The 72,089-nt window shown below is 45.2% G+C and overlaps 1 protein-coding gene across 1 annotated transcript; it reads right to left on the bottom strand.

The window, feature by feature from the left end:
* Positions 1–30,007: 30,007 nt before the first annotated feature.
* On the bottom strand, positions 30,008–61,544 carry LOC147749081 (TRAF family member-associated NF-kappa-B activator-like). The gene is made up of 3 exons (XM_086936527.1): positions 61,433–61,544; positions 32,752–33,287; positions 30,008–30,380 (listed from the first exon to the last, which is right to left on the bottom strand). Exons 1-3 carry the CDS (start codon positions 61,542–61,544, stop codon positions 30,204–30,206), a joined length of 825 nt encoding a protein of 274 aa, XP_086792653.1. The 3' UTR covers positions 30,008–30,203.
* Between the last annotated feature and the right edge of the window lie 10,545 nt (positions 61,545–72,089).

Raw genomic sequence — 72,089 nt, 5'->3', positions numbered from 1 at the left:
GGTACTTTAGGGCTTACCTGGATGTAGGTCCTTAGATTCGTCATGGGATAATATTCAAATCAGACACCACTGCACTTCTACCGTCTGGGCACGCTAGACTTCGTTTGGGCCTTACTTCATCTCCTTTCCAGTCAGCTGCATCGTCTGTGCCTGTGCATCATACAGGAACCTTCCAAGGCCTGTGAATCATCAAATACATCTGAAGTAATCTCCCTTGGAGTGAAGGAGTCACTCCCCTGCATTTGCAGGCACCACAACTAAGTCGACCAGTCTGCAGATTCTGAGCTCCTCTGGACTCCATGGGCTCTGCAACACAGGTGGTGGCTTTCCACAGCTCCAAAGGCCTGCCCTGCCCTCTCACCAAGTTTGAGGCAAGTATCCCTCGTGGGGGTTGCAATAACCAAACCCCTGTGCACCATGTCCAACTTGCAGTTGCAAAGGCTTGTTGGCTTCTCTGCAAGAAGATCTTCGGGCTCCAAGTGTCCCCAACCTCGAGCATCTCCAGTGACCAGAGTCTTCAGCCACACCACATCGTTTGCATTGTGGCCTGCATACTTGGTGAGCTGCTTGAGGTCCTCTCGCGACTCCACTGCCTTCGGCCTGTGGGTCCATTTGTGGATCACACATATTATTTTTGGGCCTGCACTGACTCCCCTGCCTTTGGTGAGTCCCCTGGAACTCGCTGGTCCCAACTTTGCACCTTCGCTGCTTCTTGCTTTGGTTCCATTTGCCAAAGCTTGATGGTGCTCCCAGGGGACATAGACCCCTCAGCACTCGACATCCTTCATGGGACAGTTTGTACCTGAGTCCTGCTCTTCCTTAGCATCACCTGGTCCTTACAGTCGCAGAGTCAAGGTCATCGCCATCTTACCTGAAGCACCCGACATTGGAGGGCATTCGTCTTCCAAATCTCCTGGACACTCCTGAGTGACACAGACTCTGTCCCCTCTGCTTTTAGGTACTCCTCTTCAAGAGTCCACGTTTGGATTCCCACAGACACTTTCTCCTCTTCCAGCAGTGGCACTTTCATGAAGTCCTCCATCGGGTTCCACAGCGGTTTCCGACAACAATCACACATGTATTCACCCGGCTTCCCTGTTGTAGGTATTGTGGGTACTAGGGTATCTACTGGTCTGGTGGCTCTCCAACCTTCTACCTTCCAAGGGGTTCTTCTAGTGTTCACTGGGAGGGGGCCTTAATCTTTAAAAATCCAACATGACTTGCACGTAGACCTGTACGAAGCACGCAGTCGTGTTCACACACGCTCTCCGTGGGGTCCCTATCTACTTACCTTGAGTGGTTCTGTGGGTCCCCAGCAATTCCATGTCCCCTCAACATAATCCTGACTCGAGTCTTGGTTCTTATACCAGTTTCTTAATATATGGTTTGGTCTGTGCCCAGGGCCCTCTGCATATTTCGTGCTATTTACTGAATTTTTTGCTAAAGTATTATGTGCATTGGAGAGAGGAGTTGGCCGAACGGCTAGGGCGGTCGTCCACAAATCTGGGAAACCGTGTTCGAGTCTCTGCAAGGATGCGCAACATGCTGTGATTCTGGGCAAATCACTTCATCTCCCTGTGCCTAACAAAAAATAATGAATGTGTCCTCATGTAATGCAACTGGTGCTTGTGTAAAGCGCTCTGATACCCGATACCTTCAGGTCAAGTTCGCGCTATATAAAACTTCATAAAACAAAACAAATTGCGTTTATCTCAGTGTGGGAGATACTTGAATGTACTAGAGAGTATTCTATATTGAATACATATTTTTATACATATTTGGTGTGGTCCTTTCCCCTTAATCTATACTATAAGGTTGTATTCTGGTAAAACAAGCTGCTTTACACTTCTTCTGGACTAAGCCTGAAGGCTGCTCTCCACAGCTACCACTTAGAGAGCTTTCTAAGGTTGTCCACCATATGGGTTGTCTGGACTGGTGCAGGGTGCCCACTTACATTAGTATGCATCAGATACCATGCCAGCTTCTCACACCGCTCGAGGAGCATCCGCACGCAAGGAGGGGCTTGTGGAGGGGGTGAATTACAGCAATGGGCAGTGGTATGACATATTACCTTTTGCCCCGGAATGTCAGTGGAATGCACACTATGCAGAAGCGACATAAAATATTCTTCTATCTGAAAAGGAGGGGGGTTCACATTGCACTGTTGCAGGAAATCCTTACCCTGGCTTCGGAGGGAGCCATGTTACATTGTAGGTAGCGGGGGCAGGCATACTACACCTCATATTCAGCATTTGCCAGGGGGTGCTGATCTGGATAAGAGCAGGAGTTCCCTTCTAGCATACGGGAGTCAGGGCTGACCGGATGGCCGGTACCTAACAGTCAGGCGCAGGCTGGTTGACCAGGATCTAAAAATAGTTAATTTATATGGACCGAATACAGCCCACCCTGCTTTCCTTGACAAGAGGACTGACATCTTGGCACCCTAAATGATACACTCCATTATCTTGGGGGGGGGGATTTTAACTACGTAGCGGACCCAACACTTGACCGTTCCCATCCCCCACTTTGGGACTCCCCAGTCAAAAGGACAGCAAAAGCCTTCAAGGAATGGCAGTCCAGGTGGGAGCTGGTGGACACTTTGGGATGCACACACCCACCGGATAGGGAATACTCTCACTTCTCACACGTACACGAGTTACATTTACAGTTGGATGCCTTCCTGTGTTCTCCTGACACACATGTCCTAGTACAGGGGGTGGAATACTTGACCCGCATGGTATCAAACCACAATCCAGTCATGATAAGACTAAAATGGGGGATGAGACACCAGCCCATCCCCACCTGGGGATTAAAACCCGAAGTGCTGGAGGACTAGGTCTTCCTCGAGAACACTAGCGGTAACAAAGCACACTACTTTTCTAAAAACTCAGACTCAACAGAATCTAGGCTGACAAAGTGGAACGCCTTTAAGGCTGTAATTTAGGGCAGGTGCATGGCGACATCCATAGGGGTTCGCCGAACACTGGTAGCAGACGTGGAAAGGGTAGACTGGGAGGTACGCGAAATGGAGAAGCAGAGGCCGGAGCGCCCGCGAAGGAGGAGGTAGCTGCCCAGGAGGAAAGACTGAGGTATTTCGATTATAAAAATCACATGGAACGCACTCATGCGGAAAGAGATAACGTAGGTAGTCTCCTGGCCTGGCTGGCCAACTCGGCCTGTAGAGGTAACACCATAGTGGAAATAGCTGACCAAACAGGACACCCCCTATATAAACAGGCAGAGATAAACAGCAGGTTTCTTGAGGACCCATGAGGGAGCAGACACAATGGGCTTCCTAGCTCCCCTCCCCCTCCCCACCTTAGCTGAATAGAATGCAGACCTGCTGGAGGCAGATATAACGAAGCATGAAATAAGATCAGCCATTAAAGGGCTTACTAGGGGCAAAACTCCATGACTCCCCACTGAGTTCTATGCCACATATGTAGAGAAGTTAGCTCCAAGACTGGCGAAGATGTACACTGCGGCCAGAGAGGAGGGGGCCCTCCTTAAGGCTATATGCGAGGCACTAGTAGTCCCACTGCTTGAACTGGGCAAAACACCCCAAGACTGTACGATTTATAGGCTGTTATCTATGCTCAATCTGGGTTTTAAAATATTAACTACGTTGTTGGCAACAAGACTCCTCCCCTTCATGACTACACTTGTCCACCCAGATCAGGCAGGGTTTATCCTGGGAAGAAACACGACGCTTGATATTAGATGACTGTTATCTATAATAGAGACTAGTGGGCAAGATGGAGGGGAAGGAGTGGTCTTTGCTATCGACAAAAAGAAGGCTTTTGATAGCCATGAATGGGGATTTCTGTATGCCGTGCTGAAGCAGATGTGGGTGGGGCATGGCTTTATACGATGGGTGCGGCTGCTGTATGCAGAACCTCTGGCTAGGGTGCGATTGGGCCGCAAAATTTTGGAGCAGTATTGGGTGGAGAGGGGAACATGACAGGGATGTCCCCTCTCCCCCGAGCTGTCAGTTTTAGCCATGGAACCCTTGGCAAGCTTAGCCAGAACAGGCGGTAGATACAGAGGCTTGCACCTGGGAGAACATACACATCACATTGCACTGTAGGCCAATGATCTCCTCTTATTCCTGAGTCATTGGGGGGACTGTGAGCAGCCAGGGACATGATGGCAGAGTTACGGGCCCTCTCAGGGTTCAGAGTAAACTGGCAGAAATCCCGCCTCTTCCCGTTGACGGTAGACAGAGTCCCATCGGATGGATTGGGGAACCTAGTGTGGGAACCTCTCTGCTTCAAATACTTGGGAGTCAAAATGTATCATTCCCAATCAGACATTCAAGAAGGGAACATAGGAGGGATGATGAGATCATTAAAGGACAGTGTGACTTTCTGGGGGAGCCTCCCTATATCTGTGGCTGGCAGGGTCGCCCTACTGAAGATGGTGGCTCTGCAAAGATTACTGTACTTTTTCACCACACTACCTGTATGGATACCAAGAGCACGGTTTGTAGAACTATATTCATACTTGACATCTTTTATATGGGGGACTGGCCGAAGAAGGATGGTTCGGGGGACACTAAAAAGGCTGACTGAAGAAGAGGGGTTACCTGTCCCAGACTTCAAATCTCGCAATGGATAGTGTTGAGGTTGATGTAAGGAAGGGAAATAGGGCCTTTCACCCCTGAGAGAGGCGAGCTCCTACATGCCCTCCTGAGGATTGAGCGAGCCCCACTGGAGTGCACAAAGGAATTCAAAGTGATACTGGGGTGTTGGGGTAGGTGCCTACAGAAGTCACGGACCCAACGACCCTATTCACCACACCTCCCAATGATAGTGATCCGGGCGCTGCCACATAGGGGACAATGGAGGGGCTTGATACAGGTGGGGGCCACCAGATTGGGTGACCTATATAGAGACAGGGAGCTCCTGCCATTCAAAACATTTAGAGCGGACTGGGACATTCCCCCCCCCCTCCCCCCCCCCCCCCCCAAGGCCAGTTCTTGCTCTACAAGTGAGTGGTAAGGTGCTTAACTACCTACCACTGACTGTAACCTAGGGAATCATCCTCTAGGGGAATCTGGCATCCTAACCTAGTTTAGAATAATGCCTCATCAGGGGCAGCGGATTTAAACACCCAAAGTTAGTGTCTCTGTTCCGTGATGGGAACCGTCCAACGACCTACCCGATCCGCTGCCTCCAGGAAGGTCAACCCAGAGTCACAGCAGGACTTTGCTGTGCAATGGCATTCAAGATTCTCCATCAAATGGTATGTCAATATATGGTATGTCAAAAGCCTGAAAACGGTGTGGTACTAGAATTTCATACTCAATAGATAGTCCCACTTAAATATCAGGCCAATTTATCAAGGCTTTTCGACAGTGAAAAGTTACACACATGGAGTAGTCTTGATAAACTATATACTATCCAGCGCAAACCTTGATTTGCACCAGAAAGTAGCCTTAAAGTAATGTAAATTAGTACTATCTACTTCTTTATACTACTTTGCATCAAGAGGGCGTCCCATGGTTCTATAAGGGTGGTACTAGGAACCTACCTATGGGGTTTGACGAAGGTCCAATCTATTAAAAAAGCCAGTAAGGGCTCTGCATCAAACATGTATGCCTCTTCAAAGCAGGCATAATGCTTGAGAAAAGTTTTCTTTTCTCAAAACTTTTCTAACTTTGAGTATTTTATGCTGTAATGTGCAGCACACATAGAAAGTTAAAACAGTTTTAAACTATGTCTAAGCATTGTATTTTGCACTGAAAGGATATCCTTCCAGTACAAAACGTATGCTAGAGATGGCATGCACACACTTACAGTACAGTGCAAGGGTGTGTTCTTGGATCAAGGCAGCCTAAAGTGCTGGGAGAGAGCACAACAGCGCCATATCTTAATACATCTGGTGTTGCCTTGCTCTCTTCCTTTCACGCAGCTCAGGGCAGCAGCTCTGGTTGTTGCGCTGTGTCACATGAGTTCTTAATACATTTGCCCTATAGTTTATTAAGTAACGTTTACAAATATATCCATCCCCCCTGGCATTTAATAATAAAAATGTCAACACAGTGGAACAACATTGTAGTAAATTATATTTAGAACACAGGGGCATATTACCAAGAATAAGTGATAATTATCGCTAAGCTTGGTTAGCGGCTATAATTTTATCGCCGTGCTTCGCCTATTTTTATCGCTTAGAAACCTTGCTATTATCAAGGTTTATCTCCTAAGCGATAAAAATCGGCCGAAATGCATGAATATTGCTGAAAGTCAGCGATATTCATACATTACCGAGCTAATGCTCTTAGCCATGTTATCCACCTTCCATTGGATAACATGGCTAAGAACTGCTCAGGGGCAGGTGTTAGCTTTTGGAGATATTCGCGCTTAGCGCGAATATTTCCAAAATTAGGTAATAGGAGATAGCGATGTTAGCGACTGTTTCCAGTCGCTAACATCTTGGCACGCCCACTTTGCATGTCATTAGCGATAATTATCGCTGACATGCAAAGTGGGCCCCAAGATGATCGCTATCTCCTGCAGCTAGGTAATAGGGCGATAAAAGGGCGATAAAATTATCTCCCTTGTCTCCTGATCCTTAGCACACTTCCCAATCCCAGATAGAACTGGTCAGATCTCTGCCCCTCCGGACTATGTGGATGTAGCATGGAGGGCCGCTCTGGGGACGTCTCTTTCCATAAAGGGAAAACGAGCTCCCGCAGACAAGAAAAGAGTAGAACGCCGCAGACAATTCTGCATCCAACGAGGGTGGCCATTTGCCAAAGAGGTAGCAATCGCTGCAGAGGAACAGATGTTGCAGAATGAACCCATTATGTTGATGACAACAGAAGCGCCTCCGAAGGTTAAAAACTCTTTAAATTGGCAAACCAGATGGAGGGTTGGTGGCACAATATTTTTCATTCAAGGGGAAAATAAATATGGAGCCGCTTTGAGCATTGGAAGGAGTCTGCTTGATAGTCAATCTCTTGAATAATTTATAGGTTTGTGGAACTCTCGGAGGTTTTCGCTAAATGCGTCTGGCGAAGCTATTTCAGCAGCTCCTTGTTTTGAACCCTGCCCTAGTCTGGTGGGCTGCCTGCTCCTCTTGGTTATGGCTTGGTTGAGATCCTGTTTGTAGCCTGCAGCAACACCAGACTCTGGGTGGGAGGGCAGGGTGTGGAAACAGACGGGTGGTAGGAGTAAACATGCACTGTTGTGGTTGACATTTTGTTTTGTCACTGAGCTTGGTATGGGGAGATGTTGTGAAGAAAGAGCAGTTGCCTTCAAATCGACTAGGGGGATTTTCTAATTAGAGAAGTTTGAACTGGGGCACCAGTGGTCAAGCATGGAACTGCATAGCTGCATAAGTGAAACAACCCGTTTGATAGAGGTCTTTCTGTCATGATTGCACTATACAAATTAATTCACTATATTTGAGCCTAGTCATGGGGACATTCAGGTTTTATGCACTGCAGATTTTTTAATCCATAACAGGATTATGTCTCTACAGAGAACACTTGTTTATATGCAGTGCCTCCCAGAAGTAATTAGTTACTTCAAAGCGCCTTCAAAGTAAATATGTGGTAATTTTAGAGCTGGCAACGTGGGTGGGGGGGGGGAGGGAGGGGGGCTGGATACAAAACACAGTAAAACACTGAAGATTTCAGGAGCTGGCTCCAAAGGAATTCTCCAAAGATTAATTAAATGATGACAGAGTCATTAACTCACCAAAGATTTGAGACTGAGACGTCACAGACAGAACATATCTCAAATATCCACACAGCACAGATATGCCACACCTCTGATCATAGAGTCCATCTCAACATCGCCAGTCACTACGAGTGGTCACACATAAAGACAACAGAAGACACTGCACAGATACAGATAGATCTAAGATAAATGCAGTCATTATTCAGCACCTGAACCAAGATAAGCCATACAGAAACATACGAAAACATTGACTTACTCACACATACATGCAGCACAGCCTCAATGAGCCAGATAACTAGTGATTACCTTTTTCTCAAAAGCACCAACTACTAAAAAGACACAAAACGGACCATAAACATTAGACAGAGTGTAGGAAGGTAGGATCCTTCTGCATGGTTACTCCCACTTTTTTCCTGGTGTTAAGCTGTTACTGACTAGTCTGACTGGGTTCCTGCTGATCAAGACCCCAGTATATCTGCTTTCTCCCTTAAATTGTTGTGTTCAGTACTTAGGTACATCCCAGATTGAATAGTGGGGTGCCCTTATAAGTCCCTAGTATATTGTACTAAGGTACCCAGGGCATAGGTACCCCAGAGGCCCCCTCATGGGCTGAAGCATATATTATGCCACCCATGGGAGACCTTTCAAAATGGAACTACAGACTTGCCATTGCAGCCTGTATAAGCTGGTGCTAACACCACTTACTAAAGATATAGGTTTCCTATATCTCGGGTCACTGCACTTAAAACCTGTAAGTCACCCTTATAGCAGGCCTTTGCAATCCTGAAGGCAGGGTGCTTGGTTCTAAGTGAGAGGGTGCCCCTGCATGAGCAGGACACCCTTGCAGCCTATAGAGTCCATTCTCCCGGGTTGTCAGGGAGGTAGCCATATACCATATAGAGGGGCACCGCGTAATTATGCGATGACCATATTGAAAACAGCTGCAACGAATCCTATCATATTTGGTATCAAACATGTTGGAATCATACACCCACACCGTAAACGGTGTGGGAGGTATGACTCCAAGCACCGGAAGAGCCTTCTGTTAGGCTCTCAGTGTTCCCAGTACCAGCCTTCTTGACCGAACAGAACAAAATGGTTAATGCTGCACAGAAACACAATATTGCCCTCCTGCTGCTGATCCAACCTCAAGCAGGGGAAGGCAGAACAATAGGCATCCTGTCACAGGGGGGTGTGACCACCTCCCAGACAGAATTTAGTGTAAAGGAATGGGGTGGGGGCGCTTGCCAGTGCCAGAAAGTATGCATGAGGGGCACATGTGGTGTCCCTGTGCATAATCATGTTCAAAACAGTCCTGGGAGCTGTTGGCTCCCATTCTGGCGTGAAACTGGACAAAGGACATGGTTAGTCCCTAGTATATGGTGCCCATGTACCAGGGCATAGGTACCACAGCGGTCTCCCATGGGTTGAAGCTTGTATTATGCCACCCATGAGAGACCATTTTAAATGTAACTACAGGCCTGCCATTGCAGCCTGTGTAAGTTGGTGCATGCACCACTTACTAAAGATATAGGTTTACTATATCCAAGGGTCACTGCACTTAAAACCTTTAAGTCACCCCTAGAGCAGGCCTTTACAATCCTGAAGGCAGAATGCTTGGTTATAAGTGAGAGGGTGCCTTTACATGAGCAGGACACCGCTGCAGCCTACAGAGTCCATTCTCCTGGGTTGTCAGTGAAGCAGACATATACTATATAGAGGGACACCGAATAATTATGCGATGACCATCTCGAAAACGGCTGCAATGAATCCTATCATGTTTGGTATCATACATGTTAAAATCATAACCCCACACCTTAAACGGTGTAAGAGGTATGATTCCAAGCCCTGGGAGACTCTCAGTGTTCCCGGTATCAGCCTTCTAGACCCGGACAGCACAAAATGGTTACAGCCGACCACAGACACAATTCTGCCCTCCTGCTGCTGAGCCAAGCTTGAGCAGGGGAAGGCAGAACAATAGGCATCCTGTCACAGGGAGGGGCGACCACCTCCCAGACAGGATTTAGTGTATTAAGGCTGGATAGGTGTGCTTGCCAGCGTCAGAAAGTATGCTGAGGGGCGCATTTGGTGTCTCTGTGCATAGTCCAGTTCAAACCAGTCCTGGGAGCCACTGGCCCACGCTCTGGCGTGAAACTGGACAAAGTACATGGAATTAACCTCCCCTGTCCAGACCCTCCGATGGAAGGGTCCCCTGAATCTGCCCAACACTTTCCATAGGGTACTTAATGGCTTACCTGGGTGTAGGTCCCTAAATTCTTCATGGGATAAGATTCAGATCGGACAGCACTGCTCTTCTACCGTCTGGGCATGCTGGACTTCGTTTAGGCCTGACTATGTCTCCTTTCCTGTCAGCTGTATCATACAGGAACCTTCCAAGGCCTGTGAAGCTTTAAAGACACCGGAAGGAATCTCCCCTGGAGTGAAAGAGTCACTCCCTTGCATTCGAAGGCATTGCAACTAAGATGACCAGTCTGTGGATCCTGAGCTCCTCCGGACTCCGAAAGGTTCTGTAACACAAGTGTAGTATTCCACAGCTCCTGAGAGTTTGCCTACCCTGTCACCAAGTTTTAGGCCAGTATACCTCTTGGGGGTTGCAATAGCCAAACCCCTGGGCACTGTGTAAACTTGCAGTTGAAAAGGCTGGTTGACTTCTTTTCAAGAAGATCTTCGGGCTCCAAGTAGCCCCAACCTCGAGCACCTCCAGGGACCAGAATCTTCAGCCACACCGTATCGTGTGTATCGTGGCCTGCATCTTTTGGTGATCTGCTTGAGGTCCTCTCGCGACTCCAGTGCCTCCTGCCTGTGGGTCCACTTGAGGGTCACACTTGTTTCTTTTAGGCTCCCCTGATTGCTCAGGGCCTGCTTTGACTCCCCTGCCTTTAGTGAGGCCCCTGTACCTTGCTGGTCCCGACGTTGCACCTTCTTTGATTACTGGGTTGCTTGCATTTGCCAAGGCTTGTTGGAGCTCCTACCCGACACCGACCCCCTCAGCACTCGACATTCTTAATGGGAAAGCTCATGCATGGCTCCTGGTCCTCCTCAGCATCACCTGGTCCTCACAGCTGCAGAGTCAAGATCATCTTCTTCCATCCTGCAATTCCCGACATCGGAGGGCATTCGTCTTTCAAGTCTCCTGGTCACCCCTGAGTGACATAGACCCGTCCCCTCTGCTTGCAGGTTCCTCTCATCTAGAATCCATCCTTGGATTCTGCCGGACACTTTGTCCTTTTTTAACAGTGGTGCCTTCCTGAAGTCCTCTATTGGGTTCAATGGCTGTTTCCGACACCACTTCATACGTATGCACCCAGTGTAGGTAATGTGGTAACGAGGGTATCCGCGGGTGGGGTGGCTCTCCAACCTTCTGTCTTCCATGAGGTTTCTTCATGGTCCACTTCATGGTCCTTAATCTTTAAGGATCCAACCACGACTTACACGTAGAGTTGTACGGAGCACATGGTCGTGTTACCACACTGCACACGCTCTCCGTGGGGTCCCTCTCTACTCACCTTGGGTGGTTCCTTGGATCCACAGCACTTCTACGTCCACCCGACTTTGTCTTGACCCGAGTCATGGTTATTATACCACTTTCTTAGTATGTGTTTTGGTCCCCCCCGGGCCCACTGTGTATTTGTGCTATTTAATGTGCTTCTTTGCTAAAGTATTGCGTGCATTGTGTATATCTCTGGGTAGGAGATATTTCTATGTGTTAGAGAGTATTATATATAAAAAATACATATTTTTATAAATACTTTGTGTGATTCTTTTTCACTTAATCTGTACTATAAGATTGCATTCTGGTAAAAGAAGCTGCTTTACACTCCTTCTGGACTAAGCCTGAAGGCTGCTCTCCACAGCTATCACTAAGGTTGCCAAGACCGCTTAAATCACCATAAGGGCTATCTGGGCTCGTGCAAGGTGTCCACTTGCATATGTGTATATCATATACCAGGCCAGCTTCTCACACAGAGCATTGCATACAATCATCGCTCCTCAAACATGACATAGAGCCAGCAACACCAGGCACTTATTGACTCTAACTGCCAGCAAGAGACGTTTCATCAACCGAAGGCGTTTGGACAGATCTTTCCACCCTTAAGTTATGCAATCACAGCCAATAAAAAATCTACAACTGCAGCAAATCCTGAACCTTCACATAGCACAACAGACTCAACTCAATCCTGGAACACAATATCAACACAGTACCCAAAACAAGCCACTATGCACGTCACACTGTAGCCTGACAGAAGAACGCACTGACCCATGTGGAAACACACATCCTGGACACAGTGTCATCTTAAGGATTTTGGGCGGGCCGGGCAAAACATACTTTAAGTGCCTCTGTTCAGAACAGCTTTGTATGTTATAGCTGATTATCTGTTTATTCAAGCCCCATGATGCCGAACAATATTGAATAATACATGAAAGGTTGAGATGGAGACATAGATGGATGGGAGATAGAAAGTTTACTTTCCTAGGGGCCCCTTGGAAGGTGGGGGCCCTTTGCAATTTCACACTTTGCCCATGCCTTAAAACGTCTCTGCCCGGACATCCCACGGTAGTCCGAGAAATACCATGAATGCTAAAAAACTGCAGACAACAAAACATAACTTAAAACGATGGAGTAGAACTTAACTGAACATAATATGACATAACACTGGAAAACATGTACAATGTTCCTGGGCTGAGCCTATTACCATGGAGCTAGGTATTTACCTGAGCTTCCACGATCAAGAGCACTTCTTTGAAGATCACCGTAGTCTTATCAGGGATAGTGACGTATAATGGACTGAACTCAGTCAATGAACAGAGAACCGTATCCTAATATTATGAATGGTGCACAACACAACACTTGGCTAGATGTACCAAGTCAGTATATCAGCAATGACATATCACTTGACAAAAATATTGAAACAACTACTTCAAGCTGACCACCGCAATTCATGATATCTCTAGTTAAGTAGAAGTAGAAGTGGAGTTAAAAATAGTAAATACTTACTCTGCCATGTACTGGTAGGCAATATTTTAGTAGGTCAATGTTGTTGACCCCAATATTGTGACATCTAATGTGTTCAGTTGATTGTTTTTTTGTGAAAACTCAACATGATGCATTTTAAGGGTTCTCATTGTAAAAAACACTCACTTCTAAGAGAATAAGAAGTTTATTCTAGCACCTCATCACTTACCTACCACACCACTCTCTATGAAGACTGCATCACTTTGGGGTCTATATCTCATAATTGAGGATCTCACACGTCGCTGATGAATGTTTATGTACCATGACAGGCAGGACGTCGGCTATGCACCATGAAGCAAAAAGACACTTCAATGTCATGCTCCTGCTTATATCACGACACGAGAAAAAACGTCACCCAAGCCCTCATCACCAGCAGACTCGACTACGGGAACGCCCTCTACTCAGGAACAACTACCAAGCTCCTGAGACCACTTCAACGAATCCAGAACGCCTCGGCATGACTGATCCTCGACGTCCCCCGTCGCAGCCACATCACACCCCACCTGAGAGGCCCGCATTGGCTCCCCGTCAACAAGAGGATCACCTTCAAACTCCTCATCCATGCACACAAAGCCCTACACAACACCGGACCCACATACCTCAACATCCGTCTCAGCTTCCACACCCCCACCCGTAACCTCCGCTCAGCCAACTTCACCCTCGCCACAGTTCCTCGTATCTGGAAAACCACCGCCGGCAGCAGATCCTTCTCCTACCTCGCCACCAAGTCCTGGAACACTCTCCCCACCAGCCTACGACAGACCCAGGACCTGCTGGCCTTCAGGAAACTCCTCAAGACCTGGCTCTTCAATCAGTAGCGCCACCCCCACCCCCCAGCGCCTTGAGACCCTCACGGGTATGTAGCACGCTTTATAAATGCAGTGATTGATCGATTGATTGATATCTTGAAAGGTGGATGCAATATGCATCTCTACTCTCAGCCACCCTGCATGATCAGTGGCATGAGTGAAAGAAATTTGCAAGTACTGTCACACTTTATATTGGTTCAAATGGTTGTAAATCTGCCCAGATACATAGAAGCATTTTCAAGGGGAAAACTTAATTTCTTCATTCTGTGGCAATCAAGGGCAGATAAAGAGAAAATACGTTTGTTTTCAGTTGTGTCGTGGTTATATCTTATTATGTACATAACATGTACCATCCAAAGCATGGAACAAGGCCTCAAAAAAGGATCAACTATGATTTATTTATAAAATCTAAATTCCACACCTAAAATCGTGTACTTGCATTCATACACATCAACAGAGTTTCAGCCTACATGGAAGTTAAAAGGGTCATCATCAGGCTTAGGGAAATGTACTGGAGAGATACCTTAAACTTATTACAGGCCAGTAGTTAACCAGAAAAGAGGAACCTTTTATCCAATTGATCTCTTTTCAGGTTAATGGAGTTAAAGGTATCTCTTCTTTAACCACTTCTCCTTGACCATGTGCAATAATTTTAGACTGACCTAACAAGTATTCTCCTAGTATTTTTCCAGTTTCACAGACACCTCCAGTGCTCAGCAAATGTTCTCCTGCATCCTAAAGATGACCCTTTAACTTACATCTGGGCTGAAACGCAATTGAACACAACAAAGACACACTAAATGTAGATAAATGCATAATAAAAAATATGAACTGTTGGATATTAACAATTGAACACTATCTGATTTTGTTTTTGCCGAGTCTGTCACGCTGTTCTCCTGTTTTGGTAACATGTTAAGCTCTATTTTTTCATTATTGGCACAGTGTAATCACTTTCCACACTGAATACTTTAGTTGAGCATAATTATGTACTTTTTTTGCTTCAGTGGAGTTTCACATACGTAGGCTTTTGTTTAATTCCAATTCTCAAATGGTCATTATTTATTTTTTCATATATTGATTGGGGAAGTATTGAATATATCAGATGATTGGACTACTTCAAGGAGATACCTGTTTTAGACATTGTTGATGTACACATATGATTTCCAGGATAAACACTACAGGCCAGATTACGAGTGAATGGGCTATTTATCACACCTCATAAATTATATATATGTATATACTGAAATTCTATGTCTAAATATAGACTGAAAAACAAATATTCTGCAAAGACATGTATTCAGAAAGACAGACAACAACATTTTGACCGTAATAAATATCTCCATAGAAACATGTTAATCTTTATTCAACACTTAAATGAAACCAACCTCAATTGCTACAGATTTTAGGACTGAGTTCATTTACTGTTCGTATTCATATTCCTATTCCTTTAACAGCATTTTAGTATAAACACTTCAGAGTGGGATTGGGTACAAGCTGAAGAATTTCGAGAAAGGTATTAGATGTAAAGTCAGGAATTTGGTAGTCAATGTTTTGTAGTTTATGTTTTTGAAAAATATGTTTATGCATTTTAAGTTTTCACATGAATCTGCCCAGCCTTTTTGGACCTATACTTGGCCTGCCTCCATTCCCCACTGTTTTACTAAAGACAGGGAAGTTTTTGTACAAACTCTCATGGCACATACAACATCCTGGAAAGACCCAAAGTGAGTAAAGAAGAACAAAATAGGTTGACGGGTTAGGTCGGAAAATGTCAAAAACAAAGGTTTAGCATAATCATTGACTCTAATCCTGGACCTATCCTTGTCTGTTTAGGGTTTGGAAATGCCAAAGAGCAGGCGCCAGGCAGTAGGCTTGAGTGCTCTTACAAGATTTTAGTCTCTTTCCTTTCATTCAAGTAATGCTGCCAAACTTGGTACTTATCCCAGTTCTCCATTGACAGAATGTGTGATTTGGAACATCTGACAAGACACCCCATTGTTATATTTTTAGTAAAATGTAAGTGGATATCAAGAAGACATTTCTTAAACAAGCTCATCTTGCAAAAACAATTCTAACATTTTCCTGTCCTGAAACAACTGCAGTATCCTCACCCCAGTCGAGGTGACATGCCAGTGTCTCCAAAATGCATGAATTGAGGGGTTTCACCCGCATGTAACAAATGCAGCCTTTGATTTTTAGAATGGTGGTTTGAGAACCTAGTCGACTAAGTTTTATTTTTTCCAATAGTGTGTATCAGCACTACCTAGCATCCAATTACAAACTTTGTTTTATGCAGTGCACTTGAACAGCCAGTCAACATCTACTGTTTCCAGTCAACTTTCCGCAGGTGGACTTTGTGTGTGGAAAAACACGTAGAGTTACTGGAGATAAACCCACACCCAGCCCACTTGTCATTCTGTAGTGTGGTATCTACTGCACAGCTTATAAGTGGGCGCTTAGTGTTTGCGAGACAAGAAGACTTAAAGATACATAAACACTGAGGGGCAGATTTATGAGGCCCTTGCGCCACGTTTACGCTGCTGTTGCATCACGCAAGGTGGAGTAAACGTGGCGCATCCCTACGAGGCATTTACAACGTGACGCATCTATGGAGATGCGTCACGGTGTAAGGCCCTGCGCCACATGAAACCTGCGTCAGGTTTCATGTAGGCGTTCCGGTGCAGGGGGGGCGTTTCGTCGCAGGAACGCCCCTGGAAAGTGACTCGGTGAAATCTACAAGATTTCACTGAGTCACTTTCTACGTCAATTCCTTACGCCTGCTTGAAGCAGGCGTAAGGGTGATGCACCATGTGAGAGAGCGCAATTTGAATAAAACGTACGTATACGCCATATGTACAAGCCCATGGCGTAAAGTTAGCTATTGTAACTTGAGAAATAAGAAAATGTATCCGTACTTACAAGAGTGTTTTAGTAGAAATAGAAAGCCCCTATAGAGTACGGGCTATAATAGAAATGTGTGGAAATGCTTAGAAATATTAGACGTGATTAATCAGGATCCATGTTATGTAGCTGCTAAAGGAGGAATGTCATGCTGCAAAGCATAGAAGGGAACAGGCCTCATGGCCAGGGTAAAGAAGATTGGAAATGTACACTTATACATGACATGGATTGCAATATGTTATTTAGTAATTCTGTTTATTCGTTAGATTTATATTCCATAGAAGTGTTTCTCATAATTAAAGAATAAGGTGTTAACATGTTATTTTAGTTCTCGAAAGGATTTGAAGAGAATAGAACCTCTGCGAGAAGGGTGTAGGCCTGAAGAGAGAAAAAGGTTTTTCTAATTTGCACGTGCTGGTACATGTCGAGTTGTGTCGAGAAATAAGTTGCAAACTTCTGTTAGAAGTCTATGAGAAATGTGATCCAAGTTGCGGATGTCTGTCTGCAGGTGCGAGGGGGGTTCCAATCAAAAGTTTGATGAATAGAGCTCTGTTCGAGGAGACTGGTACAGACATGGAGGAGGATTCAGGAATGTTTAGGGGGTATCAGCGAGCTGGAGAAGAAGCCTGGGAAGCAAGGTCAACGCTAAACACGAGGCCCAAAGGAAGATCATCATGGAAAAAGCCAGAACCGACACCACGTGAGGGGCGTCTCTTGAGGGGCGTTTCAACTGTAATTATGATTTTGTATTAGGGACAGCACCCCTGGGTGGAGAGAGAGCAGATGCCTGGGGACCTTCCAGAGAGCAGATGGGTAGGCAGAGAGGGGTCATGACTGGAGATTATAGGTTTTCACCTAAGACTAAGAGTGGGTGAACTTCTTAGGAAGTCATTCACAGCTGACACCTTTGATAGGTAGGGACTTTGTTATGTAGGGATACCATCCAGTACAGAGTAGGGACAGCCTAACCTGATTCCTTCCTTCCTTTGTAAATGACGGATAGATTACAATTTGTGTCTATCATTGCAACCCTGATGATTTTGGAATTAATTATAGTGATATTCTTTGGTCGCCTAAGAATTTTTAGAGAACATATGTTTGTATTAGTGCCTCTATATCTTTTGAATCTCAGATGCCTGTATTTGCAGTTATCCGTGACTCTATAATAAACCTTTGAAACTTAGAAGTAGTATGTGGTTTTTCAGAGTCGAGCCCATTATTAGTTAAACTAACCTGGTATTGGATGCACTTTCTTTCCTCAATGACAAGCAATAAAGATTCAGTCGACCTGAACGGGGTTTAGATCTGGAGTGGTAAACTAGAGATCAAAAATCCCGCCCTCCCAGTTGGTAGCTATAGAGAATGGTTGCCTTCTTGAGGAAGGTGATCTAGGCCAGGTTAGATTACCCCAAGGCCCCTAGAGATCGATGATCAGAAGAACCGCCCGCCGAAGAGGGTGCTGACGGCGTGAGAAAGAAAAGCAGCAGTATCGGTCGAGAGTGAGTATAAAGGGTCATGCGTGTTAGATTGCGGTGTTTTTGTGTTTTGTCTATGTCGTAATGTCTTGCGGAGTTGAATGCCTGTAGAGTGACTGTGGAACAGGTTGTGAGCGCGCGCAACCAGTGCAAATCTTAAGTTCAGAAGAGAGCTTAAGTGGTTCGGGTGTATCGGACACCCAGAGTAATTGTCAACCAGAGTGAAGGGGGTCATGAGGTACCATTGATCGCCCGCAGGACCGTGATAGGGGGAACGTAAGAGTGAGTGTGTGAGTAACGGACGCTGGTCGGAAGTTACTGTGTCTAAGCAACCTATCAGAGAGACGATTGCCTGGAAAGGCATTTCGTCACTTGTGGTGACAATTACAGATAAACTGTGGACGCACAGGCAAGAGAAGAGATCGCTTGGTCGGAAGTAATCACCTTTCAGTGTATGAATGGGACGCATGCGTGACCGAGAGACGAGCTGAGAAAGGAGGGGAACTGCTGCAAAGGGGAGACGAGTGACGTCAGAAAGTGCCGCGCTGGGATTGGCCGGTAGGAGTGAGACCGCGCTGTGATAGGCCAGCTAGCAAAGCCGCGCTAGGATTGGCGGATTGTCACCAGGAAGTAAACAGAATAGCGAAGCAGGAAATTGTACATTTGATCATGAAGTGTTTTAAATGGTTAAGAGCGATGTTTAAGAGAGAGAGGCGGAGATCTTATGATGGGGAAGAGGCCCCGCCGGAGGGTACGCCGGCTAATTATATGGCAACGAATGTTGGGTTGCATACTATATTGTGGATTTCAAATTGGTGTAAGATTACGGAAGGGAATGAGGAACTGACGTTTCCAAAGTATGGGACGTTTAGATTAGAGATATTACATCAGTTAAAAGCAGTTATGACCTCAATGAGACCTCTGCCTAGACCGACCCAGTTTGAAGCCCTTAATGCATGGATTAGGGCGGCGCACGATAGGAACCAGAACAGGCGTCAAGAAAGGGTGAAACGATCGGTAAGAGCAGTGCAGGATGCCAAGTGGGATGCGGATGCTAAAAGATGGAGAGTGCATAACCTTGAAGTAAACAAACTGTACCCAGTGATAGAGGTGGCGGAAAACAGGAGCCCATTAGAGGAAGATGATGAGAGCGAGACAGAGGACAGCCTGATAAATAGGTTGCTAACAGATAGGCCACCCCCGTACAATAGAGAGACAGAAAATGCCGAGCCCAGCAGAGAAGGGGGGGCTGGCATAGGGGAGTATAGACCGCTTCTTAGCACGGATTGGGATCCCACTGCAAGTAAAGAATTGCCTCAACCTAGTCCGGTGCAGAAGGTAGTCGGAAGGTTTGTGGTACAAAAGGTGTCAGAAACGGAGCGTGCCACATCCTATGCACTACCAGACGCCCTGCAAGTACCTGTTACGATAGGTCCTATAGTATCGATTTATGACCCAGAGAGAGCCAGAGGGGAGGAACAGGTACGATTGGGCAGGGAGAGAGCAGAAATGGCGAGGAGGAACGATACAATCAATTCCCCAAGACAGCTGCCAGGACCAAGAGACTGGAGCACCCCAGTACATACAGCAGTAGATCCCACAAGAGATCAGGGGGGCCCGAGATGGCCGGTAGATCTGAGGGGATCAGAGCCGAAATCCTTCCAGGAGTTAAGAGAGTACCTGAAGGAATGGGATGCGGCAGTAGAGGCTCACAAGAGCCTGATAGCAGCGGAAGCTGAAAGGGAAAGCCAAGATAGCAGGATCCGGACTCACTGCGGGGCTGACGAAAGCAATCCGGAGTGGGACGGGAAGGGTCAGGAAAGTAGAGGAGATACTCGTCATACCAGGAGTGGAGGTAGACCAGTATTGGAAAACAGGAGCCCTGAGTGTGGAGGGGTGTCCCGCCCCGTTCACAGCGAAGGGGAAAGGAGAACGCAGGAGTACAGGGACAGCTTTAAGTGCACCCACTATGCGTCTGGCAATAGTGGACAAAACGGGAGTTGCGAGAGGTCTCGCCATGACCCCTGTAATCAAGAACATGAACGGAATACCGGGGACATGGGGAGTCGAGAAGGAGCTTACCAGGTACTGAGTGACACTAGGCAACGAGGGAATAGCGACAGGGTGGAGAACAGCAGAGAATCCTATCATGGGGCTAGGGAAAACAGAGAGAATGGACAAAATGAAATTGGGGGAAACAGGACGGTGTTTCACCACCCTCCAAGGGAAGATGGCCGAGCATGGGACTTAGAAAGATGGGAACAAGGGAGGACTCTCCTGAACACCCCTGAGCCTAGGCGTAGGACTCGGAGCTGGGATGGGAGAGATACCAATGAACATCCTAAGAAAGACATGTTGAGAGCCGAGATAAAAGCAAAGAGACTTGATGTCGCCAGTTTAAAATCAGATCTGGATGACATGGTAGATGGTACTTTGCCTTTGGAGAGAATGGACATGTACGAGCAGGATGAAGTACTGTTCATGGCAAAGGACATCACTCGGAAAGCGAGAGCAGCACATGAGAAATTAGCCGAACTGGCAGGAAAATACATGGTAGACTTGTCAAGGACCAAAGCATTACAGGGTAACCACAGGCTACATTATTCAGATCAGGACCTAGATGAGAGAAGAACAATAGGATTAAAAACACACATAAAGGAATTGATCACTGGAATAAGGACATGGAGAGCGCTGGATAAATGGGAAGAAAGATGGTCCAAGAAAGGGACCGTCAGGAGAAGCACGCTTGGGATGTCCCCAGAGGGAGGGCTGCAGAAGATAGAGGCATACCCTTTGCGTGAGGTTGCAAACAGGAGCTATGTGCATGTGCCCTGGAGTAGGGGGGACTTAGCTGCCTTTACCAATTCCTTCCCTAAATTGAGGGAGAATCCAGTGGAATGGTACAAGCAGGTAGAGAGGTTCGTAAAAATCTCCAAAGTACTCTGGATTGACCTGAACACCCTGTTTGACATTGTGGTACCAGGAGACTTGTGGTCAGCATGTAAGGTTAGTGCTGAATGGCCCACATCAGAACCAGAAAGAGATGCACGGACTAATGGACCGTCCGAGACAGTAATGACAAAATATGAGAGTGATGACTTGGCTGAAGGAAAAGGTGCCAATGCAGGACATAGATTGGGTCAAAATAGATCGAACTAGGCAGGAACCCAAGGAGACAGTTCATGAATATTATGAGAGATTGCTGAAGGCGTTTAAACAATATAGCGGGTTGGACGTAATGGATCCTAAAGACATAGGGCAGTTTGTGTCTAAATTCGTTTTGGGCTTAAGACCGGATATTTGTTTAATGATTCAGCAACACCTGATTTGTTGGCAAAATAAACCTTTGGACGAAATTCTGAGATATGCTAGATACTGCAGTGATGAGATAGATTCAAAAGCCAAAAAGCTAAAAGAAAAACTGATGGTGGTACAGATGCAGTCAGCTGGTAAGGGTGGACAACAGCAACAGGGAACAGGGACCGTGGGCAGGAGACAGAATAACCAGAACAAAGGTAATGAGGAGAACTCCAACTCCAGACCTAGGGTAGACATTGAGACATTGAAAAAGACGACCCGGTGCCACCAATGTAACGAGGTGGGACATTGGAAACGCGAGTGTCCCTACAACGTTGAGATTGGAGAACTAGAGATAGAGGAGGAGGAGGTTCAAAACACTCCAGGAAAAGGGGCAACAGCATACCAAGGAAAGGTGGTCAAAGGGGGGACCCCAGCTCCACGAGCCCAGTTCCCTCAACCACCCCGAATAGGGACAGGGGGAAAGACCTATAGACAGATGCCTCTTTTCGTAGGAGGAGAAGAGTGTTACTACGTTGATCCCCTAACGGGACAGAGAGTGGAGAGAGAAGACTGTACCCTCGGGGCAGTCTTAGAGGTGGACCAAAGGGGACCATACGTGGAGGCCGAAGTGGCAGGGTGCCCCACGACTTTCTTAGTAGACACAGGGGCCACTCGATCCACGTTGAGATCAGCCGCAGTTCCAGGCCTGCCCATGTCAGGAGAAACGATTCAAGTGGTGGGGGTCGCAAACAGGAGAATAACAAGCCCATTGACCGAACCAGTGCTAGTGAAAATAGGGAAATACAGCGATGAGCATCAGTTTGTGGTTTGTGATTCTAGCCCTGTATGTCTATTGGGAAGGGATTTATTGTGCAAGTTAAATTGTACAATATACTGCACACCGGAGGGAGTGGAGGTACTGACTAATGATGATGACGCTGACTTTAAGGTCGCAAACTCAAGAACGTGCGTGGAGCTGTATCCCACTTTGACAGTGGATGAGCTCCCTTGGGATCTAAGGGAGACCGTGGCACCAGAAGTGTGGGATTTCACTGGGGAAGAGATTGGACTAGTCAAGGGAGTGGACCCAGTGAAAATCATAGTAAAACCGAATGCTGAGTTTCCAAGAACACCCCAATATAAATTGACCCCAGAAACGATCGCAGGTATAAAACCCGTGATCGAGTCCATGATTAAGCAGGGAATACTGAAAGAAATCGTGGGTAGTCCATGTAACTCCCGGATTATGGGTTTGCAGAAACCAAGTGGGAAATTCAGAATAGTGCAGGACCTTCGAAAAATCAATAACATAGTTGTCTCATGTTGTCCAGTGGTACCGAATCCATCAGTGATATTGTTTCAGATACCGTTCCAAGCCGAATGGTTCACAGTGATAGACCTTTGCCAGGCTTTCTTTTCGATCCCTTTGGACGAGGATAGCCACTTTCTTTTCGCTTTTAAGCTGGAAGGTCGCGTATTAACATGGTGTCGTATCCCACAGGGGTATACAGAGAGCCCATCGATTTTTAACCAGCTTTTGAAGAAAAATCTTGAAAGTCTGGTGCTGCCCCAGAATTCGGTTCTGGTCCAGTACATAGACGACCTACTTATTGCGTCAGAAACTGAAGAAGCTTGCAGGGAGGACTCCATTGCTTTGCTAAATCACCTAGCTGCAAACGGGCATAAGGTGTCTCCGAGCAAATTGCAGTACTGCCTGACGGAAGTGCAGTATTTGGGGCACAGAATTGAAAAGGGAAAACGGAAGGTGTCACCAGACAGAATAGAGGCGATCATGAAAATGAACGCACCTAAAACACAGAGAGAGGTTAGGATGTTCCTAGGGATGGTGGGTTATTGCCGACAGTGGATAGCGAACTTTTCACTGAAAGCAAAACCCTTGCAAAAACTGACGCACAAGGAGGTGAGTGATCCGGTGCCATGGGACAAAGATTGTTTGATGGCGTTCCTGCAGCTGAGAGAGGACCTGTGTCGTGCTCCTGCTCTGGGAATGCCAGATTACGACAAAACATTCTTGCTTTACTGTTGTGAAAGAGAGGGTTGTGCTTTGTCAGTCCTGGTCCAAATCCATGGGAATGCCCGTAGACCAGTCGCCTATTTTTCGGCTACCTTAGACCCAGTAGCCGCAGCGTTGCCCGGATGTCTCAAATCCGTTGCTGCAACGGGTGTCAGCATTGAAAGGTGCGAGAACATAGTCATGGGACACCAGTTAGAGGTGTATGTGCCACATTCTGTTGAACTGTTGATGACCAGGACCAAAACTCCAGGCCAGGGACAGACTGATTTGCATATAGCCAGGTTCTGAGCTGGGATGGGGCAGTGAGATAAATAACGGTGATGGATCAAGCCCTGATCTTTGGACTGGGTAAGAGTGGTCTGTTTAACTCAGACACTCTGTTCATCACCACCCCCTTTTTGTAACTCAGGACCAAAACTCAGCATCTGACCAATAGCAGGCTCACGCGCTATGAGCAAGTCATTCTTGCTGCAGAGAACGTGACCCTCAAGAGATGCTCTGTTTTGAACCCTGCTACATTGATGCCACTCCCAAGTGACATTGAGGATGATGAATGTACAGATCACGATTGCCTTGATGTGACTGAACTATGCACCAAACCGAGACCCGACATCGTGGATGAGCCACTGACTGACCCTGATGAAGTTTTCTTTGTTGATGGCTCATGTGTAAGAGACGATGTTGGTCAGTTGAGAGCAGCTTATGCTGTTTGTACAATTACCGGAGTTGTGGAAGCCGCATGCCTGGAAGGAGTACACTCCGCTCAGGTAGCTGAAATTGTTGCATTGACGCGTGCCTGCCTGGCAAGCAACCAAATTCGAGTCACCATATACACCGATAGCCAATATGGTTTCGGGGTAGTTCATGATTACGGGCAATTGTGGTCTCAAAGGGGTTACATGACCTCTTCAGGTTCACCCATTTGAAATGGGGAGTTTGTACGCCTATTGTTGGAAGCCTTGCAATGTCCGGCAGCTATTGCCGTTGTGAAATGTACCGCACACACCAGAAACACAGACTTTGTGTCACAGGGCAATAGATACGCTGACGAAGTTGCACGTTATTGTGCCGAACAAGGATACTCTTTCACGGAGGTGGAAGTGGGTGGAATAAATGTAAGGACTGAATTAGCTTTGATATTGGAAACCGTAGATACTTGGGACGAGTTAAAATGTATACAAGAAAATGCACCAGATTTTGAGAAAAGAATATGGGAAACTGCCGGATGTGTGATGGGCGAAGCGAACTTTTGGGTTTCAGCGGATGGAAGGGCAGTGTTGCCAAATGAGTTGGTGAGCCCAATGGCAAGACAGATACATGGTCCAGTACACCTAGGGAGAGACGCTATGTAGAGGGTATTCAGACAAACGTGGTACAACCCCAAGTTTAGAGTAGCCGCAGAAGCAGTGTGCCAGCGTTGTGTGACCTGTCAGCAGCTGAACATAGGAAAAAGAACACCAGTTGCATTGAGTCACATAGGGAGGTCTGGGGGTCCGTTCAATCGGATGCAACTGGACTTCATTGAAATGCCAAGATGCAACCGCCTTCGATATGTCCTGGTGGTTGTTTGCATATTTTCCAGATGGGTCGAGGCATACCCTACACGCAGGTGTGACACCCTCACAGTAGCCAAGTTATTGCTTAGGGAACTCATCCCGCGCTTCGGGGTACCGGCCTCTTTGGAAACAGATAGGGGAACACATTTTAACAGCGAACTTGTGAAGATGATTTGTGCAGCCCTGAACATAGACCAGAAATTGCATTGTAGCTATCGACCAGAAGCTTCGGGAATTGTGGAGCAGATAAACGGCACCATAAAGTCCCGAATTGCCAAAATGTGTTCATCCACGTCTCTGAGTTGGCCTGATGCCCTGCCACTAGTTCTTATGAGCATCCGTAGTACCCCAGACAGAAGAACGGGACTATCACCACACGAGGTGTTAATGGGGAGGGCAATGAGATTGCCATCAGTACCAACTGCAGCATTGTTGAATATCACAGATGATATGATCCTGGACTATTGTAAGGGTCTGTCTGATGCCATTCATTCTGTGTCCCTTCAGGTGCAGGCTGCCGAGGTCCCGTCGTGCCAGGACTTGTGTCATGACCTGTGCCCTGGAGACTGGGTACTGGTCAAAAAGCACGTCAGAAGAAGCTGCCTTGATGTCCGGTGGCGTGGGCCCTACCAGATCATCCTAACATCGAATACTGCTGTGAAAGTGGGAGGTCTGCCCAACTGGATCCACGCGTCCCATACGCGGAGAGTTCCAGCACCTCTGGAAGAAACAGCTCCTCTCTCGGATGTAAGTCCAGCTGTGGACAGAGAAGCCATAGAGGGGGCCAGCCAAGCTGTAGAGGTGCAAGAAGAAGCTGGGAGCGTGTCTGACCAGGCCGAGGACGGTCAGTACAATAGTGAAACCGACGACGCTACAGAAGGAGGAAGTAGCTGGGAGTATGAATCAGACGCTGGCCAAGCTGAAAGTGAGCACGAGCAAAGCAGCAGGTCAAGGAGCTGGAGGGCAAGGCGTGGAGAGGCCAGCTGGCCGCAAAGAAGAAGGTCAAGTCTGAGGTCAACTCCAGAGAGACACCTTGCTCCAATATCCGAAGACTCAGACCTGGACGAAGGCGCTCTGGGCTCTGAAGCGGCAGGTCCAAGAAGGTCAAGGAGAGTACGTGTGCCTAGCAGAAGATACGCTACTCCTGAGTGGACATACCTGGCGACAGATGTCTTGGGAACGAGCTACAGGGAGAATAAGGGCGGTGATAGTGACCAGCTCTGAACCCATCATCACAGTAGAAGTACAGCTGTTGGTGCCTGGAGTCGAAACCGAAGGGTCACTAACGTTCAAAATCCCCAACCCTCCCTACCTAAGCAAGTTAAAGCACATGTTCTTCACCGAATTACAATTCCCCGACTTTGGAACGACGATAATCAGTCATGAAGAGCACATTCTTCGTTTGGAAACATGGACTACGCTATCCAAGCCGCTGGTTCAAGCCTCATTGTAGATGCTTAAAGACTTTGTAAATAAACGAGGGTGAGAAGATAACCTAGCGCCTAGTGGAAGCAGAGAAAACTTAGGGGTTTCCTTTAAGTTGACGGAGAAGGGCTAGGGTTGTCTGTGTTAAAGTTCAAAAAGACTTTTGCAAAAGGAGATTGCCAGCTTCCGATTGTGTGGTTCTAAAGACTGAAGGATCAAGAGAGACTGTAAAGGGACTCAAAGAGAAAGAACTTTGTGTTGAAAAGGAGAAAGGAATCATACTGTCTGAAGAGCATGGAGGCCGGTAATCCGAACCGCAGAGCCAAATGTATAATAGGCACACTAATAGTGGGAGTGATATTTCTTATAGCTTTAGTAGTTACTGTATCATATGTGATGGGACACGAGAGTGAGGCAAGGGTACCAGACGAAAAATCTGTAGTGACACCAAAACCCACTGCTGCTGGTAAGAAAGGGGAAACAGTACAGGAGAAAGCGTTATTAGCAGCAGAAGCCCGTAGGTTACATATGGATGAGTCCCAGGGAGACTATAGGTCAAATGCTTATGCCAAACTGTTATATGAATATGTTGATGCCATGGAGGTCAAAGATTGTTATGTGTGTATGCAACTGCCTGCGTCTGTGGATGAAGGCATTAGATATCATCACCTCCCACTGACTTATGGCATTACATGTAGCTTATTGCTTAGCATATTTTACGGACGAGATAGTTTTGAATACTACTTTTCTAATTATGATTCAGTTTTACCAGAAGTCCCAAATTACAAGCAAATGAATAAATGGGACTACTATAAGAGTGAAGACAGATTGGCAAAGTTCTTCATTCCTTGGGATACTTTAGATACTTCACATGCCCGCAGAAATAACCTGACTTGCAAAGTGTCAGAAGTCGAGAAGAAGTTTATAGGGCAAGTGGATGATCGTTACAGAAGGCAAAAGATTCTGAAAAAATCAGGACAGTGGAAGACAGATTGGACCGAGGAGGAGAAAGCACACAAAAGGAAGGGTAGTAGTGGTCCAATAGCTTTGGATAGAACACAGAAAGGGAAGTTATGCCTTCACAGAAGCCAAACGTACTACGAAAATGTATTCGTAGGGGAGGTCAGTTGTGAACATGCGTTTAGATTAGAATATTACACAAAGGACTTCTTGAAAGGAATGCAAGTGATTCCAAATGTATATTTTGTATGTGGGAGAAATGCCTACGTGAGACTACCTGATAACTGGTACGGGTCATGTTATTTGGCAATTGTCTTCCCCAAAATATACCATGCCCAAGACTTAGAGATCATAGAGGGCAAGGTCTCAACAAGGGGAAGAAGAGACCTAGGGGATGCGGAACTAGTTGGAGATGTATTTGGCGCTGCATTTCCTATTTTAGGACTGATCCTCAATGATGTCAAAATTAGGAGATTGGCAACAGTCGTAGACAGATTGTCTGCCAGTACTGCTAGATCCTTAATGCTGGTGGAAGGAGAGATGCAGTCGATAAGGGCCATGGTGCTTCAGAACCGTCTTGCGTTAGACGTCCTGCTAGCCAAGGAAGGCGGAGTCTGTAAGGCTTTGAAGGTCCAGGAATGCTGTACTTACATTCCAGACAATTCAAAACCCCTTGAGAAAGTCATTATGAACATAACTAACATCCACAAAGAGATCGAAGACCTAACTAAAGTAAATGTTTGAGAAAAAGTGGGTCATGGAATGGGTGAAGTTGGAGGTTGGTTCGCCAACATAGGGAAGAGCTTTGTATGGTATATACTGAAACCTATCATCATAATAGTGATCTGTGTGATCATATTGTGGGGATTGGTGAGGTCGTACCAATGGTACAGATCAAATAGGTTGGAGAGATCCAGGAGAGAACAGGAACGGAGATTAGCTGCAATGCAGGACAATCAGTACAGGAGTCTGAGGGCTTTAGAAATGCTGAAACGAGGGAGCCTTGCAGCAAGCTCTGTATGAAACATTCAAATTGATGTACTAGTGATGACCCCTAGAGGTCATCAAAGGGGGGAACTGAGAGAGCGCAATTTGAATAAAACGTACGTATACGCCATATGTACAAGCCCATGGCGTAAAGTTAGCTAATGTAACTTGAGAAATGAGAAAATGTATCCGTACTTACAAGAGTGTTTTAGTAGAAATAGAAAGCCCCTATAGAGTACGGGCTATAATAGAAATGTGTGGAAATGCTTAGAAATATTAGACGTGATTAATCAGGATCCATGTTATGTAGCTGCTAAAGGAGGAATGTCATGCTGCAAAGCATAGAAGGGAACAGGCCTCATGGCCAGGTAAAGAAGATTGGAAATGTACACTTATACATGACATGGATTGCAATATGTTATTTAGTAATTCTGTTTATTCGTTAGATTTATATTCCATAGAAGTGTTTCTCATAATTAAAGAATAAGGTGTTAACATGTTATTTTAGTTCTCGAAAGGATTTGAAGAGAATAGAACCTCTGCGAGAAGGGTGTAGGCCTGAAGAGAGAAAAAGGTTTTTCTAATTTGCACGTGCTGGTACATGTCGAGTTGTGTCGAGAAATAAGTTGCAAACTTCTGTTAGAAGTCTATGAGAAATGGGATCCAAGTTGCGGATGTCTGTCTGCAGGTGCGAGGGGGGTTCCAATCAAAAGTTTGATGAATAGAGCTCTGTTCGAGGAGACTGGTACAGACATGGAGGAGGATTCAGGAATGTTTAGGGGGTATCAGCGAGCTGGAGAAGAAGCCTGGGAAGCAAGGTCAACGCTAAACACGAGGCCCAAAGGAAGATCATCATGGAAAAAGCCAGAACCGACACCACGTGAGGGGCGTCTCTTGAGGGGCGTTTCAACTGTAATTATGATTTTGTATTAGGACAGCACCCCTGGGTGGAGAGAGAGCAGATGCCTGGGGACCTTCCAGAGAGCGGATGGGTAGGCAGAGAGGGGTCATGACTGGAGATCATAGGTTTTCACCTAAGACTAAGAGTGGGTGAACTTCTTAGGAAGTCATTCACAGCTGACACCTTTGATAGGTAGGGACTTTGTTATGTAGGGATACCATCCAGTACAGAGTAGGGACAGCCTAACCTGATTCCTTCCTTCCTTTGTAAATTAATTAATTAATTAATTAATTGCAAGTTTATATAGCGCTAGGATCGACTCCCGCGCTAAATGACGGATAGATTACAATTTGTGTCTATCATTGCAACCCTGATGATTTTGGAATTAATTATAGTGATATTCTTTGGCCGCCTAATAATTTTTAGAGAACATATGTTTGTATTAGTGCCTCTATATCTTTTGAATCTCGTTTTGAGATGCCTGTATTTGCAGTTATCCGTGACTCTATAATAAACCTTTGAAACTTAGAAGTAGTATGTGGTTTTTCAGAGTCGAGCCCATTATTAGTTAAACTAACCTGGTATTGGATGCACTTTATTTCCTCAATGACAGGCAATAAAGATTCAGTCGACCTGAACGGGGTTTAGATCTGGAGTGGTAAACTAGAGATCAAAAATCCCGCCCTCCCACATGCAATGTAGGGGTGGCCCCTGTGCATTGCAGGAGTCATGTCGCAGTTGCGACATGACTCCAGCAATGCGCCGCCCGTACGCCGAAAGATGCGTCACGCATCTTCCCTGCCTTGCACCATGGTGCGCCGCATTGTAAATGCGGCGCACCATTGGTGGCGGAGCTTTGGCGCACTGTGGCGCACATTAACTGGCGCATCCCTGGGGATGCGCCAGTTAACGTAAATCTGCCCCTTAGGCATTTTTTCATGCACCTCTTTGTCAGACTAATGCAAGTATCAAGCTTTGTCAGGGAGTTCCCATAAAGGTACCTTCACCTGTGCATCAGAAGTAAAATGGCTACCAGCATCCACTACTACCATCAGCGGAAGTAACCCGTTCCAGGATGTGAATTATTATAAAAACTCCAGGGATTTTACAAATGTTTTGCTCTTGGTAACCTCCTCACTCAATGTGAGCAGTGAGGTGCCTCAGATATTCGCCATTCGTTGCCGCTCCGGCTGGGAAAACAGCCTGACAGAAGTCGCAGGTTTGGGAGCTGAGGCCTGGTGAGTCTGAACTGAGGCTGCTGCCAGGAGCCAGGGAGCAATCTTCAGACACACATCTTGGATTCCAGGAAGTCTTGGCAGAGGGTGAGAAGAACACAATGAGGGCTTTGTTACTACAGATGAGAAGATAGCATTTGAGTATTTGCAAAACTATTTAAAACGCTTGCATTTTTTTAAAGTCAAATATACTTTGTATTGTGTATTTTATACCACTCTTGTGCCAACGTGAATATTAAAAGCAGAAGTGAACAAGCATTGGCAAACGCAATAGCATCCAATGTATTTTAGCTATGTTGTATAGCAATACAGTGCAGCATAGCTTAAAGTTTGAAAAAAGTGCTATGACACAGCCAGCGCTGGCTGCGTCATAGCCTTTTTTTCTTATGGCAGGTAGGTGTTGGCAATTAGGACAATGAGAGGGAAGGTGGAAGTTAACAGCAAAAATGGACCAGGGGATGGAGAGAGGGAGGGAATGGGCAACCAAATGGTATAAAAGTGCTCTGACATGACCAGCACTGGCAGTGTTATAGTACTTTTTTGTCTTCTGGCAAGTTGGGGGTAATACATACAAAGGGGGGTAGGAGGGGAAGAAGCAACACAGACAATGGAAAGGGTGGGAGTATTAGACGCAATACTGATCTCCGGGGTGGGAATGTTAGAGACAACACAAAACCGGGGTGGCGGGGTTAGAGGAAACAGGGACAAGGGGGTGGGGGAGAGTTAGAAGCAACACGGACAAAAGGAGTAGGAACATTAGAAGCAACACATACAATTTTACAAGAAACACGGAAAACATGGGATGGGAGGGTTACAAGCGGCATGGACAGTGTGGGGTGGGAGGGTTACAAGCCACACAAACAACTGGCAGTGGGACGATTACAAGCAACACGGACAAAGGGTGGTGGAAAGGTTACAAGCAACACGGACAAAGGGTGGTGGAAAGGTTACAAGCAACATGGACAATGGGTATGGGACGGGAAGAAACAACACAACAACTGGATGGTGGGAGGGACCGGGCACCTGTTTTGTGAACCAAGACTAACATTGTGTTTGGCCATTCTGATTACTGGCTGATAATTTCATGGCTTCACTTTCTCACTGGAATTCATTTTCGTTTTACATTTCTTTACATTGTTCATTGTCGGTTTTTGAGCACTACAATAAAAGTTTCAGTGGTGAGGTCTGCTGGTGGTGAATATGCAATGCAATTCAACTGAGTTCGAGCTACTTCCACTGCTTGTCTCCCTTGGCCTACATCTTCTTTTCCGTTTCTTATCCTTACCTTTGTAAAAACTGTTTTATTCATAAATCACAAAAGACATAGTAGAATATCACAGCTTAGTAGATAAAAGGAATATTCATTAGAAGTTTGGAAGGCTGGGAGCTCTACTGATGATAGTGGATTGGCAGAAGGACAATAAGGTTGGCGTAGGGCTCCTGCTCAAATAGTCAAATGTTTGTCATTATGTTTCTCCCTTTTTAATTTAGAACATGGTACCCTCTGATAGTATTATGGCTCTCCTGCCTTAGTTTACACCAGCCACTAAGCCCCTCTTCTTTGCTATAGGTTTGTGTAATTGACAGTTGATATTTGATTTTGACAGTTGCGTACCTAGCCCTTGTGCCGCCAATGGCGGTCACTGCTTTTGCAACCTGCGGCGGCCGCATGAAAGAGCGGGTAGGGATTGAGGTGGAAGTCGCCGCCCCCAAAACTCGTGCCAGCATAGTAACGCTATGAAAGTATAACTTCAACTACAAGAGACATTTGCATGGTTTTGTGGGAGTGGTGTGGTCTAGAGAAAGACAGTGTGGGTAAGGTCCAGTGGAGATGTCGTTTGAAGAAAGAAGGTGCAGATTAATGGTAGGAAATGTTGTCCAATGGGAGAAGCCGGGATTAGTGGGAGGAGGTGTGACTCAATGGGAGGCGGAGTCGTTTACTGGGAGAAGTGTGTTTTTGTGAGAGGAGGCATGGTAGACTGGAAGAAGCAGAGACATCTACTGGGTGGGGGAATAGTCTAGTGGACTGAGGTGTGGTTTAGTGAGAGTATTTGGTGCTCTAATTGGAGCTGTTATAGTTCAGTGAGAGGAGTTATGTTTCATGGAAGTTGGTGTTGTCCGGTGGAGTGGGAAATGGTCTGGGGGAGATACATGCGCAGTCTACCGGGACAAGGTGTTATCAAGTGGATAGAGGCATGATGTAGTCGGAAGAAGTGTGTTTGATTGTTTAAAGGATATGATCTTCTGGGAAGAATGAGTGCTATAAAGAGCAAAAGGTGGTGGCTCTCGATAAGACCCACTGCCGCTATCAACTTATCTTTTTATAAAGAGAATTTTGTTGTGGGTCACACTACTAGCTTCACACAGGGAACACTTGGGTGTCTTCTTTGAAAGGCATTAGGAACAATATAATTACTTTAAATCATTTTATCAAGAACAGTTCATACCTGTTCGGGTCCTCGGACATGCATGGGCAGTTTAGCGTCCGAAAGTAGACTGTCCTGTCCCAAAACGACCTCCGACTGCATATAGTGTAGTAGATTGTAAAGTTCCGGAAAGCTATTGAACCGACTGTGGTCAGTAAGCTCAAGAAAGGGCAAAACTTGCACCGATGGAATGGAGTCATTTCTTTCATTAATGGAGTCTGCGCCAGGGCACTGGGTTCCATACCTTCTCGACAGGCCACACTGGTGTTCTCCATGGGCACCATCATGAGCAGAAACGATCTTCTTCGATGTGTCCGGTTGAGAACGCTCCTCTGTGGCCCCCTGCTTCATGAAGCAGTAGTTCTCCTTTGGTAGCAGCAAAGAGGAGTTCACTTTGCAGGGTTTCTTTCCTGAAAAGGAGGGATGGGGAGATTTGGAAGCAGTCCAGTCAAGAGGACCACAAGGCATGCCTTCCACTTTTGTTTCAGATACGTGATCTTTTGCTTGTTCCCGTACTTGGTCATCCGTACGCTGGACAGGCATAGAAACAGGCATGTCTATAAAGTCCAAAAATAGAAAGAAATTATATACTCTGATTAGAAAGATGATAAAATACATGCTACAGCCTGGGTGTCCAGGATGGGTGGATCCATGTCCGATTTTCAGGATCACCTATGATTATGTGAATGAGTTTCATTTACACTCATTGTATGTATATGTCTATTATGCGGATATCTGCAAATTCTGGCATGGATTCACCTTCCTACATTGAACATGCCAGTACTTCGGCAGTAAAAAAATACATTAATAGTGTTTTAAAACTTTATTTATTTCATGTTTTTGTAAAGTGCTAAAACCAGTGCTGCTGTCTCAGAATGATAGAAAAAAGGCAGACATGTTTTTATTGTTAGCAGTGGAAATACCTTCAGAGAATATAGGACAATGATAAATCAATCAGGTAAAACCTGTGAATGTCCAAGGACTCCATGGACTACAAAGATCTTACCTGATCCATGCCTTCTTGGTTTTTGTGACCTTAAGACTCTGGATTGACGAGGACCCAAGACCATTAATGGAATGTGGCCAGATATTTTATTTTGTAGATCTACCTATACAATATTCTGTACAACACTGGTGCACAGCCTTGGTCCACTGGGCTGGATCCATGGCAGATTTTTAAGATAACTGCAAAATACAGAAATATTTGCCATCCCTAATCACGGTATGTAAATGTATCCCATTTCGGCATCTTGAAAATCTTGCACATATCCTCTCTCATGAACCAAGGTTGGACACCACTAGGCTCCCATATACTACTTTTATTCCTCCCAGGGTTTATATATCTTTTTTAAATCCTTTATTATTCTTACTACACCCTACTCCTGGATGGGGACAAAAGTAGAGAACCTGGGCAGTGTCACGATGCCTCTCCTGCCCTCAACTGAACAAATGTTTGTGTTACATCTGACTTCTATGACAGTCCTGATTAATTACACAGCTTTTGCATACATGTTTCTTCTATTTCTGTTGGAGAACATGCTCAAAACCAGACTAATACAGAAGACAAGCAAAGTGCAAGATACAAGAGTGACGTGGCTCTCACAACCACCAACAAATTTAAGCTTTATTTTTGAACATTTTATTGTTTCATGCAAAGGTAAGTTTCACAGGCTAAAGAAACTGTGTCCTAAATATGATTGGGCTGCTCTTAGAATCCCGTAAAGTGCCCCATCCCTGGGAGACAGGAAATCTGTTGCTGACTTTGTATTTTATGTACTTTCGCACTGCAAGGCAGCACTGGGATTTTTGTGGTTGGCCTCTTAATCCGTTTGTCTACCCCCTAGCACCTTCCAAGCAGGATGTTTTAAATATAAATTGTTTGAGCGGCTCTAAAAATAGGGCACTTTCCAATGTAGTAACAGGTCAAAGCACTACCACAGCGAAAACAAATGCCAAGCTCCATTGTAATGTGCAGCATTCAAAAAAGAAAAACAAAATAGGGAACATAGTTTCCAATAATTCGATATAATTAAAATATGTTTGAAAAGACAACACGCAATCATTATTTAGAAGCAAATAAACACTTTAAAGACTGCACAATGAACTCTAATGTCTAAGGTTTTGACCCATCACAATCTTGTGGATTCCAGCACTGATCCTTTCTTCTCGTGCCCAGTCTTGATAATAGCCTGCCAAGCCAGTAGGAACTGTTAAAGGGCTACATCGTTAAAACGAAATCAAAGAAATACGGGGCATATTACCAGCAACTAGCGATAATTATCGCTATGTTGGTTTAGCGGCGATATTTTTATTGCCGAGCTGCGGCGATTTTTATCGCTTAGGAACCTTGCTATCATCAAGGTTTATCTCCTAAGCGATAAAAATCGGCCGAAATGCATGAATATCGCTGAAAGGTGAGCGACATTCATGCATTACCGAGCTAATGCTCTTAGCCATGTTATCCACCTCCCATTGGATAACATGGCTAAGAACTGCTCAGGGGCAGGTGTTAGCTTTTGGAGATATTTGCGCTTAGCGCAAATATCTCCAAAAGTTGGTAATAGGAGATAGCGATGTTAGCGACTGTTTCCAGTCGCTAACATCTTGGCACGCCCACTTTGCATGTCATTAGTGATAAATATCACTGACATGCAAAGCGGGGCCCAAGATGGTCGCTATCTCCTACTAGCTGTCGCTAACTGGTGTTAGGGACAGCTAGGTAATAGGGAGATAATTTTATCTCCGCTTTCTTGGCTTTTAAAGCCAAAAAAGCGAAGATAAACCCCCTTGATAATATGCCCCTACATTCGTTCTCAGCCCAGTTTAAATAGTAGTAGATACAACTCTCCTAGTTCAAGCTCATACTGACTGATATTGCTCGGGGCTTATCTTCCATTTCTACGGGGTGCTAAGAGGGTTTGACTCTTCCTGCCAAACAAGTGCCAGATGAAAGGCCATAATGGGTTGCTCTGCGTCGTTTCCACTACACACGTTTGAACCACAGACATTTGGCGTCTGGATATCGGACTATGGCCTCCTAAAGTGGAAGGGAGCCAGGAGAGACATGCTGGGCAAATAAGCATGTAAGTGTAAACAACTGACTATAACTAAGGCTCCCAGTTTTCCATTTTAACTCATTTTTTACAGATAAATACAAACAGAAACCCATCTATTTTCCCACCTGTATTTATTTTTAAGTATGGATTAATACGGAATTTAGGTTTTCTGTTAGATTTCTAATGAAGCTTAAACAACTTCAGCAGAATAGCTGCTTAAGCTGTTCTACAATGCAAATGCTTTGAAAGGAAAATATTGTAATGTAAGTGGGTAAAACCCATTGGCCACTCACACATGAGTAAACATTTGTTGGTTAAATAAATGTGGAAATATATCCATAACAGCTTCTTTTTTTTACACTAAGTAAAACATAAATATGGATAAATACATATAGAATAAGTAAGAATTAAATATGGATAAATGAAGATGGAAGTGTCAAAAAAGTAAATACCATAAAACAGATCGCTCTAATTATAGCACAAAGCAGAATGAAAAGGCGCACTCAAAAAGGAATTGAGCAGGCGCGTAGACCTATTAAAACAGAGTTAGTAAAAAGAATTAGGTACTCTACCAGACTAGCGCCTGTCACATGGAAAGCAGAAAAGTGTAAAAGAAGTATGGTGCTGGGTGATTAATTTCTGCCTGTTGTAGGGTGACCAGAGTTTCAAATGGAAAACCCGGGACAAGCCAAACATAGGAGTAGGACTAAAGGAGGCCATCGAAAATGTTATAGGCATATGAGAAAAAGTGTCTGCACGTGCCTACACACACACACACAGTGTGGTGGCAATGACCTTCAAGCACTCGGAAAACTGTTCTGAAGGTTGCAGTTCAAAAATATGTTTCCAGACTAAAGATCTGCTACTTTTACAGATGTACCAGAACAGCTACTTTTAGCTATAAAGTACTCTACTGTGAAACCTGTTGTATCCATCATAAACTTGTTCTGAAGCTTTTATGCTCTTGTTTATTTGAAGTCTTAAAGCCTAAGCTATGGCAGCGTGGCATGACCTCCTCCATGGCCCAGTCCTCTTTTTCTCTCTGCTGGGAGCAAGAACTGAGGCCCCAGCTGACCTCCTCTGACCTTGTGTAATGTAACTGGTGGTCATTTAAAGCACTTGAAATATCTTTGGGTCAAGTTCAGCTACAAAGCTGCAAAAAATAGATTCATTACTTCACTTGTTTTGAGGTTTAAAGGCGTCTGTGGAAGGAAGGGGGCATTCAATATTTCAATGCTGGTACTCACTCAGCCTGACTCAGCCCATCTCTCAAAAACCGGGACATGTATTTAAAAGTGTGAAAAGCGTTGGTACGTGTAGGAGGCTGACTTAGTATATGGTGTACACTTCTGTAAGTGTAGCACCCTGCACTAATCCAGACAACACTTATGGTGATTTTAGTGGTCCTTGACAACCATAGATATCGGAGGCAAGATGGCCGCCGAGACACCGTAGAGGAAGGTCGCGCCTAGACTCTCTCTTGATGGCAGTGTAATTGATCTGTACAGTGCTCACCCCTCGGCTTGTGTTTCTGCACCTTAACAGCCCACTGGCTTCTACATACCACAGTCAGTGCCGCATGGCCAAATGGCTTCAAAGGACTAACAGGATCATTAGATTACAACAAGCTATGCTGTGCTGATATCGAGAGAACACTGGAGGATACGCAGGAAAAAAAAGTGTACAGAGAGCTGTTTATAGTGAGCTGATAATCGTCGATGCTGTGACAGAGCGTAATGTTTGGAGTATCTACCCTCTGGTCTATACAAGCAGAGGACCTGTCCCAGATAAAGGAAAAAACTATATTCAAATTTATCTCCTCCTTAATAATTCGATCTTTCCAGTCTGGGCGCGCTCATTGGAAATATTTGTCGAAGGCAATGGCTCCTAAACTTTTACGGTCCCCTAAGAGAGCCTGTGACCGCGATGGCTGGGGAAATGAGGAGGAGGAGGAGGCACGCATAGATGACCCTGGCGTCCCTGCCTCAAATCTAAGAGGCAAAGTAAGATCCAAGGCGCAGCAGAGACGAGAGGCTGCAAAGGAGATAAAAATGCGGAAGATTCGCAAGAAAGATGCGGAAAAGAAGAAGACGACGGTTTCAGCTTCAGCGAGGAGAAACAACGAGGTGAAATCTGCTGTTGGCGAGGTGGCAGGGAGAGAGGTAGCACTTCGGCAGACCACAATAGTGGAGACGTTCTCACCTGCGCCGAGCGCTCAGCCCGCTCCTCAGCGTGTGTCCCTGGTTCCGGCATTGGCGTCTTTGTGCAGAGAGAGGCAGCTTGTCGCGTGCACAGAAGCAGCCGGGCAGACTGGAGCCATCGGGAGTGTGGACGGCGCGCTAGAGATTTGTTCTCAGAGTGAAATTACAGAGCCCGCGGAATCACAAGGCTCTTCTACAATCACGGTAGGGGGCGGGGCCGAGCACTTAAAGGGGAAAGACACACTTAACATTGTCCCCGAAGTTAAAGAGACAAACGCATTTTCTAAGCCAGCCATTGATACTGAAGTATGTGATCCCAATGGGAAATCCAATGAAAGAGCAATATTAGAACGGAGTCAAGAGAAGGTACTTGATGAGGAAATAGCAGAAACAGGGGCTAAGAGCTCTACATATACAAATACAAACTCTAATGAAAATATAAATATAAACATAAATAAGGAAAATGATATGAATGCACCAGCTGTTCAAGGATCTATACTGGCCTCTCCCAGTGAGGATGTTTTTTTCACTGGTAATGATGAGGCAGATGATGAAGACGAAAGCGAGAACTGCGGCTTGGAGTCTGCTTCAGATTCAGAACTGGGAACTTCAGTAGGCTCTACAGTGAGTACTGACACAGAAAATAACATGACTGAATCAGAAAGTACCTCAATCTCAACAGATAGCGATACGGAACCTATTGAATCAGCACAAGAGACAGTCCAAAAAATTACCAAAACAAGACTTAAAACCACCGCCATAGAGATGAACAAAACTGCGGTGAACACCAAATACAAGAGTAAAGCTAAAAACAACTCTAGGCAAAAGAATCTGTCTAGAGTATCGCGCAGAGCCCCTACGAAATCAGTTGTAAAGAAACTTGATTGGGACAATACACTGGAGAGCTGTGCACCATCTATGGGGGGGCTTGAAAACGCAGTCACAGGTACATATGAGGTTGCTTCTCAGGGATCTGAGGGGGGTGCCTCCAACTTTGAAGTCTTGTTTACTACCTTAAAACAAATACAAGGTGAGGCTCGTACTGAGAGCCAAAGGGCAAGCAGGAGGGCTAGAATCCTCTAATGCTGGCTCATATCTTAACCTGATCCACAAACTAAGACAGGCAGAAGCTGGTACTCTGGAACTCTTGGTCTGGAACGAAATCAGTATGAGCAATCCGGGGGGAACATTCGGCCGCCTCCTAAATGACTATATACAACAAATGTCTGCTGCGGATCTGTGGGCCCTTAATCCAAGCCAGACTGCCTTCAAAAATACAATCAAAAAAGCTACAAGATGGAAATCCCTGAACATGGACAAAGCTCTCCTTGCGAAACGCAGTCATGCTTGGGCAGTAATTAACTGCTATAAACGACTATCCCCGGCAATTTACCTTTCAACAACATTCCCCTATCATCTAAAGCGATGTTTGATCGCCCTAAGACTGGGAGACTGGCGCTTCCTTCAAAACCTCCCTGTTTGGCGGCAAAAAAGGGCTGAGCAAGCGTGCAGAGGGTGCGGATCAGCAAACGAAACTTTTTTGCACGTGCTTTGTATATGCCCTTGTTTTATCCTCCAACGCAGACGCCTACTTAGGCCGGAATGGAACAGACTGGGAGTTCGGACTTGTAGACACGCAATTATTGCTGCTCTGTCCATAGAGAACACTGTTTTAAACATAAAATTGGCCAAATTTGTTCAGCATGCTTATAGTCTTTTAGAAAAATTGGACCATTGTGCAGAATAATATGTAGTTAATTTCATCTGCTTTTTCTGGGAGTGCTAATCACTAAACTGACACGTTGCTGTAAGCACTGTTAAGCAGGTCCCATTTTATCTTGTTCTTATTAATCTCTTTTAAGTTATAAGACTGTATTAATGCGCTGGAAGAATCTTTTAAAGATATGTTTTTTATATATCTAAATAAAGTATATTATTATTATTATTATCCTGTAGGAGGGCTAGACATGCAAATAAAAAAATACAATCTTCTCTCCACAAAATTAATAAAATGTACGAAGAAATGGTTGGGAGAGTATCTGAGGTGGAGACCAGAGCGGGAAAATTGGAGGATGACTTCATCAAAATGCAGGATGCTAGGAGAGACCAGGACAAGACAATGGCGGATATGCTCTGGAAACTAGAGGATTTTGAAAATAGACAAAGGCGTAATAACGTCCGACTACTTGGAATTCAGGAGGGAAAAGAGGGGAGTGACGCTCGGGGGTTTGTCATTGAGCTATTAAAAGGTGCCTTTCCAGAGCTGTCTTCATGGGATTTGGAACATGAGGTACAAAGAGCACATCGATTTCCAATGACACGGAAGGAGACACAGGGTAAGCCCCGCGCAATATTATTTTATGTTGGGAATTTCTTACTGCGTGAAGAGATGATTAGTAAGGCAAAGCCCCAGGCCAAGCGCACCTATAAGGATGTTGAATTCTTTGCCCGCCCTGACTTCTGCCACACCACCGTGGAAAGGCGGTGGCGGATGAGGCAGCTTATTACCCCTTTCCAGAACATAGGTTGTGAGGCTTATCTCATGTTTCCAGCACGCCTGAAGGTTGGTTTAAATGGAAACTTCAAACTCTTCTACTCCGAAATCATGGCACAAGAATACCTCAGCTTTTTGCGTGAAACTAGAGGCCAACATAAGGCACGCCATGAGGAACTTGTGGAGCATGATGCCCGTACGGTTGCTATTAGAGACATTCCCCGCAAGAAGTAAAAGAGAGAGACTAATAACATTATGGAAAAGTAGAATGCAACTGTCTGTTTAATCTTCTGAATCCTGAGTTAAGGGTGTATTGGTTTTTCTTTTCTCTTTTTTTTCCTTGGGTTCTGTGGATAGGTAGGCCTGTATCAGTATTCTGGCAGGTATCAGCAGTTCTAGATTGGTGGCTGGGGTTTAACACTATTTTGGGGAGAACATATTGGGATGGTTTAAGAGAATCAGGGGAGGGAGGGCGTGACATCCTGTAGGCAACGTCGGCCAGACATAGGTCCCTTGGACCTATTTGCCTGTAGGGGGGGTGGGTTTCTGTGGGTGGGTTGTCTGGGGCGGGGGAGGGCGGGAACAAGGGCAGGGCACAAGGGCACCGGAATTTGTTGGGAGTATGAAGAACACAATTTGAAACAGATGCATGAGCATGGTTACTGTATTGAAGGAATTATGAACATAAAAATGGAAATCTGTGTAATCTGTGTAACAGATCCAGCAAAGAATGAATCTGATAGCTTGATAAATAAAAGTGAGCAGGCAGCCGATAGTCCCCTAGAAAATAGATATGTCTCTTAGATTTGTGATGTGGAATGTGTGTGGCCTAAATGATTTTCAAAAGAGACAAAAGATAGGATTACGATTGCGACAGATGAATGTAGATTATGTATTTCTGCAAGAGACACATATAATGAGCACTCAAGAGTTTTGCCTCAATCAGTTGGGGTTTCATTTAATAGGACGATCCAAACAAGGGACAAAAAATAGAGGGGTAGCTATTCTTTCAAGGAGTAAAAATGTGGTAACTAGGAGAAAATTAGAAGATCAATGGGGTAGGTGGGCTATGGTTGAGATCTTAATAGAAGGAGTATGGACAACTCTAGTGGCGGTGTATGGTTCAACCCAGGATGATCCAGAAATCCTACAGTTTTTAGATTCTGAGTTGGCAGCCTGGCCCCCCCAGGTTATCATAGGAGGTGACTTGAACATTAATGGGGCGGAGGGATTGGGAATAGGCTCGACAAGAAAATATAATGGCAGGAAGAAAAGAGTACATAAAGCCCTTGTCGACCTCTTAGAAAATAATACCTTGCGAGATGTCTGGGGCACAATAAGATCTGAGCAAACAGGTTTCACATATTACTCTGCACCACATCATATCTGTGTCAGATTAGATTACTTTCTGATATCTAATGATCTAATGACTAGAGCAAAAATTGACAGGCTCCCTCGAATTCTTAGTGATCATAACCCCTTAATATTAACGATGAAGCAATAAGGGGGAACAAAACTAAGGAGGGTATGGACATTTGAAAGAGGACTCCTCTTAGACAATGATTATATAACACATATGTCTAAATGGATTAGTGAGTTCTTTGAAAACCATAGAGGGAGTGCCCCGGTGGGAGTTATATGGGATGCTTTTAAGGCGGGCGCTCGTGGAGAGACATGTAGCTATAGTGCTTATAAACGGAAAGTAGAACGGCTACGGCATAGCGATATAGAGAGAGCCGTCTCAGAGGCAGAGGAACAGCTTAATAAATGTGTAATAAGGGGTGAACCAACTGAACAATCTATTATAGATTTAATGAAAGTGAAAAGTGAAGCTGAAGAGGACCTGGCAAATAAGGCAGCAAAACACTATACTATCAGAAGGGAGATGTGCTACGAGTTTAGCGAAAAAGTTGGACATGTTCTTGCCATGCGTACCAGACAGATAGCGGCAGAAGGGACTGTCAAGGAGATCATGGACGAAAATGGAACACTACACTCAGACCCAGAGGAAATTAGGGAAGTGTTCAGGAAATTCTACCAGTCACTATATGACGTCCAACACCCCAGCAGTACCGAAGAGATAAATAAATACCTTCAGAATATCCCAGTTGAGACGATTTCTTCCGAAGAGGCAGAAGAGTTAGAGGTATTGCTGGATCATATTAAGATCAAAGAAGCTATGTGCAATGAAATGAAATGAAATGAAAGCAGGATTTGTATAGCGCATGGCTGCCCGTGAGCGTCCCAGCGCTGAGATTGCATATACAGCTGAGGTGAGGAAAAGGGGAGGGGAAAGGGAAAGAAAAAAGAAAGTTTTTATTGTGGGAAGAGGTGCGTCTTGAGCAATCTTCGGAACTTCATGTGGTTGGGTTCGGCCCGGAGCTGAGTAGGAAGCGCGTTCCAAAGAGTAGCGGCTGTAACCGAGAATCGGCGTCCTCCAGTGCGGGCTTTCTTTACTCTGTGAACCGTAGCCAGGTTTCTTTGAGAGGAGCGGAGGGACCTGTTAGGTTTGTAAGGGTATATCATGGTCTTCAGCATTGGTGGACCTAGGTTTTGCAGGGCCTTATGGGTGGTGCATAGGGCCTTAAATATAACTCTTTCTCGAATCGGCAACCAATGGAGTGCTTTTAATGCTGGTTTGGCAGAGAGTCTCCGAGGTGTTCCTGTCAGCATTCGAGCAGCGGCATTCTGTGTTCTTTGAAGAACATTAAAGGTGGCCTCTGGGGCTGCCAGGAAGAGGGCGTTGCTATAATCTAACCTCGATAGTATTAGTCCCTGTATAAGTAGTTTTTGAGATTGTACAGGGAGTAGAGGGAGAACTTTCCTGGCTGAGCGGAGTAGGCCGACACAGGTGCCAGCAGTTTTTTTGGCCTGTGTCTTCATAGATAGATCCTGTTCTATCCAGAAGCCTAAACTCTTTAGTTCCGTCTTGGGCTGAGGAAGGGGACCTAGGCAGGAGGGCCACATGGCGGATGGAAGAGGTGACAGTTGGTGACCCAGCAGCATGAGCTCGGTCTTGGAGCCATTGAGTTTTAACCTTGATTTAGACATCCACTCGTAGATTCCCTCAAGACAGTCATGGAGGTTTTTTATTTTTTCACCTTCAAGGGAGAAAGACACAACCATTTGGGTGTCGTCGGCATATGTTACCGCTTTTATCCCAAAGGGAATTACCACATCCTCCAGGGGGGCCATGTAGGTGTTAAACAATATAGGGCTCAATGAAGAGCCCTGTGGAACCCCACACTGGAGGTAAAATTGGTCAGATTTTATATTGCCTTCACAGACCTGGAAGGTTCTGTCCTTCAGGAACGAAGAGAACCAGCTAAGTGCTTTGTCTCTCACTCCCAGGTTGAGTAGTCGCTGGATCAAGATCTTATGGTCCACCGTGTCAAATGCAGCGCTTAGATCCAGGAGGATCAGTAAAACCGATCCCCCTGAATCCAAGATGCATCTGGCTTCCTCGACTACTTTTACCAGGGCGGTCTCTGTCCCCTGGCCGGGGCGAAAACCTGTTTGTGATGGGCGTAGAAGGTTATTGCTTTCAAGATAATTAGATAGTTGCTGGTTGACTAGTTTCTCTGCAATCTTACTCACACCTGGTAAGAGAGAGATTGGGCGCAGGTTCGAAAAATCTGAAGGGTCCTGGCCTGGCTTTTTTTGAAGGGCTTTGACGATCGCATGTTTCCAATTTGGGGGAACTATTCCTTGAGTGAGGGAGGCATTGATAAGATTTGTTGCTAGGTATGAGATGACAGGGCCAATTTGTTTAAGGATACGGATGGGGGCAGGATCGGTGGGTGAGCCACTTTTCATGCTTGAAAGAGTTTTCAAGAAGTCTTCATTGGACAGTAGGTGAAAGCTATCTAAGGTCGGGCCTGTTGTGGGAGGCACCCGTTCCTCAGAGGGTTCATGGTTTGTTATGGGTGGAAGGGTTTGTAAAATATTGATGATTTTATTCTGAAAAAAGGATGCAATTTGATTGCATCTGGAGGTTGTGGGTTGCTCAGAGGAGGGTGGGTTAGGGGTTTTGAGTAACTCTTTAAAGATTTTAAAGGTCTCTCTGGAAGAGTTGGATGCGTTTTTTATTTTTTCATTGAAGAAGGATGATTGTGCTGATTTTCGTGCTACTTTGTAGGTTCTTATAGCTTTTTTATATTCGTCTTTAATGATAGGGTCCCAATTTTTCCTCCAATTCCGCTCCTTGATCTTACAGATTTTTCTAAGGTTTTTCAATTCTTGAGAATACCATGGGGATTTGAAGGTGGTAGTTTTTTTAGTTATGATTTTTTTGGGAGCAACTGTATCCAGAGTAGATGTGAGCCATTTGGTAAAGTTTTCGTCAGCTTTTATGGGATCGGGGAGAGCAGAGGGGGCCGAGCTTATCAATTCTTGAGTCCAACGTTCAAATGAGAGTTTGGACCAAATTCTGTCATGTTCTCTTATTGATGACGTTAGGGGGATATTAGGGTCAATTTGCCAGGTAAACGGGATGAGGAAGTGATCCGTCCATGGTAGTGGGAGAGTTGGTCGTATTTCTATTTTCGGCAGGTTGGAGAAAATAGGGTCTAACAGATGACCTTTGATGTGGGTTCCCTCCGAATTTAAGAGGTGTAAGTCCAGTGATTTAAGTTCGGAGATAATATCCTTTACGGTGCTGTCTGAACTGTCCTCAAAGTGGAGATTCAGGTCACCCAGTAGGATAAAATTGGAGGTTGTGGTGCAGGATGAAGTCACAACCTCAAGAAGAGAGCCTGCAAAATTACCTAAATTATTAGGTGGTCGATATATGAGGGAGCCCGAAAGGGATTTGTTAGGAGTAATTTGGAGGGAAAAGAGTGTGCTTTCGCAGTCATCGATTCCTCCTTCTTGGATCCTGCAATTAATGGTGTTACGGTAGACAATCGCTATACCGCCTCCTTTTCCCTTAGGTCTGTTAAGGTGTTGTATCAGGTAACCATTAGGTAGCATATTCACCATGTCAGCTTCAGAATGGGGAGTAAACCAAGTTTCCGTAAGGAAAAGTATGTCCAGATTAATATCTTGGATTAGGATGTTAATTTCTAAAGAGTGTTTACAAGCAGATCTACAATTGAGAAGGGCAAGGCTAACAATGTAAGGTGAGTGACAAGTGACTGTCTGGGGGGGTTGGCACAATGGCGGGGGTGAAGGGGTAACGGTAGGTGAGGCTTTATCGAATTGTAAGAGGTAGTCCCGAGAATGGACAATTCGATGATGATGGAAATTGGGCATAGTGGATGGCCCTGTGCCCGGCCTGGCCCGGACGGGCCCAGACGGGCTTGCCTCTGGCGCGCCTCCGGCGCGCCCGCTGCGCCCGCCCGCTGCGCGGACGAGATGAGGACTTCATTTTGTAGTGGTTGGGGCGAAGTCGCCCAGCCACTAGAGCGCTGTCCAATCCCCCTTCCAATATGGCGCCCGTGGAGTGAGTGCCTCGAGGGGTGTTGCTAAGGGAGACCGGGAGCCTAGAGAAGCTTCAAGTCATGCAATTGTTCTGCATGAGAAAGCGACTCGCTCCGGTGAGAAGGTGCAATTTGGCTTCTGCCACAAATTAAACACAATAATTACAGTGACACGATAAAAACGACAAGTAAGTGTTTTTTTAAAAAGGCGCTAAGCGCTATTAAAAGCGGCGCTTGTCGGTTTCAGGTAATAGTTTTTAGATCAAGGGTTTGGCCTCCCGGCTTCCGCCTCAGGAGAGATGCAATCTCCCCTCAGGAAAGGCCGCTGGCCCGGATCAGTTACCTTTAGAGGTCTACAAAACTTTTTGGGGAAGTTTAGGGCAAGACTTGACTAAAACGATCCAAGCTGCCCAGACGGGGGAGACTGTCCCAAAATCTGGGGGGGGGGGGGTTCTAATATAGTTTTAATATTAAAAAAAGGGAAGCCGGCGACTGAGCCAGGGTCCTACCGACCAATTACGTTGATGAACAATGACACCAAAATATACTCGAAAGCCCTAGCCACAAGATTTTCTGGAGTAATAAGTGCCCTAGTTAGTAGTAACCAACACAGCTTTATTCCTGGAAGAGGGACGACTCACCATACCAGGAAAGTCATAACCTTGTTCGATGCTGCTGAGGTAACAGGAGATCCGATGGCAGTAATGCTACTGGACGCTGAAAAAGCATTCGATCGGGTCTCCTGGGACTATCTGTGCCATACCCTAATAATAGCTGGGATCAAGGGTGGTTTTGTTTCTGTATAAGGAACCGGTCGCAGCCTTAAGAGTAAACGGGGGCACTACAGGACAATTTATGATCAAGAGAGGTACACGGCAGGGATGTCCATGCTCTCCGCTGCTGTTTGCCATGTACATGGATCCACTAATCCGTAGGATAGAATCATGTCCAGAAATCATCCCACTACACACAGCTCTGGGACCCTGTAAGATACTTGCCTACGCTGATGATGTGGCGGTGATAACATCATGCCCCACGGAAGCGACTGAGCTGGTAGAGGCAGAGGCCCAAAGATTTGGGCAAGTCCGGGCTATTCCCTGAATGCTTCAAAAACCCAGATTATTAGAAACTCAGTGACTCCTTGTGACGATAATCGAGTGGTACAGGCAGGGATGTATTTAGGAATCAATATTTCAGCAGACTTAAATAATTTGGTTGAAAAAAATATTGCTCCAATAGTAGATAAAGTGAAGAAAGATCTGGACCGATATGAGAATCTCCATCTGTCGCTAGTAGGACGAGTTAATATTATTAAAATGTTGGTTTTGCCAAAATGTTTGTATATTTTTAGGGCAATACCACTCTTAGTTGATAACAAATGGTTCAAAATTTGTGAACAGATGATTAATCGCTTTATTTGGGCTAAAGGTAAGACACGGAGGGCACTGAGGTATATGTCACTTCCGCGGGAAAGAGGGGGCTGGTCACTACTGGATTTAAAGTTATATTATTGGGCTGCAGCACTGCAAGGTATGGTGGGACTGATTGGAGGGGCTGAGGTGGATGGTTGGGACAAGATTGGCTCGCTCGCTATTTATGGTTTGGTTTTGGGTATAAATGCTGAAAATGTATTTTTGAGATTCACGGAGGAAAGCTATTTTAAAAGAACACGATTTAAGACAGTAATGGCTGCTTATAATATATGGAAAGGATTCTCCAAAAAGGTTGGAATAGGGAAGTACAATGCATATACTAGATTTAAAAACAACCCTTCTCTATCTAGTGTGGTTTTCTCAGGAGTTGTATATCAAGAATGGGAGAGGCGGGGGATAAGTACGATCGGAGACATGTTGGGTGGCCTTGGTATATTACAATTTACAGAATTGCAAAATAAGTATACCTTGAATACAAAACACTTCTTCAAATATCTTCAAATAAGAAGTTGTATATTGAATAAAAAAGGAGGATCATTGGGCTTCGAAAGAACTATAATGATGGACCTTATAGAAGATGGCTCTGACTGTACTATAAAGAGATTTTATTCAGAAATGACAAAATTAAAGAAAGATGATTTGGAAAAATGGATAGACAAATGGTCTATAGATTTAGACATAGCTAGGGATATCTTTACCGAGTCACTAGAAATGGGAAGTAAAATGTGGTGTTCATCGCCTCTTCAGGCCCAACATTATAAGATTTTGTATCATTTATATTATACGCCTGGGAAAATTGCTCAATGGGGGGGTTTAACTGGAACTACCTGCTTTAGGTGTGGCAGTATGGAGGCGAATCTGATACACATCTTTTCGGTTTGCCCGCACCTAGATAAGCTGAAACAGGACATTGGAAATTTTTTTCAGAACGCATTATCAACAACAATAGAGCTAACCCCAGCTATTATGTTATTGGGGGTAAGCCCTGATGGGCACTCAAATTGTAAATACTTTATGTTTGTAGCAATGGCGATTCTTAGATTGCTAGTGGCCTCGGCTTGGCTGGACCCAAATCCTCCTACTTACCATCAATGGTTGGGTAAAGTATTATCAGCACAAAAATTGGAAACTGCTATCTACGCTAGGAAGGGAAAAAAGGGTAAGAAACTGGGTATGCAAATCTGGGGTCCTTTTATTCAGTGGAAGTTAGGAACTGAATGCTGAAAGATGAAGAATCTGTCTTACTGAATATTTGAGTATATGAATATGCATGTACATTCCCATGTTCCATCGTTTTGTATTCTGTATATAGGAATTTGTGTTCTATAATTTTGTATTTTATTGGGCCCTGCTCATGTTATAAAGGAAAAAAGGGGAAAAAATTCTTTCAATAAAAATATTCAAAAAAAAAAAAAAAGACAACCATAGATATCTCTCTAAGTGGTAGCTGTGGAGAGCAGCCGCCTTCATGCTTAGTGTAGAAGGAGTGTCAAGCAGCTTGTTTTACCAGAATGCAATCTTATGGTGTAGGTTAAGTGAAAAAGAACACCACAGTGTTGTCATGAAAATATGTGTTTATTTTAAATGCTCACTAACACATTGCAATATCTCCTACCCGGAGATATAATCACAATACACACAATACTTTAGCAATAGAACACGTAAGTAGCATAAATACACTGTGGTCGCCAGGGGAAGACCAAACCATATGTTATGTTATGTTATGTTATGTCATAGATCGATTTATACCGCGCACTAATACTCTGGAGTGTCCTGGCGCGTAGGTGAACAGTGGCATGCGTGTACAGAAACATTAGATCAGCTGTTTGAACAGGAAAGTTTTGAGAAGTTTTTAAAAATAGGAAACTCCTGGGTATGCTGGAGGTCAGCTGGAAGAGCATTCCACATCGTGGCTGCTTTTACCGCTAAGGACTGACCCCCAATCCGCGACCGGCGGAACCTAGGGACCACCAGCGGACGTTGGAGAGCGGAACGTAGAGGACGCCTGGGCAAATAGAACACGAACTGCAATCTAATGTAGACAGGGCCAGAACCATGGAGTGCCTTATGAATCATGGTCAAAGCTTTAAAGCGTACTCGCTGGGCCACGGGAAGCCAATAAAGGTCCCTAAGCTGCTGCCGGACACTGGAACTACTCGGGATATTAAACAGGAGTCTAGCAGCTGCAATTTGTATAACCTGAAGTTTTCCTAGGAGGTAACCCGGTATGCCAATGTAAAGAGCGTTAGCATAGTCTAGGCAGGAGAGAATGAGCGCCCGGGCGACCGTTTCCCTAGCAGTGCGAGGCAGCAGAGGAAAGAATCTCCTCAGGGCTTTAAGAGAGCCAAAACAGACTCCTCTGAGTTTTTTGATTTGATCGTGGAAACCCAGATCTTCCCCAAACCATATTCCTAGGTTCTTGGCAGGGCCACCTTCAGACTTAGTGCTGGTAAAATCAGGTGGCCAAAAAGATTTTCTAAAAGTAGGGGGAAACTGGCCATAGAGGAGCACCTCAGACTTGTCTTCATTACATTTAAGGCTGGCCTGGGCCAGCCAGGAGAATACCGATGACAGGCACTTATGGGCAGTGTAAGTTTGAAGATCAGAGCCCTTCCAAATAAATAGGAGCTGAGTGTCATCGGCATAAGCCATTATGTTGGCACCCAGCTCCTATGCCAAGTAGATCAGGGGTGTCAGATAAATATTAAAAAGTAAGGGGCTAAGAGTAGACCCCTGAGGGACCCCCCCGTGGACAGTTTACTAACTGATGATGAAAAAGGCAGCATGCATACCTGTTGGGTGCGGTTATCTTTAAAGGATTTGACCCGATCCCAGGCCAAGCCAGTAATGCCGATGGCAGACAATAGGGCAAGGAGTTGTTGGTGGGGTACCGTGTCGAAGGCGGCAGAGAGGTCCAATAAAATCAGAGCCGCCCTGCCGCCCGCGTCCAGGCACTCCCTAATAGCCTCAGTTATCTCAACCAGCGCTATACTAAAATAGTGGAATGCGAACCATGACCTAAGTCGCGACTGGACCTAGAAGACGTCGAAGAGCAGGGAACCCAAGGAACCACCCAAGGTGACTATCTAGGAACCCCATGGAGGCAGTGTGCAGAGTGGGAACCCGACTGCGTGCTCAATAGAAGTCAACGGGTAAGCCGTGGTTGCAATTCTAACGAAGAAAGACCCTTCCCAGTGGAACCTGAAGAAATCCTGTGGAGGATGGAAGGTTGGAGAGTCACCCCACCCATGGATACCCTAGGAACCAGGATACCTAAACCAGGGAAGCCAGGTGCATTGGTGCAAAGTGACGTTGGACACTGCCGTAGACCACAATGTAAATGTAAATGTAAATGTGTGGGACTTGTAAAGCGCACTGTTGCCCGTGAGCGTCCTGGCGCTGAAGACCGCTGGGGAACCTGTCCTGGCTTTCCCTGTGAGATGGTCCCTTCTGGGTATCTCCAAGGTTAAACCAGGCATCCCCGGTGTCTGTGGGGGGCCGTTGTAGAGATAAGGCAAGCTTAATGCCCAGAGTTGCCGAGTGTGGTCCCTGGTTAGAGTAGGCACCGAGGCGAGAATTATCAAGTCTGTTGACCCTGGTCCGCGACCCTGCCCCGTCGGGGATTGAACCTTGGTCCCGGGCCGTTCTCTGCTTCCGGGTCTGCCGCCTTTAACCAGTAAGCCACACCACAGGACTTCAGGAAGATGGCGCTGGCGAAGAAGGTGAAAGTGCCCGATGGAATCCAAAGGTGGATTAAAGAGGAGAAGTACCTGCAAGCAGAGGGGACTGAGTCTATACCACTAAGGAGTGACCAAGAGGAACGGAAGACAAAAGCCCACCTCAAGGCCTTAACACTTCTCCAAAATGGTAGCAATCTGGAAAAGGCAATAGAAAGAGGACTGGGCAATAGAAATTAACAAGAGCCTACAGCTATTTCGATCAACTTAGATCACTAAGACGGCTGCCATCTTGAAATGACTCCCCATAACTCAAACTGTACTGCGAAATAACATGGAATAGTACTTTGTCGATACGCCCAAACCAATTGTTATATAAGTAAACAAATTCTACTCCAGAGGAAGACTGACAGGAAAAACAGCAAACTTGTAAACATCCGGAGACAGGTAGTGGTCTAGGGGATACATAAAAGTGAGAGAGGTAGTGATTTAGAGGACACATCAAAGCGAGGTCACACCTGCAGGAACTCCCAGGTGAATTATTTATTATTTACCACCATCAGTAAATATGACCAGAATCAATTTAAAATCAACAGACATCAACTCTGACGTCATAGAGTACCCAACTAACCTATCCAAGAATGCAGCCAAAGAATTCAAACACAATCTAATTAGAAAAAACCCTGACACACTGATATCTATGAGTCTAAAGCCAACAACAGAGGTGAGGAAATTAGATCCGTCCCGATCAATGCAAATAGAACGTCATGGCCAAAGAAAAGGAAACCAAACATCAACAACCCAAAACAAGTCCAGCTAACCGCCAATACTCAGGAGATGAACTCTAGTAGCTATGGGAAACCACTGCTATGCCTACTGCTCAACTGCTGGTCCGCAACAAAACATGCCTCAGCCATTGCTGCCCTCATCATTAACAAGGAAATTGACATGACAATCTTAACAGAAGCATGGCTTACGGAATCTTCTTCCCCAGTCATGGATCTACTGGTGTCTCATCACTATAACATTGTGAGATTAGACAGACTAAAAAAGACTGGAGGCAGTATAGCCAGCATACAACGATCTGACATCGAGATTAGCCAAATACAATTGGACCCTCTTGATTCCTGTGAATACCTCGGTCTCTGTATAAAAGCTGCAGCTAATCAAAGGTGTAACTTGCATGCGCTCTACCATCCACCAGGCGACAATGCCACCTCCACAGACCAGTTAATGGAGATTATCACGGCCAACTCTAACAGTCACACGAACAACATATCCCTAGGAGACTTTAATTTACACTGGGACGACAATAGTGACAAACAGGTCAACGCACTTAAAGAATGTTTAAGAGATCTACACCTTACTCAAGCCTGCACACAGCCAACACACTCAAAAAGGGCAACCTTAGACTGGGTAATCTCGAGAAACAACGATATTACAATCCACTCAATTCTTCAGTGCGATTGGTCGGATCATCATGCCATAAACTTCTGGATACCCACCATAAAAAAGATCAGGACTACACAACAGGTCAATCTTAAAAAGTAGACTGGAGACACCAAAGATCCTAGTATTGAGCTACTAGTAGCAAGATGTGAGAAGGACATAAGTCTGCCCAGCAACTTACTAAACGTTAATGAATTCACTGATCACTACACTACGTCAATGACAAATATAGTCAACTCCACCATGCCTCAAAAACTGAAAAGAATCTCAGAGAAAGATAACAATCCATGGTTCAACGGGACACTGAATGAAGACAGGCGGAAACTTATACTGGCAGAAAGAAAATGGAGACAGCATCCATCATCCCCCCAGTTGAAAACTCTCAGAAAAATCAGAAACGAGTACAAGAAAAATGTTCTCAATTCCAAAAAGGAATTTTTTAGATCAGAACTGGATGACGCCAAAACCAGACCTTGGAAACTATTTGAGATGTTAAAGCAACAATCCAATAAGCTGTCCAAATCTGCCCAAGAGACAGCTAAAACTCAACTAAGCTGTGAGGAATTCTCAACATTCTTCACGGATAAGGCATCACGCTAAAAAGAGAGCTCAGGATGGCAGCCAACAACCCCGCTAGCCAACTACCACCGCTGGACGATGCTAACACGAAAAACGATCACGAGAGTTCGAAAAACAATGCGCAATAGGCAACCTTCAAGCTATATGACCAAAATACCATTGCCAAAACTATATTGGAAATCAAACCAAATAACCACTACAATGACCCCTTCCCCTCAAAATGCCTAAAAAGAATCAACCATGTCGTCGTCCCTATATGGACAAAAATAATCAATGCATCACTATCTCAAGGGATCCTACCAGAATGCCTAAAAACAGGTCAAGTCCTCCCCATCATCAAAAAACCTACAGCAGACCCGGCAGATCCAAACAACTTTCGCCCAGTAAGCAATATTCCATTCCTTGCTAAACTAATTGAGAAATGTGTTAAAAATCAACTGAGCGACCGCATCGCTAATTTCAATCTGCTGGACAACTGCCAATCGGGATTCAGACCAGGCCACAGTACGGAAACAGCAATCTTACATATAGTGGATGATGCTCTACAGGCCCTAGATCACAATCAAACATGTTTATTAGTCCTTCTTGACATGTCGTCGGCATTTGACACGGTAAATCATGAAAAATTGCTAGCCTGGCTTCAAGGCAGGATGGGAATATCTGGAAATATTCTGAAATGTTTGAATCCTTCCTCCATAACAGAACACAAAGGTTCCTGGTCAACCATACGCTATCCCCTTCATGCCCAAATTCGATTGGAGTCCCTCAAGGATCAACACAGGATCAACACTATCTCTGTCACTATTCAACCTATATGTTGAACCCCTTACAGAAATTCTCCGAGACGCAAACATATCACATCACATGTACGCAGATGACACTCAGATCTACATCAAGATCGCGTCACTGGAAAACATCAAGACAATGAAGGAGGCCTTAAAAGTGTCACTACAATGGTTAACTAGCAGTCATCTGTAGCTAAATGCACAAAAAACGGAATTCCTAATAATATCACCTCTAAAGAACCCCACAAATGTGAAGGAATGGACCAAACTGATCACAGCGCTAAACTGCACCCCTACCCTTATTGACTCTACTAAATCACTGGAAATCACGCTGGATAAGAACCTAGACATGAAATCCCACATCCAATCAATGGCAAATAGTGCCCGGTTTCAACTGAACTCTATCAGAAAAGTGAAACATCTCACCACTACGACGGACCTCAAACTGGCAGTTCAGTCCTTAGTTATTTCAAGGATTGAATATGGATGTACAACACTAGCAGGTCTACCAAAATCTTTTACAGCACCACTGAAAGCCTGTCTCAATGCGGCCGCAAGACTCATTACTGGGTCTAGAAAATATGACCATATCTCCCCACACTTGAAAGCATTAAACTGGCTATCATACGAAGCCAGAATCCAATTTAAGCTGGCATGTATTACCCACAAAGTGCTCCACTACAAAACACCAAGGTACTTAGTCCAGAAAATTGAGCTATCAGGGGGAAGCAGACCAGCCAGGAATGCCAAGGAGCTGTTGCTGAAACCACCCATCTTTCGGAAGAAGAAAACGTATGACAGAGCGTTCTCCGGAGCAGCCCTCAGAATCTGAAACTCACTTCCTCCAAACATTAGAAAAATTCCAAACACGGCAACATTCAAGAGGGAAGCGAAGATCTTCCTAATTAACAATTTCCTCCCTTAGGAAAGACTTTCCATCAGTACTACCCTGGAATCTTGATGTAGAACTTAATGAAAATACACATCAGGACCATTTGGAGAGGATTACACTAACCAGATCCTAAATGTCTTATTGTTGAAATTGCTAAGAAAGACCAGTAGTTTATGTAAGAGCAGAGAGGCGCACACAATGAAGTCAATAGTATGAGAAAGTCCAAAAAGATATGTAGGTCTTCAGTTCTTATTTCTAAAAATATTCTTTATTTTCACGTATAACGGCACAGCCAACGCGTTTCATTCCCATTCGTGCCTTGGGAATTTCATCAGGGCATGTAATGGACAATCTAGTCCGTGCGATATTTCTCGAAGTCGTTCCTCTTCGAAAGTAATTTCAAAGGACAGTCACGGTAGGTCACAGTGTGTACCTGAAGAATGCTTTGTGCTTGGTTCCAAGTGGAATAATAATTCGAGTCCCCCGGATTATCTGGTCACTGTCACTATGGCAAGTCAAGAAGGATAAGGATTCCGGACCGCTCGGAGGGACTCCAGAGCGGAGGGGGGGTCTGAATGCATCCAGTATTCCATGAGGAGGAGCGGCGGAGAACGGTGACCCTATCAAAGGCACCGTCGTGGTACTACGTTATTTACAACCCCACTGAAGCCGGATTTCTGACCGAGCATTCAGACCCCCCCTCCGCTCTGGAGTCCTTCCGAGGGGTCCGGAATCCTTATCCTTCTTGACTTGCCATAGTGACAGTGACCAGATAATCCGGGGGACTCGAATTAATATTCCACTTGGAACCAAGCACAAAGCATTCTTCAGGTACACACTGTGACCTACCGTGACTGTCCTTTGAAATTACTTTCAAAGAGGAACGACTTCGAGAAATATCGCACGGACTAGATTGTCCATTACATGCCCTGATGAAATTCCCAAGGCACGAATGGGAATGAAACGCGTTGGCTGTGCCGTTATACGTGAAAATAAAGAATATTTTTAGAAATAAGAACTGAAGACCTACATATCTTTTTGGACTTTCTCATACTATTGACTTCATTGTGTGCGCCTCTCTGCTCTTACATAAACTACTGGTCTGACATCCCTGGCAGCGGATGGTGAGAGTAGTCGCACCGCCAAATAACTCTGAAACAGACGAAGTGGATGTGCGAAACCTTGGTCAGCTGCTGGTTGCTTCTGTTCATTGCTAAGAAAGACATATATCGGAATCTAATACATAATAACACTACTATACCGTTGTACTCTAACTGTAACACATGTAACTGTGAAGCGCTCTGATACCATGGGTCACGTTCGCGCTATACAAAACTCAATAAATAAAATAAAAAATAAAATAAAAACTCACGACCCCCAGCGATCTGACTGACATTCAACCCCGAAGGATACACCACACACCCAACCTTAACCCGGATGGCTGATTTTCAGGTAATGACCTGAAATGCCAACAGCCTTCAAGACCTAATTAAGTGAACTGCGATTCTTTGCAATATAAAGAAAACCTGCCCAGCAGTATTACTAATGCAAGAAACATGCCTGGTAGGAACCAGATGTTCTTTCTTAGACAGATATGGATATGATTAGGCCCTCCCCACAGGTTATACCAGGGGATCAAGAGGAGTAGCCATCCTCCTGCATAAAAATTTCCCTCTGGTTATAACGAAGACCTGCTTGGACCCTCAGGGTCTCTATGTGGTGGTCAAGGGCACAATGTCGGGGCTGCAGGTTAACATCCTGAGTTTATACATTCCACATCAGCTATGCATACAAACTCTTGAGGAACTCACAGACATTGTTGTGGGTCTCCCTCAGGGGATCACAAGTACAGGAGGGATTTTAACATGAACAAAACAGCCTAGCAACTTGGGTCTTGGATGGCCTCCATGGGTCTTTGCAATGCAAGGAGGACCTGGCACAAGGAGGACAGAGAATACACATGTCTGCATCTGCCAAAACCCTCTAAGACCCAGACCTAACGCTCCTACTGGCAACCTACAAAATACATACAACAGTTGTCAATATTTTCCTGAGCCGGATCTCAGACCATTCCCCTGCATCGGCATCCGATATGTGGGTTTAATGCGTGGTGTCTCATGGATGACCAGTTCACTTCAACTGTACTCCAACTGAGCCTCACAAAGCACACTTTGGGTGGCTAGATAATAAGGGCACAATTAGGGGAATAACCAAGCCATACCTCTGACAGGCAGAGAAGACCAAATACAGCCAGATCACTCCATTTTGAAACTGAATTATTAATATTAGAGAAACAGTATAACAAAAGCACTGTCAAAAGTCTGCATCGACAACTCAAGATCAATAGACTCTTGCTGCAGAAGCTAGCGCTAGATGAGGCCAGCCAATGTTAGAAAGCATGAACTTGAGGGGTGTACAAAGACAGGGACAAGAATGGAAAGCTCCTGTGTTGGCTATCCACTAGGCAGACGGGGCCAAGATAATCCTCAGCATTACAACCTCGACAGGGCGATACGTCACTACCATGGAGAAGATATCTGAACCATTTGCCAACTACTATAAGGCACTATATGCCTATCGCCCCCGGTAACAATGAGAACAATCCAGCCAAATCCTTACAGATATAACTCTACCTCATCTTATGAAGACTCAGAGGTTGAACTCGAAGACCCTTTAACAGTGGAAGAAATCAGGAAAGCCATACAAGACTAGAACACATGGAAGACTCCAGGACTGGATGGGTTCCCCCTAGAATACTATTGCAGTTTCCACAATACATTTACCTCACACCTGTTGCACCTATATGTAGAAGCGGCACAAACAGGCTCCTTCCTTCTAGAGTTGGATGTCGCCACCATAGCGGTTCTCCCCAAGGAGGGTCAGGCCAAAGAAAAGTATGCCTCCTACAGGCCCATTTCACTGATTAATACAGAGTTAAAGATCTTTGCTAAAGCGCTGGCAAATCGGCTCCAACAAGTCCCAGAGGCCCTTATTCACCCTGACCAAAGTGGATTATTGCCCCACTGTAGTACCTGCCACTGCATTAGACAACATGGAGCTGGCCCACCGTCAGGGCCTGCCCGAACCTGGTGCACAATTGTTAGTGGACTTTGAGAAGACATTCAACACTGTGGAGTGGTCCTACCAGGACCAAGACCTTCAGTGTATGGGATTCAGCCGTAAATACTATATATATTTAACTTCTCTACAGAGAGTCCACAGCATAGGTCCTTGTAGATGGGGTACTCTCTAACACCTTTTCAGTCCAATGTGGAACCAGAAAGGGTCATCCACTCTTTCCACTCCTCGAAATTCTGGCGATTAAACCCCTGGCCCGGTTCATCAACTGCAATGCTACGGTACAGGGCTGGAGATGGCAAGAAGTGACGGAGGACTGGATAGCTATATATGCCGATGCCATGCAATCCCCAGATGTCGGGTCCCTGTTTCATGCACATTCAGAAAATCTTAAAGGACGCCCCGGCCTTCCCACAAACTTGCATAATTCACTCCTGGTTACACTGAAAGGTGAAATAGAAACAGTGAAGTGACAGAACAATATCCTGACCAAACGATTAAGCTTTAAATATCTGGGTGTCCAAATAGTTGTGGTGCCGAAACTTACATGCAGCCTTAACCTCACTCCCCTTCTCAATAACACAAAAGACGATTTACAGAATTGGGCTAAACTCCCAGCAATCATATTGGGAAGAGTGGCTCTATTCAAAATGATGGTACTCCCACTGTACCTATATGCACTGCAAAATGTTCCACTCCCAAACCCAAAGCATGGTTTGTCAAATCCAATGCACTAATGTGCTTATTCCTTTGGTGAGGTCGAACCCCATGCACTGCCTGATACAAATGCTGGCAGTCAACATATGAGGGCAGGATGGGGATGGCAGATCTGCAATCTTATTATTGGGCCTCAAAGCTCCTGCTTATTAACGATTGGCTGACTGGAGGCTGGGGTGACCCAGCCTACTGTATGAAACTGGCTGTACTGGATTTAGGTACTGTCCTTGGTCTCCTCTTTTGGAGTCCCATCTCTACTCACACTCTAGAGATCACAAGTGTGGTGTTTTTGAGTTTGTGAGCCGCGCTCAGATTTACAGGGAGGGACAGAAGGCTGACACAGCAAACCCTGTTGTAGAATGGTGAGGGGGGCAGGATTGGGATCCCAACCCTGGGGAATGTATTGAGTGGAGCACACATAAAACCCTCTAATGAGCTGCAAAGGCACTTCCAATTAACACACACGCAAAGTATTTAAAGACCAGACACTGCTCAGTGCTTTCAGACCTACCGAAATATAGTCCGCTTGAAGAGCTGTTGATGATGGGCAGCTTGGGCCAAGGCGGAATGCCTAAGATATACTGCTCCCTCATAAATAACACTAGGGACAAATTTGGGTCCCTAAAACAGAAATGGGAATTCTGGGTAGGACCCCTTGATGACTCAAACTTGAGGGAAGAGTGCATGGCCTCCTGGGAAATTGCGACATCCTCCAGGCTTCGGATCATCCAGTTGCATTACCCGCATGTGATATATCTGACACCATGCTGCCTCTGGCACACGGCAGGCTTCCCGAACCCAGGTGCTCCCTGTGTGCACACCCGGACACTGATTTTTTCACATGGCCTGGCACTGCCCTAACATTGCGCAACACTGGAGCTTTCTTGCAAGAACATTCGCTTGTGTGTTGGAGAGAAAAATTGACATGACCGCCAGAGTTGCGCTACTGGAAATCTTGGACGACTTAGAGTGGAAAGCGTACTAGTGGGTGTGGCAAAAGTGTTGACCAAAAGAGGCATCACACATAAATGGAAATCCCCCAAACCCCCCATGATTTCGGGATGGCGATCAGCAATGGACTGGTGCTCGAAACAGGAGGAATCCATGTATACAGCTAGAGGTTGTCCCAAGAAGCATGACCGAGTATAGGGGAGATGGTGGGAATATTATGGGCTGATGAACATTGCAGGAGCTGTGGTCTGAACACATGGAGGTCTGTGTGTGAATGCGTGACGGGGAGGGAAAGGAGAGGTGGGTGTCTGTTGGAGGGGACAGATTTGTACTACCATGTTGAAGAATAATACAAACATAGTTAAAAGAAAATACATGCTGAACACAGCAACACTCCTAGTTGATGATGTTGTAGCCCCTGGGCCCTATTAACATGGCAGAATAGACTGATACATGATCACTAATCTGGTGCTAAGGAATGATGTCTATCAAGATATGACCTAACTGCATTGTTTGAGAGGCCAGTGCATACTCATAGTGCCAGCACACCAGGGTGATGTCCTAGCCACCCTAGGAATACAGCAATGGTTGGACCCAGTGGCACATGCTCACCCTACTAGCGCTCAGGAATGTCATACTAGTCAAATGGACCTAGTGGCATGCACACCCTACAAAGACTCCAAAATGAAGTCTTATCCAAATGGGACGGGCCTGATTTATACCCTGGCGGACATGCCAGGCAACGGAGTAAATTACTCCATTGCCCTGGTGGAAGGACCACCTGCCAGATTTATAAATGACCGCCTAGCTGGCAATCATTTATAAAGGCATTAGCCTTCATGGCGGTTCCTGTCAATGCATTTTACTGTTTGGAAGGACCCAGCCCTGAGGCAAACAGCTTTCTTTTTTTCCTCTCTAAAAAAATCCAAACACTGGATTTTCTTGATGAAAAGGAAAAAAATTAATGCTCCCCTTGCCATCTGAGGCTTATTTAGTGGCAGAAGGAACATTATAACGATTTTACTGATCTTTTATGCCAGGTTTTACCTGGCAGTAAGGACCAGTAAAAAATGGCACATGTCTGCCCAACCAAATTATGAAGCCATTTCTCTGATGGCCCTTACTCCCCAGGGCCCTCGGAGAAGTTTGGCCAAGGCGGAGACAAAGTAATCTCTGCTGTGGCCAAACTGAAGGTCCGTTTGCGTTTAAATCAGGCGGGGGGAACCTTCATATTGGCAGAATGTATACTTTGTCACTGTTGCGACAGAGTATACATACCGCCAATGTATAAATCGGGCCCTTAGTGACTTAATATGAAGGCCAAAGGTCAGCCTATGCTCAGGAATGATGTTCTATCCATGTAAGACATGACGGCATGCAATGATAGCCGGCGAATGATCATTCTACCAGCTCTGAGGAATGATAGCATAGCCACAGGGAGTCTAGTAGAGTAGTAAGATAGGCCAGAGCAAGCTCAGCCTTTTATAGTTCATGAACAATGTACTAGCATGCCATGATAAGCCAAAGGGTGCTCGTGATACTCACACTTAGGAATTTTATACCATTCATTTGGGACCTAGTGTCATGTCAATATAGGTCAATCTATGCAGAACCCGCCAGAGCTACGGCTCGATGTCCTATCCCCATTTGACCTAGCAGTGTAATATAGTAGGCAAACACACTGTCACCCCACTTGTCTTCAAGACTTATGTTCTATCGATATCGGTCATAATGCCAGGCCATGCTCAGTCTACCACGCTAGGGAGTGACATCCCAGCCGCATGGGATCTACAAGAGCAGCATGTTAGGACTGGGCATGCTCTGTCTAGTATATATGAATAATGTCCTAGCCATGTAGGAAGTAGAGTGGTATGTCATGATAGGCCAAAGCGTGCTCTGCTAGCGCTCAGAAGGGATGTTCCATCCACCCAGGGCCTAGCACCATGGTAGTACAGTCCAGCTCACCCTACCGGCAGTCCATGACTTCTTTGTGATGAGCCTCTGCAGTAGTTCCGCCTGCCTCGCGCACACAGCTTGCAACTGCCTGAATTCCTGAGACAGCTGGAAGAAGGCCTCCTCCATTTCTTGCTCAGTTCAAAGAGAAGCAAACATAGAATTAGCCCACGCGCCATGCAAATCCAAGACGAAAGTGCCCTGGCTGGCGTTTTTCGTATGAGTAAGTAAGCATTTTATTTGTTGATTAATTAAAATCATTACAAACAAGGAAAGATAAAAGCTACCAAGAAAAACAAGCATATACTAAACACAGAGTTATTAACATCTTAAAGTGATCCACCAATAATACGATAACCATTCCAAAGGACAATGCATTGTTTAATCACGTCAAACACAACAATGAGGAGGGTGATGACCCATGCAGAGTTTAGGTCTCTGCCAAATTATGTTGACGATCTAGATCAAGTCTTGTCTTCTCACTATTAGGGAACAAGGCTACTATAACATCTTTGACTTATTCATGTATTTGTTTTTCATTAGGTTATTCTTGTACGTACTTATCTATTACATTTTAAAAGGATTGTTTAGGGCTCTGGAGGGAGCCAGATTGCTCCTAATGTGTGCCAGGGGCTGCAGAGGGTGGGTTTGGGCACTCATTTTTAGAGACTTGGGCTCATGTTTGGCCCAGGTCAAAAGAGAGAAAGGCAGCAATGGGAAACAGAAGAAAAATAGAAAAAAAGACATCAGGGGCGAAAGAAACCCACAAGAGTGTGATAAAGAGGCAGGAAGTACAAGGAGATGAAAGAAGGAGACATAAAGTGAAAACAATACTAGATAGGCTTGCTATTTGGTATGCAGTGTGCTTCGAAAAAAACATTTTTGGACCCCCCGGCTTGTTATTTTTATTTTCTCTTACTAATGAAGTCCTGGAGCCAGAGTACCGGACAGTTATTTGAAAGGCTCATGACAGAAATATAGTGAAATATATATACGTATTTTTATCCTCCAAAGAAGTGAATATTTAGAAGGAAATTGCATCATGTCATGACATTAAGTGGTGGTGGCTGTGTACCATTTTTAGGTCTCACGTGCGAACGCTGCGCATGCGCTGTTTCGCTTGTTATAATTCTAGCACTAAACACACATGTATCTCTTATAAAGGAGGAGTATGGCACCTGCGGTCCTCACTCATGTAATCATGTACTGTTCTGTTCATATGAGACCCCCAGACCAGTACACTGGCGGGCTGTGTGCATGTTGTGTAAGGCGTGCAAGGGAGCAGGATAGTGTGGATGTGAGTGTGAGATTGGCGAAAAGGAAGGGTCCATTTTGGATTTCCCTGGTTTAAAATAGCCCAAAATGGAGGGTGTGATGCATTCTCCCCAGACAGCGGGAGTGTATTGCCTGCACTCCTGAGCTGAAGGGTGTAATCTTTGGAAATGGCAGGATAGAGGCAGGGCTGGCTTTAGATACTCCTTGGTAACTCCTTTAGTAGGGAATTGTGATTAGGCCTTCCTGAGCACTACATGTGGGTTAATGATGGAGGCTGGTGGTAAATCAGCAGATTCTGTTAGATGGAGGAATAATTCTAGGCAGGGCCTACCCCTTGTGTGTCCCCAGAGTGCTACTTTAGGGAGAGTGATCACAGCCAGTTGCAGAAGCTCCACATACCACTGATCGCATGTTTTGGGTATGCGTTCCTGGAGCCAGCATCGGTTTTGCTGCCAGTTTCTACAAAATCAAGGAAGAGGGTGCTCCGCAGAGTACCCGAAGGACTACTGAGATCCAGCGCTGGCATTCTTGCCTGCCAATTTCCCAGTGGTAAAGGCGCATCCCCTGAATTCTGCACATCTTTCTTAAAGACCTGTAGGTCTGCTTGTGACCTGGAACCTTGCCTGAACTGATGAGAAGGGTGAAGCATGGCTGGCCTAAAAAGAGCAGATTACTCATTGAAGGAGATGCCCAGCTGCTGAGCCCAGTAGAGGGGCATCTCAAAAGACTGTTTGCAAGCGAGTAATCAGAGTTGTCCTGAGTCTGCCCGAAGATTTCTTGACCTTCAAAGTATTAAGCAATGTGAGCTGAACTAGTTCAATGACTCCCCCAAGTATAATTGCTTCAGAAACTGCTGACAGAGAACATACTTGTGCTGACTCTAGCTTCTACCCACCACGACTGGGGTCCTGCACAGTGACCAGAGGGTAGCAGCAAACTTCTGGAAGTTGTGGGACCTGCCCGATCAGAGCCTACTTCTAAAGAGCTGCTGCTCCTGCAACTGGTCCTTCGCAAAGAGAGGGAGGTGCGACCACCTTGGCTGAGATGCTACAATTGCCAGCAAGTATGGGCATCATTCATCTGTAGCCCACAGGTCCCAATGCTCTGAGTTTAGCTTAGCAAGAGCCCGACAGCTCAGGTGAAATGAAATCATTACCTGTAGTGAACATTGACTGTGATCTTTACTACGGATGTATGTGAATTCAATACTTTAACAATAACCCCGCTTAAAGAGAACTGTTTATTAAAGGAAATAGTAACTGACCTGCGGGCCATGAAACTCATCTACGCGCATAGCAAACAGCAGCTGAGCTTTAATATAGGTTACTGATTTATATGTCATTAACTTCAGTAGCACCAATAGTCCAAAAAGTTGTGATGATTAACATGTCTTGGTCGCATTATCCCATGTTTCTGTGATTAAAGTACTACTCGTTTTACTAAACGATAAAGCAGGGCTGTACAATGAATTATGCTTGTTGTTTGACTTTTGAGTTCTGAATCTCTTCCTCCACATTACCTCCTTGAGAAACCTTTGACTGCTTGCCCTTTCTCCCATTAGAGTCAAGTGCAGAAAGGGTGTACATGGCCCAGTTTACTTTGCCATGATAGTAAGGATCCCAGAACACAAGAGACAAACACCCCCACCCACCCAGTAACCCCTGCTTGGCATGTGGCCTCCCAAACAGGGTCTGACACACATCATCCTCCAGGGAACAAGGATTGGTGCCATCTGCGTTAATCACACTTGAGCAGGGGTCTTGCTTGTTTTTTTGCTAACTATCCAGTCACTCCCAAACTATCTGGGAGAGAAGCATGACAACTGATTTCGTTCTCATGCTGTTCCCTCCCAACCTCTCTTCACCTCCCGATTTCAAAGTACCACTGTCTCCGACTCCAGAGGTCATCCCTGGGCTGGGTGGGCTATATTAAACCGAGAATCTATATCTGCAGTTGGCCCTTCAGACATTAAGGCTGAAGAAGAGGAGAAGGCCAAGACGTTTGAAAGGGAGCAGTAGAGATTAGCTCATAAGGAACAAGACAAGAGGTGGAAGAGATAGGAGAAATTAGCCCAAGTGGAAATGAAAAGGGGGAAAGAGGAGAAGGAAAGGGAATTGTAAAGAGAGAGAATTGCCTTGGAGAAAAAGAAAATCTCAGAATGGTATGTTATGTTATTATAGCTAATAATGTACACAAATCACCCGGAAGGGGTATCTCGTCGCAGATAGCTTATGAGCAAGGAGACAAGTTGAATCAGTCCTGAAATAACGCAATTTTGAGAAGCTTCCTGAAATTACCATAAACTTGACTTTGGGGTAAGTGAAGTAGAAGTTTATTCCAAAAGAAGGGAGCAAAATAAGAAAAAGATCTGCCCCCAGCTTGGGCTTTGAAAATATGTGTAACTAAAAGCAAGGCAAATGAAGACGGCTATATCTGAGAAAGGCAATTGCCCGCCAACTCTGCAAGTTTTCCACCAATAGTTCCAAAAGTGATTGGAACATGTATGTGGAAGGTAGGGGAATTTTGGGATGGTTTGGGAGCTCTGATATAGCATGTAGGCTGCAGGCTTTAAATGACATTTCCAATGGGGTTGCTTTAATGAGTTCCTTGCGGATGGAAGGTACTTCAGTCATTGGGAGAATCCCGGGGCTAATCAAATGAATTATGAGCGAATGAAGGAAGTTCTCATAAGACGTTTTGGGTTTGGGTCGAAGCCACCTCAATACCTTGAGAGATTCTTGGAACACAAATGATTGTTGGTGTTCCATTAGAAACTTGAAATCGTTGCGTATTGTGTGCGTAGAATGAGCATGTAAACAGGATGAAGGTAAAGGATTTTTACACCCTTAACAAACTGATGGTAACAGCAACTTAGTGAAGAGTTCTTTGCTTCACTTACACAATATTTGTCTGACTGACTTGACAGAAAAGGATCAAAAGAAACTTACATTGCTGGCAGAAAAGTGATTAGCTAAAAGGGTTAATTAAAGGCTGGAATATCTTAGCATTAAGCTAAAGAAAATGGAGAAAAGCTGTCAACAGGGAAGTTGCAAACATGAGGGTAAGGACCAGCATAATTTCCAAGTGTCGAGTCCCAGCTGGCTGGCACAGATCCGGGTGGGGGGGAGGAGTGCTGGTTTAAGGAGGAGGTTAAGAATTAATAAACGCACCTCGTTGCTGTGCCTTGCCGCTCTCTCCATAGTCGTCTCCAGAACAGAGCACCCAGGAAGCACCCAGGCTCCCCTGAGCCAATCACAACGCTGCAGTGTAAACCACTCTTCCCCTCCCCTGCTAGGTCAGCAGAGCAGCCCCGCCCCATCTCGCCCGCAAAGCTGCTGCAACATGGAAAAAATTAAATGACAATAACTTGAGTTATTATCATTCTATTTTTCCTTTGGTGACACTGCTTAAAAGCAGTGGGGCAACGCTCCTCCGCCTTAGCGGCGGATCCGCCGCTGTCCAGAACTCGACACATGTGACTAAGCTACTAGACGGGGAGCAAAAGAACAAGCGGGGAGGAAATGAGTTCCCTCCACTCCCAAAGTGGAGTGCTGACTTGACGTAGGTGCCACAAGAAGAGGTATTACAAAACGGATTTTGAGGTGAAAAATCCTGTATCTACCATGCCTAGCATAGGCAGCGTGTTAAATCTGGGTCAAGGCACCTGCGAGGACCTTGGAGCACTCATTCAATTTGCTATGGACATCTGCGAAAGGGACACACAATGTCCTGGAGTACATTCATTCAAATACCATGGGGTTTATGTTGGAAGTAGGCAACAAGTGTGCAGGGAAGGTTCTTGTGCTGGAAGATACAGGTGCTTTACTGGCTAGGTTTTAGATGGCTAGGGTAAAGAGGAAGTATCTCAGATCTGAGAAGATGTCCTAAGGTGCCAATAGCACAGTCCTGGTAGCCACTGGGGACGAATTTGGGTACCTGCTTATCAGAGTAGAAGTAGAAATCAGTGGTACAATAGCCATAGGGTGAGAGGGTACTGGATGTCTTCCAACCAATGATCTAGTTGCAGCCGGTCTAGCACTAAGGCCCAGATGCCTAGATGGCTTCAACAGCATCAGCTGTGTTGAACAGAGCACAGGCTGCTCATCAATCTTAAATGAGACAATGACCATCCAAATTTACAGAGACCAAAGAAGGGTAGTGAGTGGATTAGGGCAGTCTCTAAGAAGACACAGGTTGGCGCACCCACTGTCTCTGCTCCAGATGAAGAGGAGCATGGGATACTCAAAGCAGACTATATGTTGTATTCTGGTTCACTGTCAGAGTGGAGGAGACACCCAGAAGGAGCTTCGCCAGGCACAAGTTGAGATCCCCATACGTGTGCATCCTCAGACGTATGTCCAGGAACATGTCAGCAATAGAGTGCTTGGAAGACATTACATTGGCTGGGAGGATGGACTGTGTTACAGTGAGCTAGCCTATCCTGAGTGAGGTGCTAGCAAGAGGCTCACAGTTCTTCTAGTGTGCAGAAACTGCCTCTTTAACTGGATCATGATATTTAGTAAGCAGGACACTGGGGCATTAAGAAGACACAGGTGTGGTTGGGCTCTTTGTTTTACTGACCAAGAATGTGCCAGGACCTGTCCGACTTGACAACTGAGTGGTAGGTCCAGAAGCCCAATAGAAGACCACAGTGCCATTGGTGAAGCTGCATGTAGTAGGTGCACTATTTGTATAGCCGTACAACACATTCATCTTAGTTGTGGTGGATCATGGCACCAGGTCGCCAGAGGCGGGACCTCTGAGGAGCACAGCAATAAAGGTAGTTGTGAGTGCACTTCATGAGTTTGTTTCACTGGTCGGGGTTTATAAGACTGTAATCTCAAAGTATGCATTGGATGCAACAGAGGTCTGATACACACTAAATATAATCACACAATAAATGTATACATATATAAAAATGTGAATAAAAGGTCACACAGCAAACAATTGAAAACATATGTAAATTGAAATGTAAATTGATACTTGTATAGCGCACTACTCACCTGCAAGGGTCTCAAGGCGCTTGTACGAATACCGCTGTGGAACCCATCCTGGCTTTCCCTGTGAGGCGTCCACTCCTGGGCACCCCCAAGGTGGAGACCAGGCATCCTTAGCGTTGTGGGGGCCGTTGTGGAGATTAAGCAAGCTATTGCCCAGAGTTGCAGAGTGGGACTCCATGATCGGAATAGGCACCGAGGCGAGAATTATCAGGTCGGTGGAATTTTGAGCCCAAGACCCGCTGAGGCGGGGAATTGAACCCTGGTCCCGGGCTAGACCTCTGCATCAGGGTCTGCCGCTCTAATCATTGAGCCACACTTCTCCAGTAGCCAAATGATACCCAAAGATTTAAAGCTCCAAGAGTCTTCCAAGCAGATTAAACATCAGGGATCGGATCGCTGCACCACACTAACATTAACAATGAAACATTTGAATTGGAGAGTATTTGACTAGCTATGTACACACTAAGGGCCTGACTCACAAGCTGAGGGATATAACATTATATTGCTATTGTAAATCAGCCACCAGGACAAAAAAATACAGTTGAAAACGTTGTCACCACTTGCTATTTTTTTCTACTTATTTTCATTAAAACATTCAGGTATCCACAGAAATGACACCTTGCTTTATTCAGAAGTTTGACCCAAGAGCATGAGTCAATGATTCCATAGTCAAGGTGAAAGAAATGGGTACAGTCATTAAAACAACCTCAACATTTAAAAGGCCTTATTCTGCGATTTGCGGACGAGATGCCCTCATGGATGCCAATTCATCAAAATGCTAGTGTAGCGGAAGTGACATCACATGCCATGTGACCCCCCTGGCTGATACCAGAGGAAGTGACATCACATGACTTTTAAAGGATGACATTACAGGAAGTGACATCACCTGCTCTTTGACCCACCCGATGATGTTACAGGAAGTGACATCACATACACTTTGACATGGTGACATCACAGGAAATTACATCATCTGCCCTTTGGACCCCCATGAAATCAAAGGAAAAAAAAACAGCAGGAACTTTGACTTGGTGCTATCACAGGAAGTGATGCATCTAACTTTTTGTTACTTGCATCACACACAGAGGCTGGAAATCCCTATAGATACAAAAAGTACCCTATAAACTTACTTGTTCATACACACATGCTCATACATCCCACAGACCACGCTCTCAATGACACACATGGCAGTCCTGTCATATTGCCCCCAGTCAAAGTATTTGTTCAAACCATAATATCTGGCTCTATGGACATTAGGCACAATGTCAGTGAAACTGTGTGTGGAGGTGTCTAGTAGCACTGCGGACGTGGCTTGGCCTTCAGTAGCTCACAATGATTTTCACAGCTCAGAAGTAGCTCTCACTACAGAAAAGGTTGGAGGCCTCTGATGTAGGCAGTCACAGGATAAACTCACTGGTGGGTGAGATGGCCGAGTGTCTTTCAAATGCAAGCATCTCAATGCGAATGGGTTAACATTAACACAGCTGTGCTGTGTACTGCCTTGAAGAAGTGCAGCAGGTGCTGCCTTGCAAGAGTTATCCGTGCGGGAAATCCTGATGCTGAGGTCTTATCAAGTTTTAACCCCTCGAAGGGTTGTGTGAGTTTCATGAAAACATGCTATACTTCATGTGACATTCACATGCTATACACAGGTTTAATGACCACAGGACCACATCCTAGCTTTTCCCTATCATGCAAGCAGACCAGTTATAACCACCAGAAGTTCAGAAATGAGGGGGGGGGGGGGGGTAGTATTTTCACTAATGTAGACTACTAAACTGGCGTAAACACACACATTAATAAAACACAAGCACCAAATTAGGAGGCAACTAAGGAAGCCAAACATGGTCACAATCCGCAACCCCATTCCGCCATACTAGGGGGCATATTACCAAGCAATAGCGATAATTATCGCTATTGCTTGGTTAGAGACAAAAATTTACAGCTGAGCTGCGGCGATTTTTATCACAGATAAACCTTGGTATTACCAAGGTTTATCGCAAATGCGATAAAAAACGGCCGCAATGCATGAATATCGCTCAAAAGTCAGCGATATTCATGCATTACTGAGCTAATGCTCTTAGCCATGTTATCCACCTACCATTGGATAACATTGCTAAGAACTGCTCAGGGCAGGTGTTAGCTTTTGGAGATATTCGCGCTTAGCGCGAATATCTCCAAAAGTTGGTAATAGGAGATAGCGATGTTAGCAACTGTTTCCAGTCGCTAACATCTTGGCACGCCCACTTTGCATGTCATTAGTGATAAATATCACTGACATGCAAAGTGGGGCCCAAGATGGTCGCTATCTCCTACTAGCTGTCGCTAACTGGTGTTAGCGACAGCTAGGTAATAGGGAGATAACTTTATCTCCGCTTTCTTGGCTTTTAAAGCCAAAAAAGCGGAGATAAATCCCCTTGATAATATGCCCCTTAGTTTTGGAAATATCAAAATTACGTGCTAATGACATTTACCTCAGTGGAGTTACGCCAGTCATAGAGTACACTTTTTAAATTTTGCAACATGTTTGCACAGTCATCTGATTTTGTGCCCTTGCACTGTCTGGTCCCTTCGCTAATATAAAAGGAACAAGCTTAAGAGACATTTCAATTGAAATATATTCATTTACTGGCTGATAAACCTTGCACGGGTGACTGCTCTTTGTTTTTGCGTCCTCATATGTGTGTGTGTGTATCTAAATTAATTGGACACAGTATGGACAAAAAGGTCACGGTGAAAAGGCGACATGAAGAAGAAACCCATTTTAAAGCACATTTCTCTGTGAGGATTTGGTAACAGTGTGCGTATGTAGTGTATACATGAGACCTGAATCCTAGCACAATATATGACGTTGCTAAGTGTTGTACTAAATCTGACCGTTACCTAATTAAACATTCAAAATAATCTTGCATTCTTAATATATATATTAATAGACTCCAATATCACATTATTATTAAACACTTCAGAGAGAAGGGAAATAAATGTCGTATTGTGATGTCTTTGATCAGTGTGTTCCAAGTATGAGTCTTTCACCAGAATAAACATTGACACATGACTTGTACTTGTTGTACAGGGCATTATGTTGACTTAGAACAAATTCAGCCGAGTTCAATATTTAATGTCTGTTGAAAATGTCATAATATCATCGGCGAGGATACAAGACAAGGAGCGCTTCACTTCATAACTATAAAACTATACTTTGTTTGCACGAAGGCAAAGGCACACAGTGATGCTATTGGGAGGAAGACAGAGCGGAATTAGATCAGACAGAGAACAAAGTTGAATATTTGCGACTGAAGCAAAAATCAGCTTTAGAAAGTTGTTATGAGTAAAGCTGTATGGCTTAGACTGGAAGAAAATAATGTATACAGGAGAGTATGGACCTGCGGCTTGTGTTGATAAGGGCGGCTGTATCACTAAAAGGAACCTATTCCCTGGTCAGCCACCCCAGTTGTGAGTGCAGAATTACACAGCTGCTGTGCAGTGGCTCACTGGACTGAAGTGAGGGAGTGAGGAGACTCTTGTACACCATGGGGGACATGTTATTGTACAGACCCATGCTCCGCCCATAATCAGGCAAGACGGGGCCCTGGCTGTGCTTACGGTGCATGTGGAACACTGGCTGCACAAGAGGAGGGAGGAAATCCTACATCGAGAGGGAATCCACAAACAAGCGACACATTTTATTTCCACTCAAGGCCCGCTGTCCCCGTAAAACTGATTAGGGCTCGGCTAGCCCTGTTAGAGTCAGAGCAGACAGCGGAAGCGAAGAAGCCACTTCAGGCCATGCACTGGCCATTGGCTACTGCCCCAGGGACCATCATAATGATGCACTTGCCACTAACTTGGGACTTATGGGGGTATGGCATTCAAATAAGGCAAAGCACTTACTTCTACTTGCTGCTTGCTTCTTTAGAGCAGCAGAGGTTGGCTGCGGGCCCGCGGCTCACACAGTCAATATGGCAGACAACGTATCGTCTACATTTTGACAGAGTATCAGCCATACTCTAAATATGGTCCAAATATTTTTCTAGAGAAGGGCATTGCATTCCAATTTTCCACAGTAACTAAAGGGAACGTCAGTGGACACCCTCCAGCAAAGACGGACACAGATTGAGTGGATTTTAAATCACTGCGGGTGACTTAGAGCCAGGGGACGCTCCCCAACAGATCTCTGCCTTTGGGGCTGTGGGAGTGGAGGGACATTCTTCCATAATATATGGACATGACCAGTGCTCCAAACTTTCTGGATCGAACTACAAAGAACCCATGGGAGATTACTATGGAACACCCTCCCAAAACAGAGAAGAAATGCATCTTACACATCTGGGGAGTAGAACCGCCACCAAAATAGGCCTTATAGTAGCTAAGCGGAATGTTGCACGACTATGGGGGGCAGCGA

The sequence above is a fragment of the Lissotriton vulgaris genome, chromosome 1_1, assembly GCF_964263255.1.
Source record: "Lissotriton vulgaris chromosome 1_1, aLisVul1.2, whole genome shotgun sequence".
Taxonomy (NCBI): domain Eukaryota; kingdom Metazoa; phylum Chordata; class Amphibia; order Caudata; family Salamandridae; genus Lissotriton; species Lissotriton vulgaris.
Note: the sequence above shows the minus strand (reverse complement) of the source record. Positions and strands in the feature narration are given on the sequence as shown.

Excerpts from the sequence above, each read along its gene's own strand:
- LOC147749081 (XM_086936527.1), bottom strand. The coding sequence starts at position 61,544 with ATGGAGGAGGCCTTCTTCCAGCTGTCTCAGGAATTCAGGCAGTTGCAA. Across the intron at positions 33,288-61,432 it reads AAAGAAGTCATGGACTGCCG|ACATGCCTGTTTCTATGCCT; the intron begins GTAGGGTGAGCT and ends TGGACTTTATAG. Across the intron at positions 30,381-32,751 it reads ATGTCCGAGGACCCGAACAG|ACTTCCTGGAATCCAAGATG; the intron begins GTATGAACTGTT and ends CCCTCTGCCAAG.